The sequence below is a fragment of the Balaenoptera borealis genome, assembly GCF_965194805.1.
Source record: "Balaenoptera borealis genome assembly, chromosome: 15".
Taxonomy (NCBI): Eukaryota; Metazoa; Chordata; class Mammalia; order Artiodactyla; family Balaenopteridae; genus Balaenoptera; species Balaenoptera borealis.
In genome coordinates this window covers 63,221,884-63,293,972 of record NC_138871.1, presented here as the reverse complement: position 1 = coordinate 63,293,972, position 72,089 = coordinate 63,221,884, and the positions used below count along the sequence as shown (strand labels likewise).

At 35.3% G+C, this 72,089-nt stretch overlaps 2 long non-coding RNA genes across 2 annotated transcripts; one reads left to right on the top strand and one right to left on the bottom strand.

Annotated features, from left to right (window-relative positions):
• The first annotated feature begins 31,155 nt into the window (after positions 1-31,155).
• On the top strand, positions 31,156-45,733 carry LOC309611887. Its single transcript, XR_014234816.1, has 2 exons — positions 31,156-33,179; positions 33,485-45,733. It is a non-coding gene; the product is annotated as an uncharacterized lncRNA (long non-coding RNA).
• Positions 45,734-50,238: 4,505 nt separating this feature from the next.
• LOC309611886 lies at positions 50,239-69,931 on the bottom strand. Its single transcript, XR_014234815.1, has 2 exons — positions 62,963-69,931; positions 50,239-62,631 (listed from the first exon to the last, which is right to left on the bottom strand). It is a non-coding gene; the product is annotated as an uncharacterized lncRNA (long non-coding RNA).
• Between the last annotated feature and the right edge of the window lie 2,158 nt (positions 69,932-72,089).

Below are 72,089 nucleotides of genomic sequence, written 5' to 3'. Positions count from 1 at the left end.
AAACAATAAAACCTGCATATTCACATCTTAGCCACTAAAACATACATGGATTACAAATGACTTATTCTTGGAAAGAGTGCCTCAAATCCAAATTGTAGCATAACTCACCATCCAAATAAACATGAAAAAGCTGTCAAATATGGCTCTAAGCCCCAAAGATCCCGTCATCTGCATTAAAAATGAATGAACTGAGAGAAAGGGAAAAACCATCTGCAGTTTAGATTTGTCATTCTTTTGTTATCTTCATGTATTTCAGGATAAAGGGGCTGGCAAAGTGCAGAAAAACCTTCAGGAATTCCAAGGGGATTCATAGTTGCAATTTTAATATTTTAGAGTAACCCATATTTTGGACTAGACAGCCATTAAAATACCTTGTTTCCTAGTAGTCATTTTTCTTTAGACTACAATCTTGTTTTTGCTACAGCTAAAAGAGCTGTTAGAGGTTACATACTGCAGATGAGAGGAGAAACAGAAAGAAAATTTCATGATCATTAGTCAGGGACCACTGATCAGAGTACTACTGGGAGTTCCACATCTTTTCCTTGAATTTTTTTCAAAACTAACATGTTCTGGAGCATTTAGAAGAGAACATTCAGTTTAGGTTAAAGTAGACCTCAATCAGACCCCATTGAGCTGTATGGTATTTTTAACATTTTTCTTGAAAATTCCTCTATTAAAAAAAATTCTCAGCTTTTTACATTTTGCAAAATAATGGCACAATTCTCAAAAGGAAGACTTTCCTAATATGTATGAGACTCTGTAATACAGTTGTCAAGGGAGCCTTTAAACCAAGTACCTGGTTCAATGGGAGAGCTAATATACTCCCATATAAGCAGAGCCCTACAGCTCTTAAATCAACTCTGTGGCAGATAGAAGTGTGTGCGTGCATGGGTGAGTGTGAGACATTATTGGTCACCTTGCTTCTACCACCATTGTTCTGGCTACTCAAAAAATGGTTTCATCCAGTCTGGCTCACCGAGAATAGATCTCTCATTCAGCAACTGTCTTTAATAAGAAAAGAAGTACAAGGAAACCTGGAATATGCTCAATTACAGGCATAGGAGCCATTGGAACCTGTGCCACAACATGCCCACAAATGAAGAGCATGTACAATCGATTGCACAAAGCCAGGGGAGAGACAACTGGGGGTGATGCACGTGTAAATATCATTTAGTGCTGGGTTTAAATTAAGCAGCCTTGTAGAGGAACTCAAATTGTTTTTGACAGACTATAAGTATATCCTTGGCTATTGACAGTAATAGAAGAATATACTTACATTTCTTTCTTCCTATTGGTAATGGAAATTTAAGCACTGCCATTAACTATTCTCCCAAGGACAACAAAAGGAGGGTGCAAAGGGCTGCAATTAAAAAGAGAATTATTTAGTTTAGATATGTGTACAGAGGCAGGTCTCCAAAATTTGCCACAGAATTAGAGAAAAATCTGATTACAAAAATTCCCATTCCAGGGCAGCTTAATGCTCCCCTGTCTAATACTACAATAAGCCACAAAGAGAGATGTAGACTCTAGTTTCTGAAGAATGTTACAGTTAATTTTCTCATTGCTTTGATCCTTTTTAAGCCAGTAAAGAGAGGAAGGTGTTCTGACAAAGCAAATACCAATAAGTCTGTATACAGAAATAATTAGTAGTGTGGGATGAGGTAAACTTATCAGCATGTTTAGAAATATACCAAGAAACAGGCCCATGGAAAGTCATGTATTTAGCGAAAACATTGTGAAGTAAACAAACACAAAATATCAGCAATCATGCCATGAATCAATTAGAGAAAGCCATGGATTATCAATACGCAGCATCCACACTCAGAATGCAAGTGAAATACATGTATCGTTGAAACAGAAGAGCTCCTTTGCCAGAAACTTCTTACATTAGTTCTGCTAGGTCAGCAGCTACTCCCAAGTGTGAAGTACTTTTGGCCTGCAAAATCATGGACCTGAAAAGTGGCTGAAGTTGTCTAGAACAAATATAAAAAGGAGCGTCAGCTAAGCGTGGATGCTGACACAGCACTGGAGTAGCATAACAATGGGAACATTTTGAAGGGAAGCCCCACTGATTTGTCTAGGCCAGTGATTCTGAACTCTGGATGATTTTGCCCCTTGGTGGACATTTGACAGTGTCTGGAAACATTTTTGGTTGTCAAAACTTTGTGACACTGCTGGAGTTCAGTGAGTAGAAGCCAGAGATACTGCTGAAGATCCTACAGTGCACAGAACAGTCCGTCACAACAAAGAATTATCCAGCTCGAAATATGATCAGTGCTGAGGTTGAGAAATCCTGGTCTAGCCCAAAGGCAATGTTATCACAATGGGAAAAGAATGCTTTTCCCATTCTATTTTGTGGCTATTTTGTTTGTCTGCTCTACCAGAATGAAAACTTCGTAGAAGCAGGGAATTTGTCTGTATTGTTCATTGCTTAGAACATTGTCTGGCACGCAGTAGGCACATAATAAATATGTAATGAATGAATGAAAGAGTAAGAAAACACAGCAGGAGACAAGTTGGCAGTTATGTGGTTTGACTGAAATGGGAGAGAGACAATAAACCCTTAGAGAGTCAGAGATACTTGTGCTGTTACCTTAAAAATCCTAGCATTGTCTGATCATCCCAGGAAACTAGTACAAAGAGCTAGTGCTCAAAGAATAGAATTATTAATACTATCATTAATGATTAATACTAATAATAGTATTATTCTTTATTTATGTAATCTTATTCAGTAACAGAAAAGAAGACGTTGATATTCATCAAAAATGTTTAAGTCAAAACATTCCACTGCGAACTTCTCTCTCAGAGGGAAAGTGTTATAAAGGAATATTTTAACTTCACCTTGACCTTCACAACCAGAAGTTAGCTAGTGACTAGGATAGCATTCAACAGGCATATAATTCTTAAAGTTTGCATATTCTTAGCTGAAACATCTAAAAACCTCCATTTTTAGGAACTGTTTGTTCACTTTTCTCTCTATTCAGCCTGTGAATTATGTAAGGAAATGCTTTTTTAATCAGTCTGCTTGTGTTAAAGAAAATCACTTCACAGAACAATAAAAACAAATCAATAAAAAAATCCCCAATTTATAAATCTATTTACCTGTTCAAAATGAGGTAAATTTGTTGCTTTGTATTTACATTTTATTTGATTACTTAATTTCTCAACATCTATCACTTTCATCTAATTTCTTCTGATATTATTCTGCTTTTGGTTATCTACAATATAAAAGTGTTTTTCCTCTTCTCAACGAATACAATGCCTGAACTGAATGTATTTTTGACTGTGATTTTTCAGAGAACATTAAATTATTATTCTTTTTATGGTGGAAGTCAGTGAGTGATTCATAAAGAAATCATCTGGTCATATTGCTGCCAATTGACTAAGTCTGGTTTAATTTCAAAGAGCTAAAAACAGGCATTATTTAAAGTTAAATGGCTTAATTTAAATACTAATTTTACCCCACCATTAAAGATATTTTAAAAATAATTCCTTAGTCCATCTTTGTATTACCCATCCATTTTATAAACGTTTTGGAAAATCACTGGGGCTTGGAACAGAAGCACAGTTATCTCTATGAGACCAGAACCCAGGCCTGCACGCCCGACATTCATGGTAGGAAAAGGATAGTGTAGCTCTGTGGTGCCAGCACCTGTGTTAATATGAGGGCTGATTTGGAGCCATCCACTCTTCTTCTTCTAATCATGATTTGTGATCATGGATGTTTAGTCTTTTTAAAATATTTAAATGATTTCATATATTCCACTGGTCCTTTTAATATAGTTTTCTCATTCTTGAGTGTTCTACTTTGATTCTAGCTCTTAATTGCTTGGATATAGTTGTTGAGTAGTTTTATTTTGTTTGTCTTTGTTTTTCAGTAAGGACTCAAGGATATTTTATTCCCTAAATGATTTTGTATTTCAGAATGTCTGTCTGTAGCTTTTACACTTGTATATCATGTTGTGTGAGTCTATCTTCTAGCATTACACTTTCTTTTGTTTCAGAATTGTGTAGATATTGCTTCATTGTCTTTTGGCATTAAATGTGTGGAGAAATCTGAGACCAGCTTGATTTTCTTTTCTCTTTATAGAAAAATTGTTTTCTTCCCAGAGTTCATTTTCTTCTCTTACAGTTTGGTGACAAATAATATATGTCTCTGTGTTAATTGTTCTATATCTACTATAACCAGAACACAACTTTTGCTTTTGACCAGCATATTCCATTTAGTAAGATTTCTTCTGTTATATCTCAGCATTTTTCAGTGTTCCATTTGTTTGCTTTTCTACTTCTGGTATATTTAAGATAGGTTATTACTGTTCCATAGATTTATTATATATCTATAGTTTTTTATGTCCTTTTCCTCTGTGTTTACCTTAATTAAAACAAGCTTTTCTTCTGTATAATTAATTAATTTTATAATTAGCTATATCTGGTCTGTTCTTTGACCTTTTAAATGTATTAGATAACTTTTTAATGTTGCTGTTTTGATCCTGGTTTTTTTCTGCTGCACTTAAAAATTTCATTAATTTCAGTCTGTGACTACTGTTTTATGTTTAAGCTTCTATATCTTGATTTAATACACTTATTCAATTCTTCCCTAATGAGGAGCTCTCTTGGGAAATTTTCTTCTGTTTCTTGGACTTTTTTCCAGATTGGACTCTTCATCTATTTTGTTTGCATATTAGGTTTCTTCCCCCCTTCACCTCCCATGCTGGTGTGTTTACCTGGTTGCCATGCTTTTCTTTTCATTTTCCTCATGTTTCAAGTGGAATGATCTGCCAAGATCATCTATGTGCTCTGTAGATAGAGAGTGGACTCTTTTTGACCTCATCCACAGCCTGAGACCTGGTCTACTCGCCCTTCCGTCTATAATCTGTGGTTTGAGAATTTCATTTTCTATCCCCCACCCCTTCTTTTCAGTAGCCTCAGGATATGTGAGCAACACAGAGAGCACTCAACATTGGTCATGTGCCATCTTTCTTTGGAATGTTTCCCCCTTAAAAGGATTATATTGTACATACTTTTTGGTTGACTTTTAAAATTTTTCATATTTCACACTATGTCTTAAAAATCATTCCACATCAGTGTATCAAATCTACCTCATTCTTTCTTTGATAATTAGTTGCATTAAAAAAACTTAATAAAGGTGTATGGATGTTTAAGTTGTTTTTAAAAGGATTTGGTAATGTTCATAAGCTTACATGATAAAAATTATTGGAAATCACAAATTCAAAAGTTATGTTCAGGGGAAAAAACAGAATACAAATAGAAGACTAAGAATTATATAAAAGAATTAAAAATTAATGACATAGTCATACCATCATCTCAATTATCTTGTTTTTATATCTCTAGGTACCCTGTACTAAATGAAATGCAGAATTAATTTCCTGACAAAGATATTTCAGTATGTATTTTTCATTTATAAATGTATTACTATTTTCTTAGCAGCAACTTTTTATTGATATTAATAGTGACTGAAGTACTCTAACAAATTTGAGATTATCGTTTATATTTTATTTTAAATAAATGATAGCTCATTTAATACTTTAAAATGTGTTATCCTCTCCCTTTACAAAAACTTATTGGTTTGCATAATCCAGTTTTTTCCATGGAGCTCATCTGTACAGCATACATATGCAGACATATAGGCACTCTATCAGCCATTCCTCTCCAGATTTTACTTATTGCAAATCTGCTTATTTGCCTTCAGATATCTTAATAGTGAGGACAGTCATGGATTGTCTAATCTTGAGGGCAAAAATAAGGCAAATAACTCATCAGTAAAATCTTACTGATAATAAAACAACAACAACAAAAATTACCATGCCTTTAATCACATACTTAAAACCTGCAGTTTTAAAGAGGATTTGACTGTAAGTTGGGGCCACATGCAGCCACATAGATGGGTCCCTTTTTGTTAATAGTCCTCACAAAGTTTTCTATAGATTTTTCCTTGTCACAAATTTCCAGCTTGTAAGCCCTAATTATCTCTAACTCTTCCTATTCACTACAAACAAATCCATCTCTCTTATTCGTCACAAACTTGGTAAAACCTTTGGCCAGTAGTTATAGCAACTGACGGTGTTAAAAGGTAAACTGAAGCATATTAAAATGTTTAAGAGTTTATTTGAGAGCTTCAAGATGGCGGAAGAGTAAGACCCGGAGATCACCTTCCTCCCCACAAATACATCAGAAATACATCTACATGTGGAACAACTCCTACAGAACACCTGCTGAATGCTGGCAGAAGATCTCAGACCTCCCAAAGGCAAGAAACTCCCCACGTACCTGGGTAGGTTAAAAGAAAACAGAAAAAACAGAGACAAACAATAGGGACGGGACCTGCACCAGTGGGAGGGAGCTGTGAAGGAGGAAAGGTTTCCACACACTAGGAAGCCCCTTCGCGGGCGGAGACTGCGGATAGCAGAGGGGGGAAGCTTCAGAGCTGCGGAGGAGAGCACAGCCACAGGGGTGCGGAGGGCAAAGCGGAGAGATTCCCGCACAGAGGCTCGGCGCCGAGCAGCACTCACCAGCCCGAGAGGCTTGTCTGCTCACCCGCTGGGGCCAGCGGGGCTGGGAGCTGAGGCTCAGGCTTCGGTCGGATCACAGGGAGAGGACTGGGGTTGGCGGCGTGAACACAGCCTGAAGGGGTTAGTGCGCCACGGCTAGCCGGGAGGGAGTCCGGGAAAAAGTCTGGAGCTGCCAAAGAGGCAAGAGACTTTTTCTTGCCTCTCTGTTTCCTGGTGCGCGAGGAAAGGGGATTCAGAGTGCCGCTTAAAGGAGCTCCATGGATGGGCGCGAGCCGCGGCCATCAGTGCGGACCCCAGAGACGGGCATGAGACGCTAAGGCTGCTGCTGCAGCCACCAAGAAGCCCATGTGCAAGCACAGGTCACTATCCACACTGCCCCTCCCAGGACCCTGTGCAGCCCGCCACTGCCAGGGTCCTGTGATCCAGGGACAACTTCCCCGGGAGAATGCACGACGCGCCTCAGGCTGGTGCAACGTCACGCCGGCCTCTGCCGCCACAGGCTCGCCCCGCATCCACACCCCTCCCTCCCCCCGGCCTGAGTGAGCCAGAGCCCCCGAAGCAGCTGCTCCTTTAACCCCGTCCTGTCTGAGCGAAGAACAGACACCCTCAGACGACCTACATGCAGAGGCGGGTCCAAATCCAAAGCTGAACACCAGGAGCTGTGCAAACAAAGAAGAGAAAGGGAAATTTCTCCCAGCAGAATCTGGAGCAGCGTATTAAATCTCCACAATCAACTTGAGGTACCCTGCATCTGTGGAATACCTGAATAGACAACGAATCATCCCAAATTGAGGAAGTGGACTTTCGGGGCAACGATATATATATTTATTTCCCTTTTTCTCTTTTTGTGAGTGTGTATGTGTATGCTTCTGTGTGTGGTTTTGTCTGTATAGCTTTGCTTTTACTATTTGTCCTAGGGTTCTGTATGTTCTTTTTGTTTTTTATTACTTAAAAAATTTTTTTTCTTAATAATTATTTTTTATTTTAATAACTTTATTTTATTTTTTTTCTTCTTTCTTTCTCTCTTTCTTTTTCTCCCTTTTATTCTGAGCCATGTGGAGGACAGGCTCTTGGTGCTCCAGCCAGGTGTCAGGGCTGTGCCACTGAGGTGGGAGAGCCAAGTTCAGGACACTGGTCCACAAGAGACCTCCCAGCTCCACGTAATATCAAATGGTGAAGATCTCCCAGAGATCTCCATCTCAACGCCAAGACCCAGCTCCACTCAACGACCAGCAAGCTACAGTGCAGGACACCCTATGCCAAACAACTAGCAAGACAGGAACACAACCCCTTCCACTAGCACAGAGGCTGCCTAAAATCATAATAAGGCCACAGACACCCCAAAACACACCACCAGACGTGGACCTGCCCACCAGAAAGAGAAGTTCCAACCTCATCCACCAGAACACAGGCACTAGTCCCCTCCACCAGGAAGCCTACACAACCCACTGAACCAAACTTAGCCACTGGGGACAGACACCAAAAACAACGGAAACTACGAACTTGCAGCCTGCGAAAAGGAGACCCCAAACACAGTAAGTTACGCAAAATGAGAAGACAGAGAAACACACAGCAGATGAAGCAGCAAGGCAAAAACCCACCAGACCTAACAAATGAAGAGGAAATAGGCAGTATACCTGAAAAAGAATTCAGAATAATGATAGTAAAGAGGATCCAAAATCTTGGAAATACAATGGAGAAAATACAAGAAACGTTTAACAGGGACCTAGAAGAACTAAAGAGCAAACAAACAGACATGAACAACACAATAAATGAAATTAAAAATTCTCTAGAAGGGATCAATAGCAGAATAACTGAGGCAGAAGAACGGGTAAGTGACCTGGAAGATAAAATAGTGGAAATAACTACTGCAGAGCAGAATAAAGAAAAAAGAATGAAAAGAACTGAAGACAGTCTCAGAAACCTCTGGGAAAACAATAAACGCATCAACATTCAAATTATAGGGGTCCCAGAAGAAGAAGATAAAAAGAAAGGGACTGAGAAAATATTTGAAGAGATTATAGTTGAAAACTTCCCTAATATGGGGAAGGAAATAGTTAATCAAGTCCAGGAAGCAAAGAGAGTCCCATACACATAAATCCAAGGAGAAACATGCCAAGACACACGTTAATCAAACTATCAAAAATTAAATACAAAGAAAAAATATTAAAAGCAGCAAGGGAAAAACAACAAGCAACACATAAGGGAATCCCCATAAGGTTAACAGCTGATCTTTCAGCAGAAACTCTGCAAGCCAGGAAGGAGTGGCAGGACATATTTAAAGTGATGAAAGAGAAAAACCTACAACCAAGATTACTCTACCCAGCAAGGATCTCATTCAGATTTGATGGAGAAAATAAAAGCTTTACAGACAAGCAAAAGCTGAGAGAGTTCAGAACCACCAAACCAGCTTTACAACAAATGCTAAAGGAACTTCTCTAGGCAGGACACACAAGAGAAGGAAAAGACCTACAATAATAAACCCAAAACAATTAAGAAAATGGTAATAGGAACATACATATCGATAATTACCTTAAATATAAATGGATTAAATGATCCAGCTAAAAGACATAGACTGGCTGAATGTATACAAAAACAAGACCCGTATATATGCTGTCTACAAGAGACCCACTTCAGACCTAGGGACACAGAGAGACTGAAAGTGAGGGGATGGAAAAAGATATTCCATGCAAATAGAAATCAAAAGAAAGTTGAAGTAGCAATTCTCATTTCAGACAAAATACACTTTAAAACAAAGACTATTACAAGAGACAAAGAAGGACAGTACATAATGATCAAGGGATCAATCCAAAAAGAAGATATAACAATTGTAAATATTTATGCACCCAACATAGGAGCACCTCAATACATAAGGCAAATACTAACAGCCATAAAAGGGGAAATCGACAGTAACACAATCATAGTATGGGACTTTAACACCCTACTTTCACCAATGGAAAGATCATCCAAAATGAAAATAAATAAGGAAACACAAGCTTTAAATGATACATTAAACAAGATGGACTTGATTGATATTTATAGGACATTCCATCCAAAAACAACAGAATACACATTCTTCTCAAGTGCTCATGGAACATTCTCCAAACAGATCATATCTTGGGTCACAAATCAAGCCTTGGTATATTTAAGAAAATTGAAATCGTATCAAGTTATCTTTTCCGACCACAACGCTATGAGACTAGATATCAATTACAGGAAAAAATCTGTAAGAAATACAAACACATGGAGGCTAAACAACACACTACTTAATAACCAAGAGATCACTGAAGAAATCAAAGAAGAATTCAAAAAATACCTAGAAACAAATGACAATGAAAACACAACGACCCCAAACCTATGGGATACAGCAAAAGCAGTTCTAAGAGGGAAGTTTATAGCTATACAAGCCTACCACAAGAAACAAGAAACATCCCAAATAAACAACCTAACCTTACACCTACAGCAATTAGAGAAAGAAGAACAAAAAACCCCCAAAGTTAGCAGAAGGAAAGAAACCATAAACATCAGATCAGAAATAAATGAAAAAGAAATGAAGGAAACGATAGCAAAGATCAATAAAACTAAAAGCTGGTTCTTTGAGAAGATAAACAAAATTGATAAACCATTAGCCAGACTTATCAAGAAAAAAAGGAGAAGACTCGAATCAATAGAATTAGAAATGAAAAAGAAGAAGTAACAACTGACACTGCAGAAATACAAAGGATCATGAGAGATTACTACAATCAACTATATGCCAATAAAATGGACAACCTGGAAGAAATGGACCAATCCCTAGAAATGCACAACCTTCCGAGACTGAACCAGGAAGAAATAGAAAAGATGAACAGACCAATCACAAGCACTGAAATTGAAACTTTGATTAAAAATCTTCCAACAAACAAAAGCCCAGAACCAGATGCCTTCACAGGCGAATTCTATCAAACATTTAGAGAAGAGCTAACACCCATCCTTCTCAAACTCTTCCAAAATTTAGCAGAGGGAGGAACACTCCTAAACTCATTCTACAAGGCCACCATCACCCTGACAACAAAACCAGACAAAGATGTCACAAAGGAAGAAAATTACAGGCCAATACCACCAAAGAACATAGATGGAAAAATCCTCAACAAAATACTAGCAAACAGAATCCAACAGCACATCAAAAGGATCATACACTATGATCAAGTGGGGTTTATCCCAGGAATGCAAGGATTCTTCAATATTCGCAAATCAATCAATGTGATACACCATATTAACAAGTTGAAGGAGAAAAACCATATGATCATCTGAACAGATGCAGAGAAAGCTTTCGACAAAATTCAACACCAATTTATGATAAAAACCCTCCAGAAAGTAGGCATAGAGGGAACTTACCTCAACATAATAAAGGCCGTATATGACAAACCCACAGCCAACATCGTCCTCAATGGTGAAAAACTCAACCATTTCCACTAAGATCAGGAACAAGACAAGGTTGCCCACTCTCACCACTATTATTCAACATAGTTTTGGAAGTTTTAGCCATAGCAATCAGAGAAGAAAAAGAAATAAAAGGAACACAAACTGGAAAAGAAAAGGAAAGCTGTCACTGTTTGCAGATGACATGATACTATACATAGAGAATCCTAAAGGTGCTACCAGAAAACTACTAGAGCTAATCAATGAATTTGGTAAAGTAGCAGGATACAAAACTAATGCACAGAAATCTCTGGCATTCCTATACACTAATGATGAAAAATCTGAAAGAGAAATTAAGAAAACACTCCCATTTACCACTGCAACAAAGAGAATAAAATATCTAGGAATAAACCTACCTAAGGAGACAAAAGACCTGTATGCAGATAATTATAAGACACTGATGAAAGAAATTAAAGATGATACAAATAGATGGAGAGATATACCATGTTCTTGGATTGGGAGAATCAACATTGTGAAAATGACTGTACTACCCAAAGCAATCTACAGATTCAATTCAATCCCTATCAAACTACCACTGGCATTTTTCACAGAACTAGAACAAAAAATTTCACAATTTGTATGGAAACACAAAAGACCCCGAATAGCCAAAGCAATCTTGAGAAAGAAAAACGGAGCTGGAGGAATCAGGCTCCCTGACTTCAGACTACAGTACAAGGCTACAGTAATCAAGACAGTATGGTCCTGGCACAGAAACAAATATAGATCAATGGAACAGGATAGAAAAACCAGAGATAAAGTCACACACATATAGTCACCTTATCTTTGATAAAGGAGGCAAGAATATACAGTGGAGAATAGACAGCCCTTTTAATAAGTGGTGCTGGGAAAACTGGACAGCTACATGTAAAAGAATGAAATTAGAACACTCCGTAACACCATACACAAAAATAAACTCAAAATGGATTAAAGACCTAAATGTAAGGCCAGACAGCATCAAACTCTTAGAGGAAAACATAGGCAGAACATTCTATGACATAAATCAGAGCAAGATCCTTTTTGACCCACCTCTTAGAGAAATGGAAATAAAAATAAAAATAAACAAATGGGACCTAATGAAACTTAAAAGCTTTTGCACAGCAAAGGAAACCATAAAGAAGACGAAAAGACAACCCTCATAATAGGAGAAAATATTTGCAAATGAAGCAACTGACGAAGGATTAATCTCCAAAACATACAAGCAGCTCATGCAGCTCAATATCAAAAAAACAAACAACCCAATCCAGAAATGGGCAGAAGACCTAAAAAGAAATTTCTCCAAAGAAGATATACAAATTGCCAACAAACACATGAAATAGTGCTCAACATCATTAATCATTAGAGGAATGCAAATCAAAACTACAATGAGATATCATCTCACACTGGTCAGAATGGCCATCATCAAAAAATCTACAAACAATAAATGCTGGAGAGGGTGTGGAGAAAAGGGAACCCTCTTGCACTGTTGGTGGGAATGTAAATTGATACAGCCACTATGGAGAACAGTATCTAGCTTCCTTAAAAAACTAAAAATAGAACTACCATATGACTCAGCAATCCCACTACTGGGCATATACCCTGAGAAAACCATAATTTAAAAAGAGTCATGTACCACAATGTTCACTGCAGGTCTATTTACAATAGCCAGGACATGGAAGCAACCTAAGTGTCCATCAACAGATGAATGGATAAAGAAGATGTGGCACATATATACAATGGAATATTATTCAGCCATAAAAAGGAACGAAACTGAGTTATTTGTAGTGAGGTGGATGGACCTAGAGACTGTCATACAGAGTGAAGTTAAGTCAGAAAGAGAAAAACAAATACAGTATGCTAACACATATATATGGAATCCAAGAGAAAAAAAAAAAAAGAAAATGGTCAGAAGAACCTAGGGGCAAGACGGGAATAAAAATGCAGACCTAGTAGAGAATGGACTTGAGGATACGGGGAGGGGGAAGGGGAAGCTGGGAGAAAGTGAGGGAGTGGCATGGACATATATACACTACCAAAAGTAAAATAGATAGCTTGTGGGAAGCAGCCGCATAGCACAGGGAGATCAGCTCGGTGCTTTGTGACCACCTAGAGGGGTGGGATAGGGAGGGTGGGAGGGAAGGAGATGCAAGAGGGAAGAGATATGTGGATATATGTATATGTATAACTGATTCACTTTGTTATAAAGCAGAAACTGACACAGCATTGTAAAGCAATTATACTCTAATAAAGATGTTAAAAAACAAAAAAGAATAAAAGGCAGAACTGACACTGTAAATAAGAAGTTATTTAAAATGACCAAATAGAACTTATAAAAATAAAAAAATACATTAAATGAAAAAAAGAAGAGTTTATTTAAGCAAAAGTCGATTCTGACTGGGTGCTCCAAACTGAAAGTGGTTAGGAGCATTCCCCCCACCTCCCCCACCAAGAAAGGAAATTATTGACTGGCTACAGCTTACAGCCTAGTTAGCTGTTTGTGACTGGCTGTCCTCAGCATTTTGACTTCATAACCTTGGGGCATTTACAGGCTTAGGTGTTGGTTTGCTTACATACGCCACCATGGCATTAGAGCCACCTCAGTCTACTGAGCTCCTTTTTTAGTTAACTTAACAGTTGGTTATTCAAAGACGTCTCTGACCCGATTTTCTTTTTTGTAATTGTACTGTGGATTACATGGGCTCCATCTTTTCTTTCACCCGTGCTAACCTTCATTCAGTTAACTCTACCTCAAACAATGGTTTTCAAAGTTGGTTACAAATTTACTTGAAAGTGTCCTCACTCTTTCCTCTGTGTTCTAGCTATTACTTAATTGTCTCAGGAATATTCTTTGTCCTTGATGCTTACCCGTTTTTCCCTTCCAATTTACCTCTCTCATTCTATTTATTATACTAAATACCTCCAAACTCAGCAGATATTCTTAAGGTAGTGGTCTGGGCTCACTACATGCAGGAAAACAGACACCATACATTTCAAGTAAAATTCTAGAAAAAAAAGAGCCTACCTGTGTCACCTATACATGTAGTCCTTGAAAAAATTCATATTCCCCCAAATCTCTCTGTTAACCTTACGTGCATCTCTTACTTAATGTCTTTTTCTCAAACATCACTATTTATGATAATGCAAAACAATAGTATTTGATACTATGTTTATTTTAAAAATTTAATTTCCTGTATTGGTTTCTAAAATTTCTATTCCAGTGCATAGTCATTTAAATATATTAGAAATATAAGTATATATATATATATGTAAGTATGAGCCAGCCTGGGAGACTATACATATTTAGTCATTGATTTTAAAACAAGAAATATATAGGTGACCTACAAATGAGTTGTATTCTAAAAATGAACTCATGCATTGCAAATTCCACATATGAGTATCTTTCTGTTAGGATTTTGGATATAAAGTAAAATGCATCATTTTAATTGTGAATAGTAGCATCACAGAGATGTGAAATGGGCCCGAGATTGGGGAAAGCAAGTCAAAAGCAGGGTCAGAGGTAGACCTGAATTAGAAGTGCAGTAGAAGTGTGGTCAGTAATGTAAAGATAGTTCCATCACTTCTGTGGTGAGGGAATCAGAGATGGTCAGAGCTAGATTAAGTGTCCAAGGAGAGAAGCAGCAGGATTCGAGGAGTCTGGAGCTAGTCAAAGTCAGGAACAGGTACCAGCAATCGTGGTAAGATTAAAACCTAAGTATATATATATTTTTTTGTCAGAGAAGGCATTGGTATCAAAGTAAAAACAATGCACGTAGGCGCCAATCCCTGGATAGGAGCTACCTATTTTTGGCTCACCCAGTTCCTGCGGAAACAAATGATGTGTTAACTATTTGATCACTGTTCTTTGCTCCTCTAAATAGTCTCCTCTTTCCACAACTGTATGTTCAATCTATCTTTTATTCTAAGGTGTTGATTATCATGTGTTAATTAACATGTAATAATTTATCATTAATCATATATATTTCATTTATCTGCAAAGTAGAAACGTTTAATCAATTTTCTATCAGTAATAGTCTCTTTCATTTAAGCACTCAGTTTTCTGGATCTATGCCTCTCCTAAACTAATGAGAAGAGCTTTCAGTTAGTTAACTGACTTTTGCTGCAGTTCAGATTTTCATTTTCATTAGATCTCAAGACTCTCTTTTCCCTACACAACAAAAGGCATTTCATTCTCATCAATGCGTCTAATTTTTTAAACCATGTAGTGGAAAGAGAATAGGCTTTGGAGTTAAACAATCTTTGTTCAAATCTCACCTCTGCCATTCAGTGAATGTGTGACTTTGTCCAGTCATTTCGCCTATGTAAGACCTTCCTCCACCCTCACTTGTAAGGCAGAATTAAAACTAACCATATTTTATGAATTTTGTAAAGGTTACACAGGAAAATTAATATATATTAATCGCCTAGCAAAAACCTTAGTGCATAATAAGAACTAAAGATCTCCTAGATTTTGATCTACTTCTTTCACTTTTTCACTTCTACTTCTTTCACGTGAAAGCCAAGTTCTTTAGCTTTCAAAAAGCCAAAGAACTTGGAATATTCCTTAAAGTTTTTGGCAATGGAATCTAACCTGCAAATTTCAACCAAAATATCTTTCTGACAATTTTTGTGTGTTTTCGTTCCTTACAGATGGAAAATCTGATTTATACCTGCTCGAACTCTTAAAACCTGGCACAAAGAGGAAACTCAATAAATATTTAATGATGATGAAGTCAGTTATGGTGTAATACTGTTGGGAAATTGGGGTTGCAAAATTAGCAGCATGCAAAATGGGAAAATTTTTACCATGCCAAATAAATAAGCAAAATTGTGGAAACCAACAGCTTAGCACACAGTGTTATATCTGACATTAGTTGTATCTCCACAAATAGTAGGTGAATTCTCAGAACATTTGCTCCCAAAGAATATATCAATTAACCTCTGTGAAAAGGCAAACTCTAAGCAAATGTTTTTAAAATATGGGTAGAATTTCTTTTTGGTTAATATAAATCTCAGAATTCTCCTAATGATCTTTGATTTCCTGAGAAAGGGAATTTTAAGCACCCTACAAACATAAATTAAATGAATACAATTTTAGTATATTGACTTACATAGTTTAGGAAATAACAGAACTTTTAATTTAAAAAAATGTGTGTGTGTGTGTATGTGCGTGTACTTCTGACACTTAGAGCCATAACACTATGTGTTCCTGTAGTTAAAATACACTTTTACATTCTTTGTCTTCCCCCCAGAGATAAGTAGAGGTCATATACAAAGTGTATTTGAATAGAAGATCACAGATTTTTGACACAGTAGAATGTAAGCAAATGTGTTTTCTCTTCAAACTGTCCATAAGAAATGGCTACAGAAAGTAAAAGTGTTTCAGTCATGAGAAAAGCTTAGTTTATCACTAAGGAAACCTTAGTTGATTGAAATTGATTAGTTGGTCATTCAGAGTATAATTTATCTCTTCTAAATTGATAACAAGTGACAAAATGATATGGCTAGTAAAATGTGTCTGAGTTAAGACATAACTTATGTTGTATGCTCTGCATTATGCAGTGTCTCCCCATCTCCTGCACGCCTACTAATCTAGCTGCAGGGCAGTGTGGCAGTAACTGCAAATCTCCATAGTCCACGTGTCTGAACTTTAATCCTGGATCCACTACTTACTAGCTATGTGACCTGCGTCATGGTCAAGTCTGAGCATTTGTGAGCACAGGTAAGGATTGACATGAAAGAAAAAAACAAAATTATGCTGACAAGCATCAAACCATGAGATCGTTTATTGGGCTTTATGGTAATAAAAAACAAACAATTCCTGTGATTGACTACAATTAAGATTGCTTTCTATCAGGCCAACCTAGCATACCTGGATCAGCTGCTGGGAAAGAAATAGTAATTAAAACCTACCTAGCTGCTCTGCTATTCTATGCAGATGTCTAGATTCCCATAACTATTCCACAAGATATTGACAGCTACTAGAATCTAACAGGAGTCTGAAATAAGTTCTCCTCAAACTTTAGTGTGCTTAGCAAATTAACTAGGATGCCCCATATCAAAGCCTCAGCAAGAGGACTTCTGATTTAGCAATTCAGGAAGAGGGTACAGAAATCTGCATTTACAAGCACCCCATCCCATTTAGATGGGGGAGCAAGAAGGCTTCTCAGAGAAATTGTATGTAACATTTAAGTTTATCAGACCTCCAAGTCTTCCTGTCTTCATTTCTTTTGTCAGTATTAGGACGTCAAGGAATGTCTTTGAGGGCTCCATACTACTTGAGCATTTGGTTGTATCAAGTGCAAAGGATAATGTGAGCTTTATTCTGCTTCTGTTCTTCTTATCAACAGAGACCCCAACTGCACGTCTAAAAGATCACCAGAAGGAAAAATTTCCTTCAATTCCTCTTGATACAAAAGAGGCAATATCCTCTCATGAGAAAAAGTGCTGGACTTAAACAAGGAGGACCAGAGGCACTGATTGAGAATTCTACAGTGGCTAAAGGAGAATTCCCATGAGCAAGACAATTCCATGGCTCAGCTGCTAGGTGTGAGGAAAGAAATTCATGTACACAAAATGTGCTTTGAGAGTATGTGTTAGTATATAGGAAATTGACAGAGTAGTGCCAGATGTTGATGCAACAGACTTCTCTGGAACTTCCTCCTACTACTAGGATATATGTTCCACAGCTAACAGGGCTTCTAAACCTTCCTTCAGGACTGGAAACTTTGCACCATCTTCTGAAGGCTGGTCACAGGGGATCTTGGTAAGAAGAAAAGAAATACATCTTAATCTTATTGGATAAAGAAAGCTCTAGTATTTATAAGCCATTAAGCCTTCATCACAACCCTGCCTGAAGGGGATAATAGAGCTGTTTTCCAATCAACAGTGCTTTTATAGCATCTCTTCAATTTTAGAGTCATAAGCAGTTCAAGTTATTTTTTCTTAATATCTCTTTTATGCTGTTATGATGCTGTTATCATGTAAATTGGGAATTAGGTGTCAGGGTATGAAAATGCTATACATGTGCACATTAAATGTTGCCTTATAGCAGAAAGGAAAAACGTTTTCCATAAGTGTGCTGACAGATGAAAATTTTACATTAGACATCTCTCAGAAGTTATCTGCTTTTAAATTTAATAGATCATGTGCTTCCTAGGAGAAGAACTGCAATGATCAAAAGAGTCAAAGAACAAAAATCTAGTCCTTATTCTTAGTCCAATTCACAGGCCAGTGCATATTCTTCAGGTTCTCTATCCTATGTCCAGAAGGAAGACAACCTAAAATGTTTTGACCTGAAATGTTACAATATTATTGTCCAGTAAGACACTCTTCCTTAAGCCAATTATATAAAGCCATTTGATAACTCAATACTTAAATAATATTCAAGGCTTTGCAGAATGTTAATGTATGCAGACCTCAAACTGAGTTTGTAGTGGTATGCTAATGACCCATGTTTCCATTCCGAAATGTCTCAGCAACCTTTCCATCTATATGATCTCAAATAGCTTCTCATTTTTTATACTGATATCCAATAACCTTTGTTTATCTAGATATAATTATTACTAATTCTAGAAAATTTTCTATAAAATTTCTACAACTAAAAACCAGACTTAGCTACTTTGTACATGTTTAATATTTGTTAATTTGTTAATATTTGTTTGGAGAAAATAGAATTGCTTCAATGTAATTCAATATCTCCATCATGATCACTAAGGAAGCCCAGTAATAACACTTTGTAGTAAAATCTGCATGAATCATTGTCTATGCTCCATACCTACTTTATCATACCTTTAATTGATTTTTTTCTTACATTACATGTTAAGTGAAAACTTCCTCTGTTCAGTCTTTCACTAAAACAAACATTTATTGAGAACCAATAAATGGTTCTCTTCTGGGCATTACCTGGAAAAATATGGATGCTAAGTGTTGTTTCAAGGTTCTCTCTCCCTTTTGGATTGCCCCAGGCTATAGAGAAAACCAATCTCAACTTGCTCAAACCACAGTTTCTTCAATGCAGTAATTTCAACAGTTGAATAAAATTAGTGAAACAATGTAGATAGATCACCACATGATTTATTAACTTATCTGACCTTATCAGAGTAAGCATGAGAAGCACTGGCTTTATTGAACTTCAGAAATTTTCAAATAAACATATTTATAGCAACAAAGAAGGACTGCTTTCCAGTCAACTATCCACTTACAAACTATAGCTTACTTTCCTCCTGTTTACGTCACCCAGTGTTCTACATGGTAGTCCCTTAAAGAGAGATTGACCTTTCTGTACCCAATTAAAATTTGTTATGTTGCCTCTGGCATTACCATGGCTTGCTGTGAAAGAGACCTGGTAACTTCTGTTACCTCTGTACCTATTGGACCTTAGATGGTGCTTGCTTGATGTTTTTGCCAGGTGTGGGCACACCAAGTTACACCTTAAAGTCAAAACTATCCAAATGATAAGATGTTTTTATAAGACCCCAGGTTGTGTTACACTGGCAATATTTTTTCACTCTCTTTGGACTTTCCAAGTCACTTTTGATGCAAGCAGTGTCAAAACTTGTTTTTAAATTATAATCTGAACTTTAACCTGACAATATAATTTTTGAATTTTATCGTCAGCTTTTCCTCACCACAATAAAGTTGAATAAGACAGACCCCAGGTATACCAGTTAATTTTGCCCATGACTGTGAGCAATCATAATCAATCAATTTTACACATCAAGTATCCTTTTTCTTCTTTAAATTGTGATATTGTTATGTATATTTCAAGACAAGAAATACTAAAATAAGCCTGTGGTTCCATCCAGTTCTTTAGGTCTTCTGAAGTGATGACAAAAATTTTAAAATTCAGTTGATTAACTGAGGACATTTAAAGAGATTACTCTTTCTCAATGAGAGGAATTCTGTTTTGGTGGTCACCACAGCAAAAGTGACCAAATGTAGCCAGCTCCAACTTTATGCTCTAGATGTTATGTCCTCATCTTTATTTTAATACATTTATGAGACGGCAGTGCTCAGAGAGTGATAGGTTTTGCATTTGTTTTGCAGGTGTGTGTGTGTGTGTGTGGTATGCTTTACATTAGATATGTTGGTTTTCCCTCAGTTAGATAAAAAATATATTAGATAAATATATTAGATAAAAAATATATTCTATTTCATACTTATCTTAAAATGGATACTTTTGACTTGAAAAGTATTATGCCAAAGGAATTCTGGTACTGCTATCCATTGTTTTCCAAACTCTTTCCATTCTTTTTATTCATCAAGACCAACCTTATTTCCTCTATATCACAGTGTTTTTTAATTTTAATGTACATTTTAATATTTCCTGCTTCTGAATTCATTGATGTGATAGTTCCGATAAATCACGTCTCTCTAAGTAGGACAGGTGATGCTAACAGACAGATCACAAAAGCTATGTGCCTTTTAATGAATCCAATATTTCTAATTTACTTTTCCCTTAAGAATGCATTTGCTTTCTACATTGTTTCAGAGTAGAACCCTCAATCATCTGTCAGCATGTGTTCTTAGAGTGACATTTCTGAAGTGATAAAAGTAGAATTTTAAACAGGAAAAAGAATCTTAACAACTACATTTAGTCTAAAAATCTGTCAAGTAGATCTTGAATAGTTGCATGGATGTAGCATGATTAGTTCCAGGAGAATGCAAGAAAAATAACATAATTCATCTATGCCATGTATCATGTCCCTTTACACTGGACAGAGAGACAATAATAATGTGTTTAATTTAACTGAGGAAAATTAAAGAGGGCATATGTTTTTAATCCCATCCTATATTGCAATTTTATACTTGAGAAAACACTTCAATATATATTATCATTTTTAATTCTCACAGCACCCCTGAGATAAAGAGTATTATACCCATCTTACAAGTGATGAAACTGAAGTTCAAAGACGTGTTAAGAGGTTTGCCCAGGTTTATACAGTTAGTACCAGCAGAGCTGGAAGCCAAGCTAAGGAAGTTTGACTTGGAATTCAGCTGCCATTTATACCAGCCTAATGCTTAAAAGCCCTGAGTCTGAGGGGAAGTTAAGTCAGTCACTGATCTTTACCCTACCTAAAATATTAATTTGAGTAAAATTTTCATAATGTTCTGTAATAACATTAATTCATCGATATTTATAAGGAGCAGTATTATTATTTTAGGGGAATTCACAAACCTCTCAAAATAATCCATTGCCAACTTGACCATGAATGTATTGAAACAGTATGAGAAACTCAAAAGAACCATATGTCTACATCTGGAGAATATCATTTTGTCCCAGCAGGAATTAGTCAAAAAAAAAAAAAAAACCAATAAATGGGTCTATGAATTTCATTCAGTTTCTGAAACAGACATAAAAGATTTTGAAAAATCACTCAGTATCAAAACATCAATTGCTCCTTATAATCAGTAAAAGGAGTGCAAATGACCAACACATTTTAGAAATTTATAGCTTTTTCATTTTCACATGGTTAATAATGGCTTCAGTTAAAACAAAATTTCTTGCTTCAAAGAATGAGTCTGAAAACAGATGCCATCACTGATAATGGTAAATTATCAGTGAAATTCCTTTAGGGGAATGAGTATTTTTCTTTAGGGAAATGAGTATTTTCAGTTTTCTGATTTTATTAGTAAGATAAGTTTTCTGATTTTATTAGTAAGATATTAAAAGTTGGAAGCTATATCTACATCTTCTTTACAAACGACATTTTAAATGCAAATGGTGTTTCATAAATGTTAACAATTTGACTAAATTACTAAGAAGCCTACCAATAAGAGAAAATTTAGTGTAATGTAGAGAAAAGAATATGATTGTAAAATATAATAATAATATTGTTAAATTAAAAATAAAAGTTAAAACTAAATTTAAAAACATAAGTAAATAAATTAAAAATAAAAGAAAACTCCCGTGGGTATTAAGAAAGAAAGATCTTACATAATTTTCAAAACTTTATTTTACTATTGAAGGTATAGATTAGGTTAGGCATTTTGTGTGCATGTGTGTGTGTGTACACTTAAAAAGGATATTATATCTAATACAGTAATTACAATGCAATAAGTTCTATAACAGAACTAAGTATAAAAGTCTTTAGATGTACAGAGAAGGGTTATGTAATCTGTACTAGATCTTGAAGGACTAGAAGAATTTACTATGTGGAGAATAGAAGGACATTTCAGGGAAGGACATCATAGGTATAATCACATCAAGATATGAAAGAACATATTGATAATATTGGTTAAAATACTTTTCACTCAGTACTCCCACACAAGCCAATTATACTTATAGTGTGATTTCATGAGATAAGTAAAACATTTCCTGACAAAATTGTGGCTTCCCTATATTTCTGAAGGAATCTTTCTAGGTAGGTATCAACTCAGATGATGAACCCTGAAGTCAACTCTAAATATTTACTCTATCTTGGTGTCCTATGGAATTAATCCATCTCACATTATAACACCTTAAATTGAATAATTTTGTAACTTTCTGAAATAGCATAGAAAGGAGCACAGGATGAGAAAAGAGAAACACAAAGAGATGAGTAGGTAGTTCCCTAAGCAGTCACAGACGTCATGAGAACTCAAACAAGAGGAAAATATTGGCAGTGGATGGTAGACATTTTGAAACAAGCTTGCTATGCTACAAAATATTCTTCATACTGGGTTTAGTTCTGAGCTGTAGCTTCTTTTTCTAGCTCTTCTGTGCACTTCCCCATGGGAAATACTTTACCTTCAAGCTTTGGCAGGGAGCAAAGGGGACAAATCTATGTTAGAGTGGAGATTTTGAAGAGGACTGAAGAAACACAAAGGAATAAGAGAGGTACAAGATGAGAAACAGAGAATGAGCACGATATTGAAAAGGTCACAGATTCTGGAAATAGGCAAAGAATCCAATCTTACTGGTCATTTACAAGCTCTGACTAATAGTGGACAAGGTATTTAATTTCTCTGTGCCTCGACTCTAAGAAATAAAGGTACTTTCTGCTTTGCTGAGCAGTTTCGAGAATTCTCTAACCCCTTGCTTTAATTTTATCCTAACATTAATCATTACTTGGCATGGCAAATATTTATTCAATTAATTATTTTCTATCTCTTGAACTCATGTAAGTTGCTAAAGTCATGGGGCTTTTTTTTTTTTACCACTGTTGCATCTCCAGTGCCTAAAACAATCTCTGGTTAGAGTGGGAGTTCAGTAAAGAGCTGTTGCAGGAATGAATTAGTTTAATAAATAAATAATGTAAACATATGAGTGCAAAGCCAGACACAACATAGGTATTTAATAAATGCTAGAGAGATGCAGACAGACTTAGGTTCAAACTCTGGCAGTTTCATTGCTAACTGTGTGATCTTGGGCTTCTTTAACTGTAAAATGGGTGTGAGAAAGAAGAATGTTCACCTTTGATGACTGTCATCAAGGTAAGACAAGGTACCTTGTAAAATCCATGGTAGCTACTACTACCATAATTCAGAGTAAGGGGTTTGTCCAATAAGATGAATGATAAATTTGCACAGAGCTAAGTTCCTCCATAAAGAAAATAGCCTAGTTTGAAAATGCCCAGGTAAGGAGACAAGAGGTCACATTGGTACTCGGTGTTCCCCTGGAGCTAGTATCTGTACAGGACAATTAGAAATAAATTCAATTTATGGTTAGAGTGCAACTACAGGAAGCTAATACTGAGATTCAGAGGGTTATGCATTGGTTTTTATTCATAACTACATATGAGAATTCTTGTTTTTCCAAGTGTACCTTCCTGAGGGGCTCCCATAGATCAAAACGATAATGTTGAAGGCAAAGTAATTTTCATAAACCAAGGTGATACAGTGTGAGATGACTTTCCATTTCTTATTTTCTAACAAGGTAGTATCATAGCATGCTGGATTTTTAAATGAGACATCTAAAGACAAGAGTTGAGTTAGCCTTGGTCCTGAGAAAAGAAGGGAGGGACTTAGTCATTTGCCCAGTTTGGCCCTGATAATAATCTCCCAAGGTATCTGTTTTTCCTAATTTTCCATGTTCAAAACAATATTTGAAAAAGATAACAAAAAACATGAATTTGTTCAACCAGTGTTATGCAGGCAGCGCATATAAAAGAGCCACAGAACAATTTAGAAGTGAATAAGTTATGTTGAATTTTAGTAAAATGTCCAAATTTTACATGATTGAAGATTCAATTTTATTAATGTAGCAAAATTGCATTACACAAAGTTGTTTTACTTTGTGTTACTCTCTCACGTTCTCCAAATACAGTGGGATGAGCTGAAGTATATGCTAAAACTGTATCAATGTTCAACTTCTCTCTCCGCCCAATCCTGCTTCCCTCTCTCCCTTACAGGTTTTGTCCCCAACAACATGCTACAACAAACCTCTCATATGCAGATCTCCATCTGTGAATCTATTTCCTGAGGAACACAATCTAAGATAGAAACTAAGAATAACCTGCCTTCAGGCAGAAGCAAAGGCAAATCCTTTCTGGAAAAAAAATCATGCCCAGTTTAGGCCTATAAAGATTAAGATCAAGAAATATTAACTCAGTATTGAAAAGAAACCCACAAAAAACAAGCCACCATGAATGAGATTTAGAACAAAAACCAAACCTTAATGTTGAAATTACCAGGAAGAGAATATAAAATAATTTTGAGAGTAGCAAAATAAAAGTGACTCATCACATACAATGGTACCCCCATAAGGCTATCAGCAAATTTCTCAGCAGAAAACTTGTAGGCCAAGAGAAAGTGAGATAAATTAAACGTGATTTTTTTTTTAAAAAAACTGCCAACCAAGAATACTATACCTGACAAAGCTGTCCTTCAGAAATGAAGGAGAGATAGACTTTCCCAGACAAATAAAAGCTGAGGGAGTTCATCACCACTAAATCTGCCTCACAAGAAATGTTAAATGAAGTTCTTCTAGTTGAAATGAAAGGGTGTTAATTAGCAACATGAAAACATATGAAAGCTAAAACTCACTATAAAGGTAAGTATATAATCAGATTCAGAATACTCAAACACTGTAATAATGGTACATAAATAACAATGAATGAAATGCTAAAATGTAAAACATAAAATCATAATATGAGAAAGCAAGAAGTGATTATCAATTTGACTGGGAAGATGAAGAAAAGGTCATTAAACTTTAAAGTTTAAAATTAATTTGACTTGGGACTTCCCTGGTGGTGCAGTGGTTGAGAATCTGCCTGCCAATGCAGCAAACATGGGTTCGATCTCTGGTCCGGGAAGATCCCACATGCCGCGGAGCAACTAAGCCCATGCGCCACAACTACTGAGCCTGCGCTCTAGAGCCCATGAGCCACAACTACTGAGCCCGTGTGTCACAACTACTGAAGCCCGCGTGCCTAGAGCTCATGCTCCACAATAAGAGAAGCCTGCATACCACAATGAAGAGTAGCCCCTGCTTGATGCAACTAGAGAAAGCCTGTGTGCAACAACACAGACCCAGCACAGCCAAAAATAAATAAATATTTTAAAAATTAAATTAAATTAATTTGACTCAATGAATAAATTTAAACATCAGATTAGTCCAGCTAAAGAGAAAATTACTGAACTGAAACTTAGCACTAAAGAAATTAACAAAATGTAGCACATAGATAAGGAGAGTCAAAATATGAAAGCAAGGCTTAAGTGATGTGAAGTATAGAATGAGAGGATCTAAAGGTACCTAATCACAATCCAAGAAAGAGAATAGAGTGGTAAGAGGAGAGGCAATATTAGAAGATACGGTTTGAGAAGTTTTCAACGCCACTGCAACACTTGAATCTATAAATCTGTAAATCATATTATATTCTATGCAGAATAATTAGAAATCCACATCTAAGCACATTCTAGCAAAACTGCAGAAAGCCATTAGCTAAGAGGATTAAATCAGCCCAAATGAAAAGAAAGATCAGTTAGGAAGGAATGACAATTAGACTGCCAGAAATGCTGAGGAAAAATAACTGTTATCCTGGAATCCTGTCCCCAGTAAAACTATCTTTCAAGTGTAAGTAAATGCACTGTATTGATTCAATTGAGGAACTTGTTTTTTTGTTTTGTTCTTTGTTTTTGTTTTTTTATTTAGTCAAGGCACATATCTTGAGAGTGTGCAGTGTCCTTCTTACCCAAAAATTGAGAACTTGATTTCATTGTAATACAGTACATTTAGTCCTTTGATATCTGTGCATTCTGTAACTTTATTTAAATTCACATAATTAAAAATAATGATAATTCACACAATTATTTTTACTCAAAGAGGTACTACACCAGGATGTTGCTGTGCTAAGAATAATGCCTTTGGGACAAGGTCTAGGCATAGTTTTTTTCTCTATGCTTAGCTCTCTAAAACCACTCTCAAGTGTGTGCTTCTCTACTTAGGCACATAAGTAACCCCTTATCACCCTTGTCCCAATTACATCCATACTAAGCAAACCAGAAGCATGTCTTCATCGCTCACTCCTTTATAGACAAGTGGTAAACTCCATTTATAGTCTAGGGGCTTATCCTAATTATCTTCCTCACTCTTTCTCTCCTCAGTGCCCAGAATTTATCAGACAAATATTCAAATAACAGGTATTTGATAATTTTTAAAATTTAAGAAAAGATAGGAAATTGCTTTAATAGACTTTTTGTTTTTGTTTTATGTATACTGCCTAAAATAGGCATTAGATTGAATGGCAGCCTTGTGATAAATTGAGATTTATACCTTCTAATTATTTAACACACTATTTTCCCATGGCAAATATTTTCATAATTAGGCCTCAGAAATAAAATTTAAAGAGAAAGAGTGAAATCATTTGTGTATAAATTAAATAAGCATCCTCAGATATCCCTCAAACTATAATCTTTGGCAATACATGCTTGCAAAGGTTTATTATATAAAGAAACCCATGTAAATTGATGGCAGTTTTCCCAGAAGAAATCAGATAAGCTAATTTAACTTTTTGGCAATACTCTTCTATTTTCTCAGTTAGGTACATCATTATATTAGTCATGGGGAAACAATGAGCTGTACCAAACTGAAAAAAAATGCAAGTTCCCCTGTGAGAATTAAATGTGGTGAACACTTAATTGTAAACCAAAAAGAAATTATCAGCTTTTCAGATGCTTTTAGAAATGGCCTTTTCAGTTGTCTTTTAGAATGGCTGCCAGAAATATTAGATAGATAGATGATAGCTAGCTAGCTACATAATCTAATGCCCAGAGACTACTGAGCAACACAGGAGTTGATATGTAAATTGGAGTAAAAAAGTTCTTGCTACAGATGACTCAGAGAATTCCTTCCATGAAATTGAGTATTGATGCTTTAAGATGGTAAACACAGTTGTGGTATAAAAATAAACTAATGCTATGGTCTATAGACAACCCACAAAGTCCACTCTAAGGAATCCATGTAATCTGCACTTTTGATCACTGCTACCCATGAGTGCTTATAAAACTCTGGTTTTAAGCCTAACCCTAACACCACATTAATCAATGTAGACAAATGTACCTTGGGAAAAAATATAAACCCTAACCCCCAATTTTTTTCCAGTGGAATCTTGAAAATTCGGACATGTCCTCATTAAATTAAAACTACATTAACTCATTTATTTACTTATTCTTCAAACATTTACTCTCTACTGACTACATTCTGGTACTGCATTAAGTTGTGAAAACACAGAAATGAATGGAACCACCCTCATCTGTTCGAAATCTACCAGGAAAGTCAGAAAAGTAACAAGATCAGACTGAAGTTTCACTACAATTAACTTTAAATTATGATTAGTCATTTGTTGGTTGGTTAGTTTTTCAGTTTTCCAACCCCAGACACACATATTTTTGTCCTCAGCTTTTATATTCACAGATGGAAACAATAAGAAAATCTAATCTAATATTTATTATATTAAAATAAAGATTTTTCTCAAAATTCTTGTGCTAATTAGGCAATGCAATTTTAACATTAGATAGTCTGAATGTCATCAATGAATCAGTCATCAACTTACAACAGTTTCTTTTTTTTTTTTGAATTTTATTTTATTTTTTTATACAGCAGGTTCTCATTAGTTATCCATATTATACATAATAGTGTATATATATCAATCCCAATCTCCAAATTCATCACAGCAGCACCACCACCACACCGCCCCCGCCACTTTCCCCCCTTGGTGTCCATACGTTTCTTCTCTGCATCTGTCTCAATTCCTGCCCTGCAAACCAGTTCATCTGTACCATTTTTCTAGGTTCCACATATATGCGTTGATGTACGATATTTGCTTTTCTCTTTCTGACTTACTTCACTCTGTATGACAGTCTCTAGATTCATCCACGTCTCTACAAATGACCCAATTTCATTCCTTTTTATGGCTGAGTAATATTTCATTGTATATATGTACCACATCTTCTTTATACATTCATCTGTCGATGGGCATTTAGGTTGCTTCCATGACCTGGCTATTGTAAATAGTACTGCAGTGAACATTGTGATACATGACTCTTTTTGAATTATGGTTTTCTCTGGATATATGCCCAGTAGTGGGACTGCTGGGTCATATGGTAATTCTATTTTTAGTTTTTAAAGGAACCTACATATTGTTCTCCATAGTGGCTGTATCAATTTACATTCCCACCAACAGGGCAAGAGAGTTCCCCTTTCTCCACACTCTGTCTAGCATTTGTTGTTTGTAGATTTTCTGATGATGCCCATTCTAACTGGTTTGAAGTGATACCTCATTGTAGTTTTGATTTGCATTTCTCTAATAATTAGTGATGTTGAGCAGCTTTTCCTGTGCTTTTGGCCATCTGTATGTCTTCTTTGTAGAAATGTCTATTTAGGTCTTCTGCCCATTTTTGGATTGGGTTGTTTGTTTTTTTAATATTGAGCTGCATGAGCTGTTTATATATTTTGGAGATTAATCCTTTGTCAGTTGATACGTTTGCAAATATTTTCTCCCATTCTGAGGGTTGTCTTTTAGTCTTGTTTGCAGTTTCCTTTGCTGTGCAAAAGCTTTTAAGTTTCAGTAGGTCCCATTTGTTTATTTTTGTTTTTATTTCCATTTCTCTAGGAGGTGGGTCAAAAAAGACCTTGCTGTGATTTATGTCAAAGAGTGTTCTTCCTATGTTTTCCTCTAAGAGTTTTATAGTGTCCGGTCTTACATTTAGGTCTCTAATCCATTTTGAGTTTATTTTTGTGTATGGTATTAGGGAGTGTTCTAATTTCATTCTTTTACATGTAGTTGTCCAGTTTTCCCAGCACCACATATTGAAGAGACTGTCTTTTCTCCATTGTATATCCTTGTCTCCTTTGTCATAGATTAGCTGACCATAGGTGCATGGGTTTATCTCTGGGCTTTCTATCCTGTTCCATTGATCTATATCTCTGTTTTTGTGCCAGTACCATATTGTCTTGATTACTGTAGCTTTGTAGTATAGTCTGAAGTCAGGGAGTCTGATTCCTCCAGCTCTGCTTTTTTCCCTCAAGACTGCTTTGGCTATTCGGGGTCTTTTGTGTCTCCATAAAAATTTTACGATTTTTTGTTCTAGTTCTGTAAAAAATGCCATTGGTAATTTGAGAGTGATTGCATTGAATCTATAGATTGCTTTGGGTAGTATAGTCATTTTCACAATATTGATTCTTCCAATCCAAGAACATGGTATATCTCTCGATCTGTTTGTATCATCTTTAATTTCTTTCCAAAGTATCTTATAGTTTTCTGCATACAGGTCTTTGGTCTCCCTAGGTAGGTTTATTCCTAGGTATTTTATTCTTTTTGTTGCAATGGTAAATGGGAGTGTTTCCTTAATTTCTCTTTCAGATTTTTTTTCATTAGTGTATAAGAATGCAAGAGATTTCTGTCCATTAATTTTATATCCTGCAACTTTACCAAATTCATTAATTAGCTCTAGTAGTTTTCTGGAGGCATTTTTAGGATTCTCTATGTATAGTATCATGTCATCTGCAAACAGTGACAGTTTTACTTCTTATTTTCCAATTTGTATTCCTTTAATTCCTTTTTCTTCTCTGATTGCATGGCTAGGACTTCCAAAACTATGTTGAATAATAGTGGGGAGAGTGGACATCCTTGTCTTGTTCCTGATCTTAGAGGAAATGCTTTCAGTTTTTCACCATTGAGAATGACGTTTGCTGTGGGTTTGTCGTACACGGCCTTTATTATGTTGAGGTAGGTTCTCTCTATGCCCACTTTCTGGAGAGTTTTTATCATAAATGGTGTTGAATTTTGTCAAAAGCTTTTTCTGCATCTATTGAGATGATCATATGGTTTTTATTCTTCAATTTGTTAACATGGTGTATCACATTGATTGATTTGCATATATTGAAGAATCCTTGAATTCCTGGGATAAATCCCACTTGATCATGGTATATGATCCTTTCAATGTGTTGTTGGATTCTCTTTGCTAGTATTTTGTTGAGGGTTTTTGCATCTATATTCATCAGTGATATTGGTCTGTAATTTTCTTTTTTTGTAGTATCTTTGTCTGGTTTTGGTATCAGGGTGATGGTGGCCTCATAGAATGAGATTGGGAGTGTTCCTTCCTCTGCAATTTTTTGGAAGAATTTGAGAAGGATGGGTGTTAGCTCTTCTCTAAATGTTTGATAGAATTCACCTATGAAGCCATCTGGTCCTGGACTTTTGTTTGTTGGAAGATTTTTAATCACAGTTTCAATTTCAGTGCTTGTGATTGGTCTGTTCATATTTTCTATTTCTTCCTGGTTCAGCCTTGGAAGGATATACCTTTCTAAGAATTTGTCCATTCTTAGGTTTTGGATCATCGTGTTTTCATTGTCATTTGTCTCTAGGTATTTTTTGATTTCCTCTTTGATTTCTTCAGTGATCTCTTGGTTATTTAGTAACGTATTGTTTAGCCTCCATGTGTTTGTGTTTTTCACGTTTTTTTCCCTGTAATTGATTTCTAATCTCATAGCGCTGTAGTCTGAAAAGATGCTTGATATGATTTCAATTTTCTTCAATTTACTGAGGCTTCATTTGTGACCCATGACGTGATGTATCATGGAGAATGTTCCATGCGCACTTGAGAAGAAAGTGTAATCTGCTGTTTTTGGATGGAATGTCCTGTAAATATCAATTAAATCTATCTGGTCTATTGTGTCCTTTAAAGCTTGTGTTTCCTTAGTAATTTTCTGTTTGAATGCTCTGTCCATTGGTGTAAGTGAGTTGTTAAAGTCCCCCACTATTATTGTGTTACTGTCGATTTCCCCTTTTATAGCTGTTAGCAGTGGCCTTATGTATTGAGGTTCCCCTATGTTGGGAGCATATATGTTTATAATTGTTATATCTTCTTCTTGGATTGATCCCTTGATCATTATGTAGTGTCCTTCCTTGTCTCCTGTAACATTCTTTATTTTAAAGTCTATTTTATCTGATATGAGTATTGCTACTCCAGCTTTCTTTTGATTTCCATTTGCATGGAATATCTTTTTCCATCCCCTCACTTTCAGTCTGTATGTGTCCCTAGGTCTGAAGTGGGTCTCTTGTAGACAGCATATAGATGGGTCTTGTTTTTGTATCCATTCAGCAAGCCTGTGTCTTTTGGTTGGAGCATTTAATCCATTCACATTTAAGGTAATTATCGATATGTATGTTCCTATTACTATTTTCTTAATTGTTTTGGGTTTGTTTTTGTAGGTCCTTTTCTTCTCTTGTGTTTCCCACTTAGAGAAGTTCCTTTCGCATTTGTTGTAGAGCTGGTTTGGTGGTGCTGAATTCTCTTAGCTTTTGCTTGTCTGTAAAGTTTTTGATTTCTCCATCGAATCTGAATGAGATCCTTGCCAGGTAGAGTAATCTTGGTTGTAGGTTCTTTCCTTTCATCACTTTAAATATGTCATGCCACTCCCTTCTGGCTTGTAGAGTTTCTGCTGGGAAATCAGCTATTAAGCTTATGGGAGTTCCCTTGTATGTTATTTGTCATTTTTCCCTTGCTGCTTTCAATAATTTTTCTTTGTGTTTAGTTTTTGCCAATTTGATTACTATGTGTCTCAGTGTGATTCTCCTTGGATTTATCCTGTATGGGACTCTCTGTGCTTCCTGGACTTGGGTGGCTATTTCCTTTCCCATGTTAGGGAAGTTTTTGACTATAATCTCTTCAAATATTTTCTCGGGTCCTTTCTCTCTCTCTTCTTCTTCTTCTGGGACCCCTATAATGCGAATGTTGTTGCGTTTCATGTTGTCCCAGAGGTCTCTTAGGCTGTCTTCATTTCTTTTCATTCTTTTTGCTTTATTCTGTTCTGCAGCAGTGAATTCTACCATTCTGTCTTCCAGGTCACTTATCCGTTCTTCTGCCTCAGTTATTCTACTATTGATTCCATCTAGTGTAGTTGTCATTTCAGTTATTGTATTGTTCATCTCTGTTTGTTTGTTCTTTAATTCTTCTAGGTCTTTGTTAAACGTTTCTTGCATCTTCTCAATCTTTGCCTGCATTCTTTTTCCGAGGTCCTGGATCATCTTCACTATCATTATTCTGAATTCTTTTTCTGGAAGGTTGCCTATCTCCACTTCATTTAGTTGTTTTTCTGGGGTTTTATCTTGTTCATCTGGTACCTAGCCCTCTGCCTTTTCATCTTGTCTACCTTTCTGTGAATGTGGTTTTTGTTCCATAGGCTGCAGGATTGTAGTTCTTCTTGCTTCTGCTATCTGCCCTCTAGTCACAACACTTTCTAATGACTAAATGCCTTTCATAGTCTCAGTATCTTTTGCAACAGAAACACGGAACCCGATAATTAAAAGCCTATGCTAAACCTAACACCTTCAAGTGCCTCCTTAACGTTGTACTACCCTAATTGACCAAGAACGAACACATTATGCATTGTCACTTTGCTCCATTTAATATAGGGCACAACGGACCCATTTCTGCCATCATGTCAACAAGATATCATTAACCTTCTTCAAGAAGCCAGTCATGCTGTGCAACAGCTGCTTTACAAACAGAGAAAAATAGGTAGAGATATTGAATTTAAAGAAACTTGTTGGATGAATTTAGAAATAAAACTGCTCTGAAGAAGAGGGCATGACACACCCACAGTCTGAAAGAAAATAGGTTAAATAAAATAGATAAGGCTTAAAAAAAGAGAAATTTGAAATTGATTTCAAAAATGTAAAAAACAAATATTGTCTATGTAGACTGAGTCAACTACCAATCTTTATGAGAATCCTTTAACTATGTGATATCAACAGCTTTTTTGTGTGTGTGAGTTTTAATTAGGAAGGATATGTTGGACAATTGTTTTTTTTTTTTTTAATTAATTTTATTTATTTATGGCTGTGTTGGGTCTTCGTTTCTGTGCAAGGGTTTTCTCTAGTTGTGGCAAGCGGGGGCCTCTCTTCATTGCGGTGCGTGGGCCTCTCACTATCGCGGCCTCTCTTCTTGCGGAGCACAGGCTCCAGACGCGCAGGCTCAGTAATTGTGGCTCACGGGCCCAGTTGCTCCGCGGCATGTGGGATCTTCCCAGCCCAGGGCTCGAACCCGTGTCCCCTGCATTGGCAGGCAGATTCTCAACCACTGTGCCACCAGGGAAGCCCCGACAATTGTTTTTTTAAAGATTGTCAGCTTTGCCAGTTGCTACTTTTGAGTCACTGAAGGGATTACTGTTAGTTCTAAGTATTCTTCAAGGTTAACAAGAAGCACTAAGGTAAATGTGTGTACTTACGGGGTTTCAAGATTGTAAAGTTGCATTAATACTGACACAGTATTTGTCAATACATAATCAACCCCATCCCCAAATGACAGATGGATTTTTAGGTGAACAGGTGTCTGCTGCTACTGAAAGTATTTTCATCTATTTGCTGATTATAAACATATTGTCATCAATAGGAAAACACATTCATGTTTGTTTGAATCCATGTATCTAGGGTTTTTTGTTTTTCAGTGATTCATAGCAAGAAATTGACTAGAAGATCATAAAAATCTAATATATTTTCTCTATTCTGGCATGTCTCACCACACTGACAAATATTTACCCAGTTTACTTGATTTCTATAGAACTATGCAAACACTTTGTCTTCTTCCCTTTTTCTATCATCCTGATTTAATTTCACAGGTTGTATAACATCATGAAGTTCAGGAATATCACTTCTATTTCTGACAGCTACTGCTGAGAAAGCAGAGAAAATCAATTATATCTCTTTGTTTTAAAGGGCAGTGGATGCTAATTGAGAGAAATAATCTCATTTTTCTGCTTATTAGTGTGTTACCAATCCACATTTGAAGTGGTAGGAATTAAGAAATAGCAACCTGCACTCATTCACAAGGGATGGGATATCTTGTCTCACTCCTCACATGGCTCCAATTTGAGGGCAGATCAAGGAGTGACACACCATAGAGATAGAATGTGGGTATACCAATCACAATACTTGATGTTTAGATATCACTTTACGGTTTCAGATTCATTTCCATTTATGCTATTTAATTTCAACTTCGATAACCCTGTCACACAGGAAGCATAATATTAACATCTGGTGTTCCCATTACTACCAAAATCTGCTTTAAAAATGGCAATATTGACTAGATTACAAAATCTATTTTTGTGTCTCTTCACACAGAACAAATCTAGCTAGAGTGAATAGCAGAGGAGAGATACTGAAAGGAGATTTAATTCTGTAACAGGTGGTTATATTTTTATATCTGCTGAGTATAAAGGAAGTATTTACTTTCAGTTAAATTTAAATGTATCAAGTATTTGTTTAATATAATACCTACTAGGTACACCGCACTACACTATATACTCTGGGATGTGCAAAAAGGAGATGATGGAGTTCTTACCAACAAGCAGCTTATAATCTCCCAATGATATAGGAGGTACTGTATGTAAATTAGAAAAACCATGAGAATAAATGAAATCCCAAGATGAATACACAAAGATTAATAATGAAACAAAAGTATCTTGAAGTAGTACTTAATATTTGAACTTGACCTAAAAGGTTTTGATAAGATTGAGGAAAAGCAGAAAAGTACGGTATTCAGTGTCTCCTATGTTAGGTGAATAAGACACAGGTCCTCCCTTGAGGTCATACTTAAATGAGGAACTCATAGTCACTTTCAATATGCCAAAAGGAGATAGTTGGAAAGTAGTATAACATATCTTTGTCTAGGTTAAGATATCTGAAGCAACTGAAGTTCTCTGAATAGAGAGCTATGTAAGGAGAATGAATATTCAGAATAATTAACTTGGCAGCTATCTCCATGTGGAGTTTTCTCATTTATCTATAAGCAATGAAAAGAATCTGTTGAACATCTTCGCATCTTTTGCATATATTTAGTGGCTATAAAGAAAACCCATGCAAACTAATGCTGAGAATGTTAAACTGTCTCTCTGTATAGTAAAGTCTTATTTTCTGCTCTTACCCACGATCAATTATATTGATTTCTAATAGTCTTTATTCAAAAAGTATTTCATTATCCCTTCTTATTCAGTGGTGAAGACGAGTAGGAATGTGTTACTGAAATTATGCATACATAGCTCAAATCATACCATCTCAAGATTTTTTTCAGTAGTATATTTTATTCCTCAGACTGACCTCAAAATTTAAGTCATTTCAAATGTGCTTGAGTGTACAGCACTGTGAAGTTAGAAATCAAACACACACTTCAATGGAGAAATCCACTGGGGAAAGACCGGTAGAGAAAATTAGTGTGGTCAGTGCCAGTAAATCCATCAGCACAGTAATAGTTTGGGATATTTATGGCAGGGCACACAAAATTACAGTAAGCTATTTGATTTAACCATCCATATTGCCTTCCTTAAGGCAAAGTGATAAAAGTCAACATTTTATTTACATCTATGTGATGTAATGTTACTTGGGGAGCTGTTTGTAAAGTAGCTATAAATAGCTTTTTCTTTTTATTACTTTGCTGGCATAGCTCAACAAGGACATGAAATTTTCCAACTTTAAAGGGACTTCCTTCTAATTATTTCTCCAATTTCCCGTTTTGTGTATAGAAATCTTAATGAAATATTTAAATGGGTGAAAGAAATTTGGGTTAATATAAGGTTTATATTGGGATAATTCAAGGTTTACTTTAATCACTTATTTCTAAGATATTTCTCCACATTTTATATATACATTGCCCTAAGAAACAATATGGACAAGATATGTTTGCTTTCTCTTTTGAAAGGAAGTAAAAGAGTTGAAGGTCTGGTGACCAATTACTACTTCTCCAATTCATTCTTCTAGTCTGGGCTTCAGAAGTATACATCTCGTTGCTTATTTTATATCTCTACTTAGTATCCTCTCTAAAAGATAATTCAGATGATTTCAAGTTGCTGTAAACCTACTATAGCCTATCTCATCCACTCAGTATAATTAAAACTCTAGTCAGAATACAAAAAACAACCCCACGGGGACATTGAAAAGTAAACAATAACATAGTACAATAAGGAGAGAAGTCAACACTTAGAGAATGGCCTGTACTGAATTAAGATTTATTTTCCCTGTTTACATTTTTGCTTTGACCCAAGGGCAACCCAGTTGTAGAATGCACAGAGGAATAACTCTGAGAGAAACCCCCTGCTTTTGTCTAAGGGATCAGGAAAAGGGGACCCCGTAGCTGGAGAGTAGAAGGAAATTTCTCATTTTTTTCTTTTTTTGTTCTATTTCATTCCTGCCCTAACTTTAGTCTCAGTCACAGAGCTGCACTGCAGCAGCAAAAGAACCTAAAACTCCAAGAGAAAACTCTATATGTCTGGACAGAAGAACTTGGGAAGTGAGCCCCTGAAGTTCATAGAAAGAGAAGGGAATCCTCTTTCTTTCTCTCTCTCTCTCTTTATTCCCTGCTTACCCTGAAGGCGACACTAATTACACAGAACAACATTACATACAAGGGGCGAAAATTCTAAGAATGTGTTTCTGGCCAGAACTGGGAAAAGGGACTGCTAAGTTCCAGAGAGTGTAGCAGGGACTCTACTTCCCCTAGGTCTGTGAAATAACTGACAAAAGCTCTGGCTCACTCACTAGCAAATATGTGGAATAAAAACAAAGAAACATAGCAAAGGTTTTGAGAACTGAACTACCATATAAACCACTGGAAAGAACTCAGTCTACTCCTGAGTGTCATATGCATGGGACAGGCTTAAACATCATGGAAAAAGGTGAAAATGGAACTGACACTGGAACAGAAGGTGACACAGACTTGAAGTTTGGTTGGTTGCCAACTAAAATACAAGACAAAACAAAACAAAACAACATTCTTCAGTTGATCTTAATAGGATCCTGAGCCACATAATATAATATTCAAAATTCCCAAGAAACAATCCATGATCTCAACATACAAAGAATCAAGAAAATCTAACTAATTCTCATGGAAAAACATGTTGAAATTATCAGACTTTAAAGCATCTAACATAAGTGTGCTCCATGAGGCAAAGGTAAATACTCTGGACATTAATGGAAGTTCTCAGCAGAAAAATAGAAAATATATATAAAAGAAGTAAGTAGAAATTTAAGAACTAAAAAATACAATAAAATTAAAATTTTAATGATAGATTAAATAGCAGACTAGAGGTGACAGAGAAAAGAATTTGTAAACTTGAAAATGGAGTAATAAAAATTATCCAATCTGAAGAACGGAAAGAAAAAAAAACTAAAGCACAAATGAACAGGACCTCCTCAGAGACCTATGAGACAATATCATAAGATCTGACATCTGTATCATTAGAGTCTCAAGGGATAGGAGACAGTGATGAAAAAAAATTAAAGAAATACTGGCTGAAAACTTTCCAAATTTGGTGAAATATATAAATTTATAGATTCAAGAAGCTCAACAAACCACCAAACAACAGGATACACTTATAAAACCATGCCCAGATGCAACATAATCAAAATGCTAAAAACCATATATATATAATTATGAGAGAAAAATGACACATTACATAACTACCTAATGGGAGCAAAATTTCTAATGACCATCAATTCTTCATCAGAATCCTTAGAGGCCAGAAAACAGTGGAACAACATTGTTAAAGTGCAGAAGGAAAATAATTCTATACTCAATAAATACATCCTTTGGCAATAATATTGTAGTAATGACAATTTCAGATTAGAAAAACTAAGATAATTTGTTGTGAGATGACCTGCTTTTAAAGGAAATTCTTCAGGTTTATGGGAAAGGATAAAAAAGGTGTCTTGGAACTTCAGGAATAAGATAAGATGGTAAATAACTTGTCAAATACAATAACTTTTTCTCTTCTAAATTATTTAAAATATGTATGAATATTAAAAGATATACATATATTACAATATTATAAGAAGCTATTATACTGATATATTTTAAAGAATAATAAAACATAATATATACTATTATATATGACATAATAATATATAAAGGATATTATATATGTATATGTAATTGTCTGATGCAATTTTCAATGGATGTAAATGTAGTACGGATGGCTATACCATAAAGAAGAGAGTTTGAAAGGATCTATATGGTTGGAACCCTTCCTCATTTTACTTGAAGTGGCAAAATATTAACTAAGTAGTCTATAAAAAGTTAAGTAAGGGGCTCCTCTGGTGGCACAGTGGTTAAGAATCCGCCTGCCAATGCAGGGGACATGGCTTTGAGCCCTGGTCCAGGAAGATCCCACATGCCGTGGAGCAACTAAGCCCGTGCACCACAACTATTGAGCCTGCGCTCTAGAGCCCGTGAGCTACAACTACTGAAGCCCGTGCGCCTAGAGCCCGTGCTCCACAACAAGAGAAACCACCACAGTGAGAAGCTGCGCACCACAACGAAGAGTAGTCCCCACTCTCTCCGCAACCAGAGAAAAGCCCATGCGTAGCAACGAAGACCCAACGCAGCCAAAAAAAAAAAAAAAGTTAGAAAAGTGTATGAACATCCAATAAAAATATGATGCAAAAGATCATCAAAAGCTAACAGATAAATGAAAATGGAATACTAAAGAATATTTAAATAATCTAAAAGATTTCAGGAAAGATGACATAGAATAATAAAATAAAAAAAACATTCTATGGCTCTCCTTTTTGCTTTCCTTTTCTTTTTTCTTTTTCAGCAAGCATTCTCCAGATCTTATAAGTTCCTGAAGTACCTATTTGTCTCTCCCCTGCTGATCTCTCCTGGTTTGGGTTATACCACTTTCCCTCTGGTTTACTGTGTTCAAGCTAGATGATATTGGTTCCATTTTTCTAACATTATTGACCACTTCTTTTGGTATCTGTGTACATGCTGTTAACAGGGCCTAGCATAATTTCCCCACCCCAACCCATACACGCCACATTCTTCACCTAACTCCCATTCATCTTTTAGGTTTACTTTGATTTCTTATTTCAAAAAGTCTCTCCCGACCATCTCTTCATCTAATTGTGTTGCTCCTTTAATACGCTTTCACGCACTCTGAAATTTTCTTTCATAACGTTTATCACAAGCTTTAATTATAAAAAGGCAGTTCTAGAAATTCCATATTCAAGGAAATTTAAAGTGAAAATCTGGTCGGAAGAGAGCTGGGGCAATTATCTGGAAATTGTTCTTGCATGCAGTGTTCTTGCATGTGCAAGGCTGTGTACAAACAAGTACATATAGAATATAACAAATAAAGCTGCAAAAGGCAACAATTCCCTCATTTTCTCAGAAAAACAAAAGTGAATGAAGGAAATTCCATAAAAATAGAATGGACTCTTCTACAAAGGACAAAGGATTAATCTCCAAAATATATAAACAGCTCATGCAGCTCAATAACAAAAAAACAAGCAACCCAATCCAAACATGGGCAGAAGACCTAAATAGACATTTCTCCAAAGAAGATATACAGATTGCCAACAAACACATGAAAGGATGCTCAACATCACTAATCATTAGAGAAATGCAAATCAAAACTACAATGAGGTATCACTTCTCACCAGTCAGAATGGCCATCATCAAAAAATCTACAAACAATAAATGCTGGAGAGGATGTGGAGAAAAGGGAACCCTCTTGCAGTGTTGGTGGGAATGTAAATTGATACAGCCACTATGGAGAACAGTATGGAGGTTCCTTAAAAAACCAAAAATAGAACTACCATACAACGAGCAATCCCACTCCTGGGCATGTACCTTGAGAAAACCATAATTCAAAAAAAGTCATGTATCACAATGTTCATTGCAGCTCTATTTACAATAGCCAGGACATAGAAGCAACCTAAGTGTCCATCGACAGATGAATGGATAAAGAAGATGTGGCACATATATACAATGGAATATTACTCAGCCATAAAAAGAAACTAAACTGAGTCATTTGTCGTGAGGTGGACGGACTTAGAGACTATCATACAGAGTGAAGTAAGTCAGAAAGAGAAAAACAAATACCGTATGCTAACACATATATATTGAGTCTAAAAAATAATAATAATAAGGTTATGAAGAACCTAGGGGCAGGACAGGAATAAAGACGCAGATGTAGAGAATGGACTTGAGGACATGGGGAGGGGGAAGGGTAACCTGGGACAAAGTGAAAGAGTGGCATTGACATATATACACTACCAAATGTAAAATAGATAGCTAGTGGGAAGCAGCTGCATAACATAGAGAGATCAGTTCGGTACTTTGTGACCACCTAGAGGGGTGGGATAGTGAGGGTTGGAGGGAGATGCAAGAGGGAGGAGATATGGGGATATATGTATACGTATAGCTGATTCACTTTGCTATACAGCAGAAACTAACACACCATTGTAAAGCAATTATACTCCAATAAAAATGTAAAAAAAGAAAAAAATAGAATGGACTCTTCTAAAGCCAAATGGAGTCACTCTGGTTAATGTTTTATTTCCTGGAATGTATCAACTACTTTTCTCAACGACTTCAAACATTTCATTCGCGCCCAGTTTCTGTTACTTTGATACAAGTAAAGAACAATCATTACTATCATTTGATTAAAGCTAAGACAAAGTTGTTAAGTGACATTTTAAAAGTTCTACATTTAGACCAGGTAGAATCAAGCTTCTAGTCCTGGATTTCAAGTCTCTAGGTATAATGCACTTTCCATTAAAGTATATTATATAACAAAGTAGACAGTGTTATGGACACATGACTTAAAGATATAAGGAAGAAAATTCAGTCAACCAAGTGTTTACACACAACCATATGTTTGGCATTGGGGCAAAAAAAGATTTTTTTTAAACCCTATTATGACTTTTTTTGTTGTTGTTGAGATTACTTTTCATTTAGATTTTGCTTTGGGGCATATGGTCACAATCACTTGGAACCATCAAATTCCTCCAACTCCTGTAACTCATATTTTTCTGTGACGTCTGACTTTAACTCTTCAGACTTATTTATGAAAAATGTTTATGTGGTCATCTAATTATATATTTCTTCTATATATAAATGCTATTTGAGGAAATGATCTTAGGTTTATGTCTGATTTTTATTGTTTAAACCCTTAAAAACCAAGGCCATTATAATTAATATGATTTAAAAGTTATTTTGGGAGTGTAGTCATTTTTGTGCATACTATGTAAGTTAGAAATTTTAATTCTAGTAGTTTTCAGGTGGATTCCTTAAGAATTTCTGTATGCAAGATGTTTTTATCTATAAAGAAAGATAGTTTTACTTCTTTCTATCCCAACTAGATGCCTTTATTTATTTTTCTTGCCAAGTATCTCTGGCCATAATTTCTAGTACAATTTGAATAAAAGTGGTGAAAGCAGGCATCTTTGTATGTTCTTGATTTTAAACGGGGAAAACATTCAGTCTTTCACCACTAAGTATGACGCTAGCTATGTGTTTTTGTAGATGCCCTTTATCAGATTGAGGAAGTTTCTTTATAGTCCTACATTGTTAAGCATTTATATCATGAAAGAGTGCTGGATTTTTTCAAATGCTTTTTCTGGCGCTATGGAGATGATATTTTTTTATTATTATGTTCATATGGTGTTTTATATTCATTGATTTTTGGATATTAAACAAACTTTGCATGTTTGGGACAGACCCCATTTAGTCATAAGGTGTTATCCTTTTTATATGTTGCTGGATTTGGTTTGCTAGAATTTGTTGATGATTTTTTTATATGTTCATAAAGGATATAGTCTATAGTTTTCTTTTCTTGTGATATCTTTGTCTTTATATTAGTGTCCTGTGGCTGCTATAAAAACCTATGACAAACTTGGTGGCTTAATATTGCATAAATTTATTTTTTAACAGTTCTGGTGACCAAGAGTCCAATTTCACTGGGCCAAAACTAAGGTGCTGGCAGGGCTGCACTCCCTCCAGAGACACTTGAGGGAGAATTTGTTTCAATGTCTTTTCCAGCTTCTAGAAATTAATTCTTTTGCTTAAGGCCCCTTTCTCCATTTGCAAAGGCACCTTTCTCTATCTTCAAAGCCATCAGTGTAACATCTTCAAATCTCTCTGCTTTCATCATTACATCACCTGTTTTCTGTTTCCATCTGCCTCCCTGTAAGTACACTTGTGATGGGTTTAGCACCCACCCAGATAATCCAGGAGAATGTCCTCATCTCAATAACCTTAATTTATTCATATCAGAAAGTCTCTTTTGTCATATAAGGTAAAATTTACAGGTTCTAGGGATTAGGAGCTTTATCTGTTTGGGAACCATTATTTAGCCTACCTAGACTTTTTGGGTATTAGCTTAATACTGGCCTCAGAGTGAATTGGTGAGGTGAGGTGAGACAAAGGGATTGACTGCTAGTAGGTACAGGGTTCCCATTAGTGGGGACAAAAATATTCTAAAATTAGATAATGATGATTATGGCACCACCCTGTGAATATACTAAAAAATTACTGAATTGTATATCTTAAGTGGGTGAATTGGACAGTATATGAATGATATCTCAAGGAGGCTGTATTTTATTTAAAAAATACAAAATAAACAAACAAAAAACAATAAGGAAGTAAGGGTTTTACTTTCTTTGCTTCTGTAGCATACTTGTAATGGGGACTTGCCTGGCTGGTAATCCTCTGGAAAATTAAATTCAATTAGTAGCACCAGGAAATAACAATAACGAAAAGAAAATAATTGAGTGAGACCAGGTTATTTTGGCAACCAGTAGTGAGATTTGGAGTTTGTCAAACTCCTGATCTCCTGGCAAATCTCCAGCTCTCTTAATATTCTATGAATACATGAAGTGAAGATTACAACATTACTTATATTTTGATTAAGCTATTAAATATATTAAGTTCTTATTTAGTGTGCATGTCACGGTATGTATTGACTTAGTAAATTAACAAATACAATTCAGGATCCCATATAATGGAAGTGCATGGTTCGTATTGCAGGTAGTATTCTTGATGTGTCTAAAGAGAAGATTTTAATCTGGAAACAAAGCTAGAAGTCGGGTACCATAAACAGAAAGCCTGTTTTGAAAAAGCCCTAGAAAAGAGGGGGAAAAAAATGAAAGGCCTGGATGCAATAGCATTGGTCTTCGAATGGATTGAAAATCTGTGTGACTAAAAGATAGAATGTGAGGAGAGTGGGAAGTAAATGGGTTGGGAGGTAAATGAAGGCCAGGGAAGACATAAGAAGATAACTTGATTTCATCCCCAATGGGAATGCATTGAAGAACCTTGAGCAACTGAGTGATATAATAATATTTCAATATTAAAATATTACTCTTGTCATACGTGGATGGAAAAGAATGCAATAACTTACTTAAGGACATCAATTTTGAGAGTATTTTAGCAAGATAAGTAAGAGAACATAGTCTTAATTACTCTAGTGACAAGAGGGACTAAGAACGGTAGGAAAAAATTAGGAAATATTTAGGAGGTAGAGTCAAGTAGAATTGGGAATGCATTAGGTATTGCAGGAGTGAAAGGACTTCAGTCATGATGTCATTATTATTATCCTTGTTATAACTTGGTTAACAAAGAGGATAATGGTGTTATTTCAGTAAGAAAATATGTTTGTGGAATTTGGGAAGTAAATAAAGAGTTCAGCTTAGGTATACAGAGAGTAAGGTGCCTGCAGGGGACATACAAGTATGCATTATGGAAAGGAAACTCAGAAGAGAGATTAGGACTGCCATCAGAGTATGGACAATTTGAACCATAAGAGTTTTGTAAGAAACCAGTGAGAAGAGAGGTAAGTCCTGATTAACATCAACACTTCAGGATAGAGATGAGGTTCAGAATGAAGAAACAAGAATTAGTCTGTGACAGAAGGGAAAACTCTTCCACTGCATTTTTTTAAATCTGAAATAATGTCAAAATTACCAAGAATTTTAAGAATAATTACACACAGTTATCAGAGCTTTGCTGAACTGATAAATTTCTGTCTCAAGATAGACATTCAACAAAAGAGAATCCTCAATAAATTATGTTGTAAGTTGCTAGCATACAACTAAGTTTACTCTTGGCTGTACTGTGCTTCATTTTCTGGTCCTATAACTAGTGAAGTCTTTAGAGAGCTGGTCAGTGAACTGTTCTTTTACAATCTGTGATGAGATAAGGAACTTGTGCCAAAACGTAAATCAACTAAGGCATGCAAGGAACAGAAATCAACTGTTTGGTTCAGCTGACATTTGGAGAGTAGGAGATATACAAGACTTTCTAAATGAAGGAAGCAGTGTTGGTATATATTCTGGCACAATCATCTGATCTCATCAGTAAGATAGAGTTATCAGATTGCCATTTGAGCAGCACTGCTGAGAAGTTTCCTTTCCAGCCTTGACTGAACAGCTTGGATCAGACCAAGTTCTTCTACACAGAACTGTTATGAAACTGAATAAAAAATATTTTAAAAAAATAGCTTTGCACACAACAGAATACAGCCAAGGCAGCTAGAACTTGCAGGATCAAGATCCCTAAGAGAAAAGAAACACAGCAAAGTGAGTCTTATATTTACCACTTTACTCACTCAGAGAATTTGTTGATTTCTAAGCTGTACACATATTGGACAAGAGGGCAAGAAAGCACAGAAAAACCAGTTTCTAGGAGATGACAGTCTAAGCAAGAGTTTATAGCAATGTTACAACACTAGGGAAACAAACACTTGAGCTCTAGAACTCCCTATAGAGTTGTAAGAATGAAATGAGATAATGCATCAAAAGTCCTGGAGGAAAGCCTTCCCAGAGAAGAAAAAGAAAGTATGCTTACTTGGGAGCGTGGAGGATCAGGGAGATGGAAGAACAATGCCATATACTATTCTGGAGGGTGAGGGAGAAGATATTTTCCAAAAGGGCAGAAAAGTTCTAAGTCCCCCAGTCACAAAAATATTAAAGACAATAAAGAAAATGAATGGGTCCCTAGTTCAGAATATTAAGAGTTTTTTGGTAAGAAGTTTCAGTGAAGTAATGGAGATGGCATATTATTAGGACTGAGTGGGAGCTTAAGTAGGAAATACTGGGCACTCTTGAAAAAGGTTGATACTGAAAAAGAGTATGTATTTGTAACATGATGAGTTGTCGATCGCTTGACATTTTTTTTAACTACTCTGAACTTACTAGCAAACAAATTAAAAAGTTCTTTTGATTCCTTTTTACATAAAGAAGAGCCATGCTTACTATTGGGTTAAAAAGTATGAAACTTGGGGCTTCCCTGGTGGCGCAGTGGTTGAGAATCTGCCTGCTAATGCAGGGGACACGGGTTCGAGCCCTGGTCTGGGAAGATCCCACATGCCGCGGAGCAACTAAGCCCGTGAGCCACAACTACTGAGCCTGCGCGTCTGGAGCCTGTGCTCCGCAACAAGAGAAGCCACGATAGTGAGAGGCCCGTGCACTGCGATGAAGAGTGGCCCCCGCTTGCCGCAACTAGAGAAAGCCCTTGCACAGAAACGAAGACCCAACACAGCCAAAAATAAATAAATTAAAAAAAAAAAAAAAGCATTACTGAGGGATCTCAGATTCTTTAGTTATTCTTTCATTGCATTTAATTCAGCACACATTAATTGTGAATTTCATATGCCAGGAATTGTAATAAAATTCTGAGCACATATAGATAAGTAAAATGAAATTTCTGTCCTCAGTAGTTCTCAGACTAGGAAGCTATTAGTAAACAGTGTGACATATGCTAAACATTATCCAGGAAAGCACTGAAAAATATGGTTGCAATGAGGAAAGATTACTCAGCTCCCTCTGTCAGAAAGCTTTTACTACTATTTTGACAGTTGTACTCTTGGAGATAAACTACATAGCCCAAGGGTATGAGGCAATACTAGTCCAACAGAAGAAAAACTAAGATTTTTGGGGGGTTTGGAGGGGGTGTGGGTAGAAGGCATTTCTGTGGTCCTCAAATCACACCACGTGCAGTATAACATTCTGTCTACTCACTCCAGCCAAGGGTATTCTCAAAAGCTTTGAAAATAACCAAAATTTGGGTATGCACAGCTTATTGATACATAGATAACATGGAAGAAGAATATTCCACATTTACAACTTGAAGACATGATGCTCGTCAGAAATGGTGTGTGCCAGCATGATTGTGCTGTTTGTAACGACTGCCCAGTTCACTTTTTGTAAGGGAAACTGATTTTTCCTCAGGCTACTGCTGAGAAGAAATATCCTATACCCTGTTATCCTGCTGCATAAAGGCAGCTGACAGACAAGTGAGGAGACCCTAATTCAAGGACAGTCAGCGTTCAGGTGGGCTGTGGACTATGTGCTGTATGCACTACCTCAGAAAGCTTATGTGTGCCATTACCTCTCTCCCACTTTCTTACTTTCAAATAAAAGAAGATAAGGAGATTTTGCCAGTTGGTGGTAAAAAAAAGAAGCTGGGAAATGCTGTGAAGAAAAATCAGGGTCTGGGCAAGTCAAAGCCATGTACACGGCATGAGATAACTAAGCTTTAGGGTAAGATGAGGAGGAAGTTGCTTGTCAATGAAACTGAATGAAGTAATTGTGTTGATAGTCTTGAATCATGCTATATCCAATACCCAAAATCCTATTGCCAAAATTCCTTAGAGGCCCTATGAATCCAGAACCACCTTCCAGCTATAGTTTTCCTGAAGACTTAATTTATTAATTTCCATTCCAACAGTTCCATGATTCTATATGTGTCTTTATAATAAGCTATTTCATAAACTACATATGTGGATTTTTTTGTGCCATGGTTCCACAAATGCTGGAAACAGGTTTATGTGCACTGGTAAACTATGGGGAAGTTATTCAGAGCCAGGGTCAAGCCATATGGTCACACATAAGAATTAGGTTCCTAAATAGGGGTGATAAAAATGGAAATCAAGGTCTAGAGTCTTAAGAAATGAAACTAAAACAGCAACAACAACAAAAAAACAGCCAAAAACCAGGGTAAAAGTACAAATCAGGATATAGGATGGCACTGGGAGATGTGCTCTACTAGTCAGTACACCAGAGTTGTAAAGGAGAGGTTGCAGAAACACCAGTGTAGAGAGAGGTTGCACAGTGAGAGAGAAAGAGAACCGAGAAGAGAGAGAATGAGAGATAACTGCCTTTCAATTTTAAATAGTCCAAGAATCCACCCGTAACAATAAACGAAGTACTGCAAAAGAGCTTTGATATGCACACCTTAATTACTATAGACACATAAATTATGGAGTATTTGTGCCACGATGTGAAACACTCAGAATTTTCATCATTCTTCATTTGAGAAAATGGAGCCAAGAATTCAAATAAAAATGTTGTTCATGCTATAGAAGAAAATGCACAATTTATTTTTTATTTGTTTAATGAACTGAACCTCAGAGCCACCAAACTGGATTATTTTGATGAAATCCAGTTCTCAGTAAAATTATTCTACACAAAAGAATCGGTTTTTGTACTTATATCCTCTAATTGTTGATGCATTCATTGTTTTCATTATCTTGAGTTAAATACATATCATTCATTCAAAGACATCTTTTTAAAATTATATGTCTTCATGAAGACTATATAGTACTATGTTGTGTGCTTTTAAATCTATACATAAATAAATGTTATTGCATCCCTCATTCTAACTTTTTTTAAAACTTCAATATGGTTTTTAACTCAATCGATGTTAATTATATGGATCTCTTCCTAACTGTGACTGCCTATAATACTTCATGGTATGAAAATACTATAATTTATCATTCTCATAGTTATTGGTATTTAAATATTTTCAACATTTCCATTTTACAAATAATCTGGCAATAAACACCCTTGTACAGGTTTCCTGGTCTAGAGGAATGAGAATGTAGCTAGAATATATAACTGGAAGTTGAGAAACTTTTCATGTGCCTATTGGCCATCTGTATGTCTTTGGATAAATGTCTATTCAGGCTTCTGCAACTTTTTAATTGGGTTGTTTTTTTTTTTGATACTGAGTTATATGAGCTGTTTATATATTTTGGATATTAACCCCTTATCAGTCATATCACTTGCAAATGTTTTCTCCCGTTCAGTAGGCTCTCTTTTCATTTTGTCAATGGTTTCCATTGCTGTGCAAAAGCTTTTAAATTTAAATGAGTCCCATTTGTCTATTTTTGCTTTTATTTCCATTGCCCTAGGAAGCAGATGCAAATAAATATTGCTATGATTTATGTCAAAGAGTGTTCTGCCTATGTTCTCTTCTAGGAGTTTTATGGTTTCAGGTCTTACACTTAGGTCTTTAATCCATTCTAAGTTTATTTTTATTTATGGTGTGAGGACATGTTCTAATCTCATTCTGTTACATATAGTTGTCCAGTGTTCCCAGCACCACTTATTGAAGAGACTATATTTTCTCCATTGTAAATTCTTGCATACTATGTCATAGATTAACTAAACATAGATGTGTGGATTTACTTCTGGGCTTTCTATTCTCTTCCAGTGATCTATGTGTCTGTTTTGGGGGCATTACCATACTGTTTTGATTACTATAGCTTTGTAGTGTAGTCTGAAGTCTGGGAAGTTATACCTCCAGTTATGTTCTTTTTTCTCAAGATGGTTTTGGCAGTTCTGGGTCTCTTGTTGTTCCATATAATTTTTAGGATTATTTGTCCTAGTTCTGTGAAAAATGTCCTGGGTATTTTGATAGGAATTGCATTAAATCTGTAGATTGCTTTGGGTATTATGGACATTTTAACAATATAAATTCTTCCAATCCAAGAATGTGGGATATGCTTCCATTTCTTTGTGTAATTTTCAAATTCTTTCATCAATGTTTTACAATTTCAGAGTATAGGTCTTTCACCTTTTGGCTGAGTTTATTCCTAGGTATTTTATTCTTTTTGATGCAATTTTAAATGGGATTTTTTTTTTTTTGCTTTATCTTTCTGATAATTATTAGTGTATAGAAAAGCCACAAATTTCTATATATTAATGTATACTGTAACTTTACTGAATTCATTTATTAGTTCTAATAGTTTTCTGGTGGAGACTTCAGGGTTTTCTATGTATAGTATCATGTCATCTGCAAATTGTGACCGTTTTATTTCTTCCCTTTCAGTTTGGATGCCTTTTATTTCTTTCTCTTGTCTGATTGCTGTGGCTAGGACTTCCAATACTAATAGAAGTGGTGAGAGTAGGCATTCTCATCTTTTTCCTGATTTTAGAGGAAAGGCTTTCAGTTTTTCACCATTGAGTATTATGTTAGCTGTGAGTTTGTCCTAAATGGCCCTTAGTATATGTTCCCTCTATACCCACTTTAATGAGAGTTTTTAATCATGAATGGATATCAAATTTTGTCCAATGCTTCTTCTGTGTCTATTAAGACTATCATGTGAATTTTTATCCCTCTATTTGTTAATGTGGCATATCTCATTAATTGATTTAAGAATATTGAACTATCCTTGCATCCCGTGAATAAATCCCACTTGATCATAGTGTATGATCCTTTTAATGTATTGTTGGATTCTGTTTGATAATATCTTCTTGAAGATTTTTGCAACTATATTCATCAGAGATGTTGACCAGTGACACTATTTTTTTATAGTGTCTTTATCTGGTTTTGGTTTCAGGGTCATGGTGACCTCATAGAATGAATTTGGAAGTGGCCCATCTCTTCAATTTTTTAGAATAGTTTGAGAAGGATAAGTATTAGTTCTTCTTCATAAGTTTGGTAGAATTCCCCTGTGAAACCAGCCATTCCTGGACTTTTGTTTGCTGGGAATTATTTTTTTATTCCAAATTCAATTTCATTACTAGTGATTGATCTGTTCAGATTGTCTATTTCTTCCTTATTTAGTCTTGGTAGGTTGTATGTTTCCAGAAATTTGTCCATTTCTTCAAAGTTTTTCAATCTGTTGGCATATAACTGTTCATAGTATCAGTTGTTATTTCTCCTCTTTCATTTATTATGTTTATTTGCATCCTCTTTCTTTTCTTGTTGATGAGCCTGGCTACAGGTTTATCAATTTTATTTAACTTTAAATAAAAACAGCTCTTGCTTTCATTGATTTTTTCTTTCTTTCTTTCTTTTGGGGGGTCTCTAATTTATTTATTTAATACCTCTGATCTTTATCATTTCCTTCCTTCTGCTGACTTTGTGCTTTGTTTGTTCTTCGTTTTCTAATTCCTCTAGATGGTAAGTAAGGTTGTTTGTGATTTTTCTTGTTTTTGAAGTAGGCCTGTATTGCTATAAAATCTCTTAGTACTGCTTTTGCTGCATCTCATAGATTTTGGAAAGTTGTGTTTCCATTTTCGTTTGTCTCAAGGTCTTTTCTGAATTCCACATTGATTTCTTCACTGACCCACTGATTTTTCAGTATCATGTTGTTTAGTCTCCATGTGTTTGTTCTTTTTTCATTTTTTTCTTTCCTTCCTTCCTTCTTAAATTTGTTGAGGCTTGTTTTGTGACCTAGTATGTGGTCTATTCTGGAAAATGTTCAATGCATGCTTGAAAAGAATATGTATTCTGGATCACTTATGTGTTCCTCTGTATCACCTACATTTCAGCTATTGTGTTATTCAGTCCTGACTGGTTCTTTTTATATTTTCTATTTCCTTGCTAAAATTCTCACTGTATTCATCTATTCTTCTCCTTAATTCAGTTACCATTCTTATTACTAATGCTTTGAATTCTTCATCTGGTAAATTGTTTATTTCTGTTTCATTAGTTGTTTTTTCAGGGGTTTTCTCGTGCTCTGTTAATTGAGACAAATTCCTCTGTCGTCTCAGTTTGCTTAACTGTCTCTATCTCTATGAAATTAGGTGAAACAGCTATCTGTTGCAATCTTGAAGAGGTGTCCCTATGTGGGAGTGTCCCTGTAGAGTCCACATGTGCCCAGTGGCTTTGATGGGAGAGCTGGATTTGATGTGAACATAAGACGCATCTTTCTTCAGGATGTGCTGATAGCTATCACCTTAGTAGGAGGTGGGGCTGGAGATGAAGGGGGTAGGGCCAGAGCCAGGTGTGAACCAATGCTTCTCCTCTGCTCAGTGGCCATCACCAACCTGTAGGGGACAGGACTGGGTCCCAAATTGCTGTAGCAGAACCTCTAAGGATTGGATCTGAACTGGCTCCATTTCTTTTAAGTGTGTGCTCTCCCTACTCCCAGCACTGGCAACTTGGCCCCAGAGGGGAGCAGTGCTGGAAAGAGAGGGGCTAGTGTGTGTACTCAGCATGGGTTGCAGTGTGGGCTGTGGTGGTCCAGCTAGGTCTGAGACCTGGACTCTTCTGATGGCTGCCTGTGTAAATGCCAGTGATGATTTCCCCTGCTCTGCTCAGACGCCACTTCAAGTCTGATCCTCCTTTGTCCCTCACAGCTGAGCTTTCCCCCTGGCCTCTACTCCCCTCACCCCACTGAGGAGCTGCGTTGTGAAGCAACCATGGCTGGAACATTTGTTTGGATCATGCTGGGGTGCATGACCAGGTGGTAGCAGGAAACAGGTGAGCTGCTCTTGTCGTTTTCAATCTGCCCTCTCCACCCAGCTTCAGAAGGAAGCAAGCACATGTCCACTCCTCAGGAATGGAGTCCAGTCTTCCCACAGGCCTCCTGTTAGTCTCACCATCCCTCCAACCAGTCAAGGGGGCTTGCCTTCCCTATGTCCCAACCCAGGCCTGGGGTGCCCAGTATGTAGCTTGAACTGCTCACTCCCCAGGGCAGGTCTCTGCCCATGTATTCTCCCTTTTCCTCTCAGTCTCCTCCTGTGGGCACAGGTCATGACCCGATCACTTCTCTTCCATTCCTACCCAATTCCATGTGACTCTTACTTATAACCTTGGTTGTATAAGAGTATTTCTGCCAGTTAGCTTTTAGTGAGAATTGTTCCAAATGTAGATTGATTTTTGATGTGTTTGTTGGAGAAGATGAGATCCATGTCCTGCTACTCTGCCATCTTGATCTCCTCTCTGCAATAATATGTTAAATAGCAGGAGTGCTTTTGTTTATCCTAGTTGCATCACTGGAATTCTCCTAAAGGTTTAGATTGAAACTGAACCCTCCATGCTTTTAAATTTTTTAAATGGCTACACAAAAATTCACCAATTTTGATAAGTTTTATTTTTTTTTAATGCACACTGATATGACAGCTGTCACAATACAATCTAACAAAATAGTTTTGAATGAAGTTAAAGACAACAAAGCTCTACTGGAGACGTCTTATGGAAAAAAAAGACAAATGAATTTTTTGGCCAACCCAATACCTGTATCAGTGTTCATTTTGACAAAGAATTGTAGTAATATTAGATGTTAACAATGGGGGAACTGGGTGAGGGGAATACGGGAACTCTGTACTATCTTTGTATGTTCTCTGTAACTCAAACATTATTCCAAAATAATGAGGTTATTTAAAATGAGAGATTTCCTGGGGGTTTTTTCTTTAGTTTTTTGTTTGTTTGATTTTGCATCCTTTATCCGGTTTGGTTGTTCCAGATTTTTAAGATAAAGAGATACAGGAATTGTCATTGTCTTACCTCCTTAATCTTCTCCTAGTAATCAATTAGCTTTTCTTGATATCAGTTTCCCAGTATGTGCCCCATTATATCTTCTAGATTAGACAAGAGGCTGGAATAAGGGTAAAACAACAGCAGGATAATTTCAGACCCCACAGGAACTGGACTGTGCATTGACTCTCATTCCCAGAAAACCATTTCTACCACCTATAACTTGGGATTGTAGGCTATGACACAGCCACAGATTCTAAAATTCCTATAAAAAATGTTTTACTTGTGCATTAAAAAATAAGTATAATTTAAAGATAAATAGCAGATTGTAGGCCATATACCTATAGTGTCTGCTTTTGTGTACTGCTTGATAAATCTCTCTTACAGTATTTAAATCATGCCAGCTATTCAACGAAATACTCTAACAAAGAAGCAAGCTAAAATTAAAAATATATATAATCATAAATCTTTGTTTCATGATTCCTACTTCTAATTAAATTATTTTGTTTTGGAAACCTCTATGCCACACTTTTTATGCTTCATATGCTGTCCATCTGAAAGATGGCTGCCAGGACTCCCAAGGTATTCATGAAACAGATGCCAGTCTATGTTACTATTCTAGTTACATCAGGGCACAGCCGAGGAAGTACCACCTCCCAATATGTTCTATAATTTGGATCAAAAACCTTCAATATTTACTGCCAAACCCAGTATGGCAAGGAAATTCATGTGCACCCTTTGGCAATGCATATAGTGGAATCAGAATAGTCAGAAACCATCCTTCTTCCACTATGGCAAGTTCCAAATTTTTGTGCCTTTTTTTCCCCCTTGCAATTTGCTCTTTGAAGAAACTGGGTCATTTGCCCTTTGGATTTTACACAGGCTGGGTTTTGCAAATTGCAATCCATGGTGCCGTTTAACATGTTTATCCAACTATCTGCCCAACTATCTGAATTGCTTCTGTAAAAATAAACTTCCCCATATCAGCTATTTCGGTTATCCTGAGCTATAGTTTGTACAGTAAAGGAAAACTAGACAAATTCTTGATTCTTTCTCATTATTTATCAGGTTTTCAAAAATAATGAATTGGTTCCCTAGCATCCTTCAAATGTGTTCATGAGTTTTTTTTTTTTTATTTATCATTATGAACTCATGGATTAAAATACATTTGAAATATTTCAATCAATTTCTATTGTTGTTGTAATTATATTCAAATTGACCCAAATTTGATCAATGGATCCTAAATAAGTTGGCTCCTGAGTCCTTTGACTCAATTTAGAATTCTTTGATAGCTTCCTTTTTTCCTGGTAATGACAAAATTCTCCAGATGCATTTTGGAATTTCCTAGATCTGGAATGAGATATGTCTTCAGAGTCCTAGTTCCTCTTAGTGAGACATGATATTTAGAGACCATAATCCAAGCACTATGGTTAATCCTTGTTTCTAGACCTTTTCAGTGAAAAGGTCCAGTAAATAGCTTTTGATAAAATATTTATTGAGTTTACATAGGTATGTCTAATTTAAACTTAGAACTTTTGGAATTTTAACTTAATTTCTTTAATCTTGTATATATTTCTTCTTTTTCCCATTCTGAAAATCTCATTTCTCAATGGCACCAACCTAATACTTTTTTTGTTTGTTTGTTTCATCACATGCTACAAACATAACAGTCTCAGAATTGCAATACCAACATTATACCAACACAATCATTGAAGAAAACATTTTAAGATTTTTTGTTCTTTTTGTCCTCAAGTTTATACCACCTGGGATGTGGTAATTTAAAATAATTCCTGATACACAGTTATGGTTATCTATTACTTTCTCCATTTAATTTTTATGAATTACTGTAAATTTTGTTTTATAATTATAATTATGTAAAATATGTACAATTTTCAAAAATAAAATCTGCAAAACAAGTTACCTTCAGGAAAATCCAGCTCCTTTTTGCTTTCCCCTCTACTATACTATTTTCCTTTATAATTTATTTAAGTCTTTTAATTCATCTTTGCATTTTAATATTTAAAAGGCATACATATATTCATCTACTTTTGTTAGATGGATAGATGAATATATGGTAGATATATGAATATATGTAATTTTCTACACCATGCTGTTTTCACTTAATGTAATTTGGAGATAACAGAGTAGGAGTATTTAGAAATGTCCTTTATTGCTTTTCCACCTGCAAATTACTCCATTCAGCATTATATCAACATTGTTGGATATCTTTATAAGGTCAATTCTTCCTTCAAAAACACGGTATGTCTTTTCATTTGCTCAAGTCTACCTTTGTGTATTTCTAGAGTCTTCTATGGTTTTTTTCATATAGGTTAGCTCCTGTTAAATTTAGGCTAGGTTCTTTGTTTATTTAACGGCTTGTTGATTTGTTTTGTTTCATTATCTTATATGAGGTTTTTACTTCTATATATCTTCTAGTTGAACTTTGTTTTATTTTTGAAAGTTATTGATTTTTTAATGTCAACTCTATAACTTGCTAACTTTTCTAATTCTCTTCCTGTTTGGAAGAGTTTTCCATTGATTCTGCTGTGTCTATTGATTATGATATATCATATTATGAAACATTATCATATCAGTTACAAATAAAGGTGGCTTTACTTCTTCCTTTCCAATATATACCTTTAATTTTTTTGCTAGTCTAATACTTCCAAAGCAATATTGAGTAATACTCCTTACACAGTGTTAAAGAGAGGTGGGATATTTTTCTCGACTTTATAAGTAAAGCCTTTAGTATTTCCACAGTAAATAAGGTGCTGGCTTAGGGACCGCAGTTTATGTATTTTATCATGTTATTGAAATATCTACAAATTTACATTTTTCAACATAAACGGGTATTTAAATTTGTCTTGTTTAAAATACATAATGAGATTACTCTAAAATTTTCTCCTGATACTATATATAATAAATTATCTTAACTGGTTTCCAATAATGAACTACCATTGCATTACTAGAATTAACCCTAGTAACTCATCATGTTTTACTTTTAATGGGTCATGGGATTCTGTTTGCCAATATTTAATTTATTTTTTCATCAGTATTTATAAACGAATAAAATTTGTCTACAGTCTTCTTTATAGTCCAATCTCTGGCAAGTTTTAGAATTAAAATTACATTCACATCATAGAAAAACTTGGAGTTTTCTTGTTGTTTTTTTCCTACTTTTTGGGTGAAAATATGTTAAGTAGTATTGGGATTATTTGTTGGGAGAAATCCCTTGTGAAATTTCCTGGAAATGATGAATTTGATGTGAAGTACTCTAATTTTTATATTTTCTGAGCTAAATGTCTTTTTAAAATTTCAATGTCAATTAGAGTCCTTCATGGAGATTTTCAAGAGAGTCTGCATAGGATTGTGTAAAGTAGCCTTATATTTTTAAATAGATTTTATTTTTGTACCTTCTCTTTTCTCCTGATTCTTAGGTTAGGTTTTATATAGTTTGAAAATTATGTCAAAGAAGTGATTTTTGGTTATATTTATTAGTTCCACAGAGCTTTATTAGGTGTACTAGTTTTTGTATAAATAATATGTTTTTATATTTATTAATTTTCTCTGTTCTCCTTTTATTTAAATTTATTTCATTGTTCTTTTGTTCTTTTGCTTTTTGGATTCAGTATCAAGGCATTTATTTTAACTTTTTAATTTTTATTTATAGGTTTTAACGTTATAATTTTCTCTGAAAATTAATTCATTTATAATGGTAAAGGTTATAATACATTCTAAATTTTATCCTTATGTTCAAGAAATTCTGAAATCTTGGTCTAAATTTTCTCTGTAATCCAAACGTTGGTTGAAAATAAATCTTTAAATTTCCAGGAAAAAAATCTTTAAAATGATTTTATATTAACTATTTTATTGCACTTTGGTAATGAATGATGCTTATATTACTTCTATTATTTGGAATTTTTGAGGTTTCTTTTCATGCCTAAGACACAGCCAATTTTTATGAATATTACCTGCTTATTTGCAAAGGACGTGTGCTGGGAATTATTTTTGTCCCCTTGACTTTCATGGATTGAAGGAGATATATTAAAGTCAGCTTCTACCATTAGTATGCTATTGTCTCTTTCTAATTACATATTTGTATCTATTTTAAGAAAGCTGTTGCATTGTTTTGGGTGCATAATTATTAATAACTATTATGCCTTTACTGTGTTTTACAGTAAACAGCACTACAAAGTTTTCTTTCTGTATGTATTGATCTGAATTTCACAATGCTAAACTCAAGGTTGTGACCCCTGTTTTCTTTTTATTGGGTTGACCAAAAAGTTCATTCGGTTTTTTCCATAATATCTTACAGAAAAACTTGAACAAACTTTTTTGCTCACCGAATATTTAAATTTATCTAATATATCTTTCTCTATTTTTTTTACATTTAATCTTTCCAAACTTGTTTTATTATGTATCTTTCATAAATCATATATTTGCATTCTGCTTTCTTAGTCAGTTGAAAGTCTGTGTTTCTTTTTTATAGGTGAGTTAAGTTTATTTATATTTACTGATATGATTGATGTATTTCATCTCAGTTTTTTGTTATATTTGTCTGATACATATATAGGGAGTCTTTCTCTATATGTACCACTTCATTTTATCTTTTTTAATATTTTGGAAGATCTTTTGTTACTTAAATAAGTTACTTAACATTTAAAAATATGTTTTTAAAAATAGGGCAGGGCTTCCCTGGTGGTGCAGTGGTTAGGAATCTGCCTGCCAATGCAGGGGACACGGGTTTGAGCCCTGGTCTGGGAGGATCCCACATGCCGTGGAGCAACTAAGCCCGTGAGGCACAACTACTGAGCCTGCGCATCTAGAGCCTGTGCTCCACAACAAGAGAAGCCAGGACAATGAGAAGCCCGCGCACTGCGATGAAGAGTGGCCCCCGCTCGCCGCAACTGGAGAAAGCCTGCGCACAGAAACGAAGACCCAACACAGCCATAAATAAATTAATTAATTTTTAAAAAATAGGGCATTTTTGTCCTAATGGTCACTTTTATTGTTATATCTTTATTATAATGTCATTCTTTTTGCCAATTCTGTCTGGTTCCCTGCTATGAACAATATTGAAATTAGCTAGTCATCTCAGTCTTTCTTTTCCCTTCTCTCTCATTCAGTACCTAATCTGGAGCAATAAGTGAGCTTAATCTACTTGCCATATAGTTTCCCCATTTTCCCCTCATTTAAAAAAATCTATGTTGAATATACATTATCAGAGCATAAACTATTATAGTATAGATAGAGTACATATTATACAATATATATTATACACAGTATACATTACCTGAGTGCATATCATTACATACTATCTTCTCATATCCTTCATTTTATTTCATTTATAAGGAAAAGTATATATTGACTGTTTACTAGCAGTCATTATGCTAATACATTTCCAGTCTTTTAGTTGTCTAAATTTATTTACCAGAAGTAAATTCCTCATTATGGGCTCATGAGAAAAATATTCCCTAACATCTTGCATGTTCATTGCATGTCATGCATGCCTTTATATTTGAAGGTTTTCCTTTTTTTTGATATCTCAATATGTTACTTCATTGTCTTCTGGTGAATTTTTTTTTTTTTTTTAAAGACACCAACTGTACTTGAACATTTGTTACTTTTTTTTAAAATTAATTAATTAATTTATTTTTGGCTCTGTTGGGTCTTCGTTTCTGTGCGAGGGCTTTCTCTAGTTGTGGCAAGTGGGGGCCACTCTTCATCGCGGTGCGCGGGCCTCTCACTATCGCGGCCTCTCTTGTTGTGGCGCACAGGCTCCAGACACGCAGGCTCAGTAGTTGTGGCTCACGGGCCCAGTTGCTCCGTGGCATGTGGGCTCTTCCCAGACCAGGGCTCGAACCCATGTCCCCTGCATTAGCAGGCAGATTCTCAACCACTGCGCCACCAGGGAAGCTCCTGGTGAAATTTTTGTTCTTCAAAAACCTCATGTTAATCTGATTGTCCTTTCCCTCATGGGTGACTTGTCCCTTTTGTCAAGTTTTTTTCATTGAAGTTTTTCTGGTGTTGGTTGCTCTGAATACATCTATCCAGTGTGAATTTTCAAAAAGTAAGTTTGTCTTCTTTATGTAAGTTTATTTCTTGAATTATAATTTTAATATTTTTAAATTTGTTTCTTAGGTTTCGGTTTTGTATTCAGAGACAAATATGTTGGATTTTCTATTACATATATATATGTGTGTATATATGTATATATATATACATACATATATATATACAGACAGATAGATGAAATATAATAGAAACATATTATATTTCCCAATTTCTCTCAAATCCTTTTATCTATTTATGTAATTCATTTTGATTAAATAAAAATACATTTCCTCCTTTTAATCTTCTATTTATCTTTTGACATTATGTTTGTTCTAGTGTTTCTCTAATTCAGTATTTATTTCTGAAGTAATTTTGCTTTGATTTTTAATCTTTATTTTTATTGAAGTATAGTTGATGCACAATATTGTATAAGTTACAGGTGTACAATATAATGATTCACAATTTTTAAAGGTTATATTCCATTTATAGTTATTATAAAATATTGGCTATCGTCACCATGTTGTACAATATATCCTTGTAGTTTATTTTATACCTAGGAGTTTGTACCTCTTAATACCCTACCCCTATATTACCCCTCCCCCATTCCCTCTCCCCACTGGTAACCACAAGTTTGTTCTCTATATCTGTGAGTCTGCTTTCTTTTTGTTATATTCACTAGTTTGTTGTACTTTTTAGATTTCACATATAAGTGATATCACACAGTGTTTGTTTTTCTGTGTCTGACTTAGTTCACTTAGCATAATGCCCTCCAAGTCCATTCATGTTGCTGCAAATGGCAAAATATCACTCTTTTTATGGCTGAGTATTCTAGTGTGTGTGTGTGTGTGTGTGTGTGTGTGTGTGTGTACAAAACATCTTTATCCATTCATCTGTTGATGGACAATTAGGTTGCTTCCATATCTTGGCAACTGTAAATAATGCTGCTATGACTACTGGGGAGCATGTATCTTTTTGAATTAGTGTTTTTGTCTTTTTTGGATATATATCCAGGAGTGAAATTGCTGGGTCATATGGTAGTTCTATTTTTAGTTTTTTGAGAAACCACCAATCTGTTTTCCACAGTGGCTGCATCAATTTACATTTCCACAAACAGTGTACCAGGGTTCCATTTTCTCCACATCCTCATCAACATTTGTTATTTATGTTCTGTTTGATGACAGCCATTCTGACAGGTGTGAGGTAATATCTCATTGTGGTTTTGATTTGCATTTCCCTAAAGATTAGTGGTGTTGAGCATCTTTTCATGTGCCTGTTGGCCATCTACATCTCCTCTTTGGAAAAATGTCTATTCAGTTCTTCTGCTCATTTTTTAATTGGGTTGTTTGGAACAAGACAAGGATGCCCACCACTTTTATTCAAGACAGTTTTGGAAGTCCTAGCCACAGCAGCCAGAGAAGAAAAGAAAAATAAAAGGAATCCAAATTGGAAAGGAAGAAGTAAAACTATCACTGTTTGCAGATGACATGATACTATACATAGAAAATCCCAAAGATGCCACAAGAAAACTACTAGAGCTCATCAATGAAATTGGTAAAGTTGCAGGATACAAAATTAATATACAGAATTCTGTCAAATTTTTATACACTAACAATGAACTATAAGAAAGAGAAATCAAGAAAACAATCCCATCTACCATCACAGCAAAAAGAACAAAATACCGGACTTCCCTGGTGGCTCAGTGGTTAAGAATCTGCCTGCCAATGCAGGGGACACGGGTTCAAGCCCTGGTCCGGGAAGATCCCACATGTCACGGAGCAACTAAGCCCATGTGCCACAACTACTGAGCCTGCACTCTAGAGCCCATGAGCCACAACTACTGAGCCTGCATGCCACAACTACTGAAGCCCACATGCCTAGAGCCCGTTCTCTGCAACAAAGAGAAACCACCACAGTGAGAAGCCCATGCACTGCAACAAAGGGTAGCCCCCACTCGCCACAACTAGAGAAAGCCCGTGTGTAGCAACGAAGACCCAACACAGCCAAAAATTAATTAATTAATTAAAAAGAATAAAATACCTAGGAATAATCCTACCTAAGGAAATTAAAGACCTATACTTGAAAAACTATGAGACACTGATGAAAGAAATTGAAGATGACACAAACAGATGGAAAGATATAACATGTTCTTGGATTGGAAAAATTAATATTGTTAAAATGACCATACTACCCAAGGCAATCTACAGACTCAATTCAATCCCTACCAAAATACCAATGATGTTTTTCACAGAACTAGAAAAAATAATTTAAAAATTTGTATGGGAACACAAAAGACTCTGAACAGCCAAAAAAATCTTGAGAAAGAAGAACAGAGCTGGAGGAATCACATGCCCTGACTTCAGACTATACTGTAAAGCTACAGTCATCAAACAGTATGGTACTGGCAAAAAAAAAAAGACACAGAGGTCAATGGAACAGAACAGGGAGCCCATAAATAAACCCAACACTCCTACGGTCAATTAATCAAGGCAAGAATAGACAATGGAGAAAAGACAGTCTTTTCAATAAGTGGTGCTGGGGAAACTGGACAGCTACATGTAAAAGAATGAAATTAGAACATTCTCTAACACCATATATAAAAATAAACTCAAAATGGATTAAAGGTCTAAATGTAAGACAGGATACCAAAAAGCTCCCAGAGGAAAACATAGGCGGCACACTATTTGACATAAATCACAGCAATATATTTTTGAATCTGTCTCCTGAAGCAGAGGAAACAAAAGCAAAAATAAACAAATGGGACATAATTAAACTTAAAAGATTTTTCACAGCAAAGGAACCCATCAACAAAACAAAAAGACACCCTATTGAATGGGAGAAACAACAAAATGGGAGAAAATATTTGCAAATGATATAACTGATAAGGGGTTAATATCCAAAATATATAAACAGCTCATACAACTCAATATCAAAAAAACAAACAATCCATTTATCAACTCTCTTTAGATGTCTTTTTATATCCTATCATTTCAGAATTTGTCTAATTATGAATTAAGCTTTTTTTCATTATCTCTATCATTATCTTGAATTTTATGTCTTTTTTCAAAGAACTATGTTAAAATTCTCATCTTTTTGACTGTATGTTGTTCTTTCATACTTTCATGGTCTATAAACCAGTCTTTTTCTCATTATTATTACTGTTTTTAATAATGAATTTTTGTAGGATTCAAACATAATCCTTTTATGTTGTTTGAGATGAGTTTTTTTGGATTGCTATAGAAGAGGGAGATTTAAGACAGCTTTTTTGATTATTTTTCTGAATATTAGAAGCTATCAACAATAACTTGGTTACCTTTATAGCTACCCTGCAATAGCATCTTTTACCTTCTGAGATTTTTCTCGTCTTTCTTCCATGGACCTTCTTTTATCTGGCTCTTCTTTTTTGCCCACATATCTCTATTACTCAATCCAGATTCTACTCCTCGCGATTTCTCTTCAATATGTGGTTTTGTCCTGGAAGTAAGCATACATTATTAGGTTCAAAAAATCAATTGGAACCACACCACCTAGCTTTTTTTTTTTAGCCTTATATTTAGATGTGTTCTTAGATGCAATCATAAAGAAAATAATTTCAATACACTAAGAAATAAAAAATCATAACTATTAGAAGTCTGGGGAAAAAAAAAAAAAAGAAGTCTGGGAACACACCTAAAGAGATACTATCTCTTTAACTTCCCATGTTTGTGATTATATAGTCAGAAAATTTTCCAAGGATATATCACACAGAAAGTTTATTCCATCCATCTTTCTTCTTTTGCAGGCCATTATTTTATTTTATTTTATTTTTTAACATCTTTATTGGAGTATAATTGCTTTACAATGGTGTGTTAGTTTCTGCTTTACAACAAAGTGAATCAGGTTAAAATGAGCCATCTTCTCTGAATTACAGGTTAGGCTTTGTCATCACCTGGTTTTTTTGTTTTTTTTTTTTTTTTTAAAGATTTATTTATTTTTTTATTTATTGATTGATTGCTATGTTGGGTCTTCGTTTCTGTGCTAGGGCTTTCTCTAGTTGCGGCAAGTGGGGGCCACTCTTCATCGCGGTGCGTGGGCCTCTCACTATCGTGGCCTCTCTTGTTGCGGAGCACAGGCTCCAGACGCGCAAGCTCAGTAGTTGTGGCTAACGGGCTTAGCCGCTCCGCGGCATGTGGGATCCTCCCAGACCAAGGCTCAAACCCGTGTCCCTTGCATTAGCAGGCAGATTCTCAACCACTGCGCCACCAGGGAAGCCCCATCACCTGGTTTTATTCAGACTTTTCCTAGTCTCTTTGCAGCCACCTGTGAATCAGAGCCTGCAATGCCACATAGTTTGCTATTCTCATGTCAATTCACCCATGCTTTCCACACTGAGAGGGAACCCCTCAGTTCGGGGAAGATAATTTGTTGTGACTTAGTTGTTAGATTGTCTCTCAACGTCATCAGAGTCCCCTTTGCCCTTCACATTTCCTCCTGCACAATTGTTCATACAATAATTTGGTCTTAAAGCTATTAATGGTTTGGCCCTAAAAACTATTATTTGGGAATTTATTTTGTCACTTAGTTTTGTTTTGAATGCTATCCATGCAATTTAGTGTTTTGATTATTGTTGGTTTTGTTTTTGCCATTTTATAAAATGAAATGCTGTTTTTGAGGGTGAGGGTAGAAATCGGGGAAATTTCAAAAACTTTACTAATTCTGCCACCTTCTTACTATGAAGCTCTTCTACTTAAATTTAGATTAAATATGTTAGACTATGAAAACTAAGAAAATTAAATATCTTCTTTTTACCACAATATAAGACAAATGTTACTGCATTTCATGTTTTCAATGGATTCCTAGAAACAGGTTATTGAGAAATGACAAGCATGTGAAACTGGGAAATATATGTCAAAAATAATTGATATGGAAAGATATTCAAAGCACTTCTAAGAAATTTTAATTGAAACAAGGCAAAAATTATAGATTAAAAATAAACTACTTGGGTTGCTTGATGTTTTTATTTAGACATGCTATTTTGCCTCATTAATACTCATCGTAAAAACTCGTATTATTCTTTTCCAATAGTAAGGTTCACTCTATAAAATTCAAAATAACCAATCATTTCCAACCATCAAGCCATGTTCTACTTTCAAGAAATTATTTTGTTCAGACTAAGCTAATTTCTAAACAATGTGTTAGAAATAAATACATTCAAACCTCTCAGGACACGCTTATCATTTTCTCAAGAATCTATAAAATCCCATTACTTGTTAATAGAGTTTGATGTAGATTGAAGAAAGATAAGTGTATCATAAATCACTTAGTGATGAGATCTCAAACTGAGCCACTTATTGATCCTTAACTCCTGTTTACCCTGCATCATGTTTAAGTATGCCAATTTCACTCTATTTGGTGAGAATTATCTGAATGCTAACACTTGAATTGAAAGAATGATTAAAGTCTATTTCCTTGAAAATAAATGGTATTCTTTTTCAACATGGAAGTGATTCTTAAATTGAAAACCAAGATTTTTTCTACATATGTCTACACATGAGATATACAAAAATGGCACATGATTTAATCTGTGCTCATTCTAACGAAAAGTGATCTGCAAAAACTATCCTATTTTTCTATTTAGATTGTAAGTGAGAAACAGTTGAAGTGGTAAATGAGTATAGGAGCTAGTGCTCCTACATATGATATATATACATATATATATGAGAAAGAGTACTCAAATCCAAAAAATATGTAAAAACATAAAAATTTGGAATAGAGGAAGGTGACATATTAATATATACCTAATAGAGTAAAATATAAGATATTTAATGCAAGAATATGTTAATAAATCTGACATTAATAATGAAATGGATCATTTCTATAATCAAAAATTATCGTAGTCTAATCAAAATCAGGAAGCTCTAATTTTAAAAATAAATAAAACTTCCTAAAAAGCATAAAATTTTTCATTTAGAGTGGCAGATGGCTAACATGTCATAAAAGGATCTCTTCTAATTTTCTTATAAGTAACTGTAAAAATAAAAAAATCTTTAAAAATTAATGTGCCACATAATTGAAAAGTAAGTCTAAGAGACAAACTGTTGCTAGGAATATTTTCTCCACCTTCAAAGCTTTTGGAGTGGGATCATAATCTTAAATGTAAAACTTTCAGGAGAAAATGTAGGGAAAAATCAGCATGGTATTATGACTCACAAATTGGTCTTCACCAAAATTAAAACTTCTACTTTTCGCAAGACAGTTAAAAAAATGAAGAGGTAAACAACGTATTTGAAGAGTATATTCTCAATGCATACAAACTAATATCAAACTAAAGGACTTTTATCCAAAATATATAAATAACTTACAATCCAAAATAAAAGACAAAAGACCCAATTAAAAATTGGCAAAAGACTTGAACGGATACTTCACAAAAGAAGACATACAAACAGCCCATAACCATGTGCAGAGGTGCTCAACTTCATTAGTCATCAGGTCAGGGAACCACAAATTAAAACCACAAAGAGATACCACAACATGCCCACTAGACTAGCTAAAATTAAGAAGCCTGTCAATGCCAAAGGACAGAGGCTCCTTTAGATAATTCTACTGCTGCCTGAATCTCGGTATTTGGCTTCCAATTAAAGAGGAATTATGTGAGGAAATTCACTGGCTCATTAATAAAATTAAGCACTGATTTTCAAGCATTGGTAATACCGGGAAAACTTCAATCTTTGGTTCCTATCCCTCATTGATAACTTTGAATGATCTGCGATGTTTTACATGGTAAGAGAACCAGTGGATGTTCTTACAACCGGAGATAACAGTGAGATGAATGAGAGTTTTTCAAAAACAAGGAATTCTTAGGGAAACAAGATTATGAGATCCAGCCACTTTTTCCACATGGAGATTTTCCCTCCATTAGTCATCTTGGTTGTTCTTTGTTTAGCCTTCTTAAAGAAGTCAGTAGATTCCCTATCCATAAAGAGTGTCCCCAAATTTCACACATTGAAGAACTAGAAAAAATGCTGTCAGAGAGAATGGTCATGAGATTCTTAGGATAGGCAATGATCATAAAAAAGCATTCCCTGAAAAGTCAGAGTGATGGTTTATTTGGGAGAGATGTTTCCTTATATGGATAATTTTTAAGTCTTTGTATCCAGAATCCACATTCAGAAAGTCATCAATGTGAAACTCTTAAAAAATAAAACAAAACTACGTTTAGAGATTCATGAATCCATTAGATCATATTTTGATATTTTCTTCATGAAAATAAGTGTGCTGAATAAATTCTGAATAAAGATGCACTGGGAAACTATTCAATGACTTGTGAGAGACTTTTAGGTAAAGAAATCTGAACTAAATAATGCATGAACATGCGTACTTGCCACTGTCTCCTTGATTTTGCTTAAAAGAGTGCCTTGCAAAGAATAGTTGCTTATTAAATATTTACTAAATGAATGAAGGGTATATACTTAAATTCAAATAGGTAGATTTTAAAAAGACAGCTTCAGAGTGATGATAGATAGAAGGGGAGCAACGCCTTCAATTTTTAATAGTCAAGAAAAGAGATTCAACTGTGGTATGCTCAACCCAGTTGAGGAAATTGATTTGGATAAAAAATTATTCCCTGTGTACGTTATGATTGAAGGGAATGGAGAAGAGAGGATGTGTAACAGTTATACAGTTGCTGGTTATTTGTGGGGGAAAAAAAAATAATCAAATTCATAACCAAACTGATTTTTAAAGTATATTTTAATCAAGGGCATATCTTCTTCCTCCAAAAAGCCATCCTTGAACCATTCTGAATTCCATATTGCCAATTATGAAAATTATCATGCTCATTGGTTGAATGGATTTTTTTGAAGTGACCATTTTGCCTCCAACTTATCACATGCCATTGAATCTATAAACCCCTTATCTTAGAGACATAAACACACTGACATTTTTTTAATTGATAGTTTCTATTCATTCACCTTCTAGAATTGTTGCAAGTGCAACCAGAAATAAATTATTGTTTTTTTGGCCGCTCTGCACATCTTGTGGAGTTTTAGTTCCCCAACCAGGGATTGAACCCACTCCCTTTGGCAGTGAAAGCGTGAAGTCCTAACCACTGGACAACCAGGGAATCCCCCAGAAATAAAATTTTCTTAATTGTTTGGCTCCACACTGATTACTGTTAAAAGAAAGAAATCAAGTTTTTCAAGAACTCAAGTATATTAACTTTTTAAAAATTTTTCTATTTTTCTCCCCAAATCCAATTATTTCTTTCACACTAGCCCCTGAGTAATGATAACTATTGAACTCTGAGTGATAAGACTTGCAAGGGAATTGAGAGAAGTGTGCATTCACACACCATAATATGTGTGGTCTTGTGATGCTATAAACTCCTTTCAGGGGACACAATCAACTCATACCTATTTACCACTAGAATTTAGTTCCAAAGCGTCACAGCCATGTTAAAGTCATAGACCCTCCTGGCTTTCAGACAGGATTTTTTTTTTTTTTTTTTTTTTTTTTTAGAGACAAAAGGCATTGAAGAGCATTTCTTACAAGTATATGTGAGTCTTGGCCACCTACTTCTGAGGACCCCATTTGTTCTTGCATACCATTATAAAATGTTTATTTTTAAGAGTGATAATATGCAAGTCAGCTTCATTTTTCAGTGCAGTTCTTATTCTGTCTTTACAGAAAATCTTGTCATTCTGTTGCCCCAATCTCACAATATCTTGATTCACTGTTTACATTTTTCTTTTCTGCTTAAATGTTTTTACTCTTTATTCTGTCAGCATTGTCAGAAATAATCTATAGCTCAGCATACCTAAATTTGACATTGAACATCGACTATGTCTCTTACCCATTTCTTTTCTTATATTTTCTGCCAAAGCCTTCCCATCATTTCATACTTCAGAACGCACTGTCTTCTTCCTTTCCTTTACAGATTATGCTTCACAAGGGAACTTTCGCTCCTCCTCCGGAGCTTCTGTCAAACACAACTGACCTTTTCCAATTCTAAGTTTGTACTAACAGATTGGAAAGCCAAACATTTTACTCTTCTACTCCAAAATGTTTCTGAACATAAGTTGTCAACCACAGTACACAAGTCCCAACCTTGATATCTGAACTCAATTTGCTGGTAGGTCTGTTTCAACCTATTCAATCAGACATTGTTCAATGTAATGAAATATTTAATTTGCTTCCAATAGCTTCCTGTTTTCAAGTCACCTTACATAAAAACATAAAATTACTTTCCAAACAAATTATTTTTGGAGCCAAAATGACATTATTTTTTTAAACATATGTAATAATCTACTCCGACATGCTTGATTCACATTTGAACTTAAAGCACATTTTGGAAAACTACATCTACTGTTTCAGAATTATAGAGTTTTAGGAAATAACTGAAACAATAGGATTAATTCATCATAAGGATATTAAAAGTATTTAAAAGGTCATGTGAAGCAACTATTTTAGAATGACGGAAGTGCAAATAGCAAATAGTTTAGCTGGACTTAAAGTTGCAAAGTTCTTTTTAGAATCTTGCTTAATTACTGACTTCTACTGTCACACCACCATTTTACAAAACAAAAGGCTACTGCAGAATATTGGGGTCGGTATGTTAACTAGGCAGGAATTTGTGAGTTTACCTTCAATATTAAGTTTTCCTTTCTTGTCATTTGTCTATATATAATTTTATTACTCTTTTGTTTTCTTATGTGGGTTAACACCATACAATTTAGTAACACTGAGGAATTTATAACACTGATTTACTCTCTCCCCGATCATTAATTAAAAGCATTTAATAGATTAAGCTTGATGTGAATCCCTCTGATATCATCTTAAACACCTCCATTGGTCCCCACAGTTCAGTCAGCATACATTGCTGATAAGCCACATCCATTTTGTTTGTAAATGTAAATGAAATATCTACACCAACTGAGAGTAAAGGAAGATAACGGAAAGCTTTCTGGCAGGAGGAGAAGAGAGGCAGGCAAATACTCTATACAGAGGATTACTCTGAACAGGAACATGGTTGTTTTTGATGCATCTGCTGCAAGAGTAGCAGACTTTCAGTACAGCTCCCAACTGCCCTGATCTCCTCAACAGCCCTGATGCAGAAAACTCTACAGGTAAAGTTCTTTGTCTTTCATATATTTTAAGATATTTGAATCTTGGCAATATCTGATAGATTTTACTGTTGTTGTTCAGATCAGTGATCAGTTAACTCCGGGAGCATTCTAAAAGATCCGTTTAGTCATTTTCAGTCTTTAATCCAAATTATTCCATTTGACTAAATTTAATGATTTTTTTTTTCACCCATGGCTGATTAAGTGAGTTGAATTGATTTGAACATTTTTTACTCTCATCCTCACTCTATATATGCCACATGATTGCCTTCTTCCATCTCTTTTTCCAATGGATGGACAGTTGGCTTTTTCCTTTGAAGTCCACTTAACTTTGTTTTGTTTGGGACCAGACTAAGACAGGGATTACTGACTCTAATTTTTTTGTTGTTGTTGAAAGCAAAGACTTCAAAGACAATCAGGGCTGCCAATTCTTCAGTGCTATGACAGGTTTAGACATATCAACTGTGCCAACATGACAACAATTTGTTGCTGTGTATATGGGTAACTGAGAGTCAGTGGGAATGGAATTATTTTACATGTTTGTGCATACTCATGTCACTTAACAAGGTTAGTGTAAGGATCTGACTTTTTGCCAGACCATTTGCCTATCAAGTTGCAGAACTGCTGACTATATTTGAAGAATATGAACAGAATGAGATGATGGCCTTTACTCCTAGGCAGCTGGTTTAGTATAGGAATCAGCAACACGCTTTCCCTGAGGGTCTGGCTGAGCAGCAATATTCAGTAATGTCCATGGGATAACAAGGGAAATAAAGAGAAGAAGATCATAAAAGAGAAAGATGAGAAAGTAAGAGATACTAAAGGAAGATGTAAATATTGGCAAATTGGTGATATTATCAATACTAACATCATGTAGAAGAATATTTTTCCCCTTGAATCTTTTCAAGCTTCATTTGAAAGTATCATAATCTACACAGGCCATTTTTAACACCTCAACTATTCTATTCATTTTAGTCTTGTTCATTTAATATCATTCATATCAAAATGCTCTGAATAAGTTTATTAATGAGTTTTTAATATCTGAAGACTTTACACATACTTTTCCCTCTGCTTGAGTGTCTCTACCCTGCTTGCTGACTGCTAATTGCTAAGCTGAAGCCTTTTTACCTGGCCTCTCCTCTAGGGACAGTTATCTATCTCCTTATCTGTCCTGCCATAGCATTCTGCATGTGCGTGTGTGTGTGTGCATATATATATGTATATGTACATATATATATGTACATATACATATATATATATCTCACAAACTGAAGTATAGGCTTGTAGGTTTATTCTCCCACTAGTACCCAACTCCTAACAGCAGACACTTGATCCTTTTTTTCTCTTTTTATCATTCAATAAATGTTTGAGGTAAGAATAAACACTGAAAAAAATTGTTTTGAATGTAGACAAGCTCTTAAAGCAAGCATGCAAAAATAAAAGTGATAAACTAGATAAGGTGGCATTTTTTCTGTTTTTTTCTCTACTAACAGTATTAGTAAGACTGATAGCTACCATTACTGCATGCATACCATGCACAAATCCCATACTGAGTTATTTATATTCATAATTTAATTTGAATTTTACAAGAACCCTATGAGGTATTATTTATGCCATTGACAGGTGGTAGAACAAAATTTTGAGAGGTGAAATTTATTTCCACATTACTAAAGTGGCTGAACCTGAATTTACCTCCAGGCCCTCTATGCAGAGATCATACCCTTACCCACCACTCTTGGCTGCCTTTTGTTTTATTTCTATCTCTTATTGATACTATGTGTATTAAAAAATAATAAGGCCCATTTAACAATAAATGTTACATGTTTTATCTAATCAATTCAGATATTTTTGATTTTAAGATTGGTATTCTGATTCAAGATGGCATTATCATCTTACCCTCTCAGGACCATTACAATGATAAGAAAGGAATAGAGAGGCATATGCTCAGAATAATGAGGAAAGTAGAAGACAGCCAGGTGAGGCAAGAGATTTCAATTTTTTTCTGCAAGTTAAAAAAGGAGATAAATATTAATTTTTTAAAAACCCAGAATATTAAAGCAACTTTCCAGAACACCCATAGACAGATAAGAGCCATGTGCAGACCTTGCTAGTCATACCTTGGAAATATTTGAAACTTGGAAATCCATGTACTTAGAAAACAGAAGGGAAAGGTGGTGTGGAAAACAAGACTATTAATTGACAGTCTTCAATGGAGCTTTTACTTTCCCTCTACCACCAGGAAAAACCAAGTTACAGACTGCTGTTTACACTGCAGGTTAAATAGGAAAAAAAAAATTATTCTCCAAACAAATTGAGGAGACTATCCGGAGAGAATTAGGACAGGTAATACGGGTTTTGGTATTCAAGACATTTGGGGGTATCCAAGTACTTACACCTCAAACAAATTTACCAGACAACAAGGATTCACATTCATAAATCTCAGGTTATTGACTCATCCTTAAGTATGAATAGAAAATGAACTGCATTTGTTTAAATCCCGAGCATGGCAGAGCATGCTCAAAGTTTAAAGAGTGAGAGATAATAGATGAAAAAGGAGGAAAATATGTAAAAAAAATTGGGGTGAAAATAACTTTAAAACATTAGTATTTTTTAAAAGATTGCAGTTAATGAAGCCAAAAATAATGTTCATAGGAATTGTTCAATGATCAAGTCAAAAAAAAATCTTCCAGAATGCAGAACAAAAATATACATAAAAATATTAAAGAAAATGTAATCTAGTGAGTTCAGTAATTGATAATGGGAATTCTAAAAAGAAAGAATGCAGCTAAAGAATTACATTTTAAAAATAATAACAATAATAAGGAATATGACCCAGTTAAAGGAAAACAGGAATCTTCTAATTAAAATTATACACAGTAACTAGCACAGTAAATAAAAATCAACACACTTAAAAATCTCATTGTAAAATTTCTAAACCCAAAGAATAAATACAAGGTACTAAAACCTAGAGAAAAGAAGAAAAAAGGTCACCTACAAAAAAAATTTTTTAAAGGGGGGGATCAAATTGGCTGCACACTTCTTAATAGCAATATTGTTTGCTAGAAGGCAATGAAGAAACATTCTCCATGAAAAAATTCTTTGAGTTTTACATTCACCCTAGCCATCAATTAAAGATGAATGCAGTTTTTTCAAACATGAAGAAATCAGAAAGTTTAACTGCCAACATATCTTCTCTTGCAAAGTGACTTGTAGATACACTGTAATAAAACAAAGATGACAATAAATAAAGACATACAGTCCAGAAAATATGTGAAGGGAAGCTGCA